This window comes from Cynocephalus volans, chromosome 6 (genome assembly GCF_027409185.1).
Source record: "Cynocephalus volans isolate mCynVol1 chromosome 6, mCynVol1.pri, whole genome shotgun sequence".
Taxonomy (NCBI): Eukaryota; Metazoa; Chordata; class Mammalia; order Dermoptera; family Cynocephalidae; genus Cynocephalus; species Cynocephalus volans.
In genome coordinates this window covers 27,059,553-27,122,657 of record NC_084465.1, presented here as the reverse complement: position 1 = coordinate 27,122,657, position 63,105 = coordinate 27,059,553, and the positions used below count along the sequence as shown (strand labels likewise).

Genomic DNA, 63,105 nt, shown 5'->3' with positions numbered 1-63,105 from the left:
GCCCCTACCCAGCCAACTTGGGTTGTTTTTCTTCGCCTCTGCAAGCATTTGAGCTTTCTACCCCTGGTTACTGATTGACCAAATTGAACAGAGTAGAAACAGTTAGTCCATAAACTGGGAAAGAGTTAGAAAGAGAGAAAGAGGGAACAGACAAAGACAAACCTTAACCACTTTATAATTTTGTATATATCTGGCATTGGTCCAGGGCTGGGGCAGGAAGCAGAGGTTACAGAGAATGGAGTGGAGATGTCTTTCCATGCTGCCCTCTTCCCTGGACCCATTTGGCTCTTATGGAATAAGGGGGAGCCAAGAGTTACCCTATGAGAAGTCCAAGATGGCATCATCATGCTTGTAACTAAATTGGCCACAGTGAAATGGGAAATAGCTGACCACTCTTAGATTAAGTCAACAGTTTTCAACCTCTCCTGCTCAAACCCCATTTAACACTGAATTTTTCCTACCTGTTCATTAGTTACTCATCTAATCTCTGCTGAACAAATCCTCCTAAACAAATGGCCATTGAGACATAATGAGGAGCTGCCTGATGGAGAGCAGAAGGTAATTCATTCCCTCCCTGAGCAAACACTGACTGAGCCTTTGGTGGGTGCAAGACACCAGGTTAGGATCTGTGGAATATACAAATAAGCCCTCAGGCCTGCCTTCCAGGAGCTCCCAGTCCAGTGGGTGAGAGGTAAGGGTGAAGTGGCATGTCCAAAGCAAAGAGAGGGAAGAAGATAATTTCAGAGGGAAGCAACAGCAGTAGAGAAGGCTCAAAGACATGGACAGAGAAGGTGTATTCTTGGCTGGGAACTGCAGGTAGAAGGAAGGGGCTCGAGCTAAGGGAGAATGGAACAGTGCAGTGGGAGGTGAGACTGCAGGAGGGGAAGAGGACCAGATTAATGTAAGTGTGCCCTCAGTCTCGGGTTGACTCCTTCATTTGCCAGGTATTTATCGAGTACTTACTACACACTCAGTACTGAGTCAAGCACTAGTAACTCAAAACTGAGTGAGAAATAACTCTTCCCTCAATAAGCCAGTGTAGCAAGAGGAAAGAGTTATGCAAATGAATACTTTCTTTTTTTTTTTTTTAAAGATGACCGGTAAAGGGATCTTAATCCTTGGCTTGGTGTTGTCAGCACCACGCTCAGCGAGTGAGCTAACCAGCCATCCCTATATAGGATCCGAACCTGTGGCCTTGGTGTTATCAGCACCGCACTCTCCTGAGTGAGCCACGGGCCAGCCCGCAAATGAATACTTTCAGTAGAGCAAGATAAGTGCAAGAAAGAGACGTGCTTAAGCATCAAGCAAGAGACTGCCCACAGGAGAGAGAGAGGAAGGAAGGCCCCTTGGAAAGTTTTGACATGAGCCGTGTAATTGGTAACATACCTCTTGGTATGTTAGAAGTAAAAGGAATGAGGAGTCAGAGCATGACAGCTCACAGTTTACTCCAAGGTTCTATGCTTACAGACCCTCTAAAGTCACAAAACTCATCACATCCAGCCTGATCGGGTCACTAATGGCTCAGTCCCCATTGCATTAAGACAATCTGAAGCCAAATTTAAATCCTGTACAAATTCATTTTTCCCATCTGCTTCATTCATGTGCCTCCTGCATCACATGCATTGGACTGGTTTCTCTCTGCCCTGCAGCTTTGCAATTTAGCAGAAACCAGGGCCTGGTTTCTCCCAGCTTTTGACCTTGGACTCACTGTCTGGGGACAGCTCTTTAAATTGCTGATTCTATGAAAGGCCTTAGGGTCACATCAATTGCCTCTACCAGTTACTCAGTAACGAACTCGCAAACTCTGAGACTGCCAGTCTGGTGAGAAGGAAAAGTTTGCAGGCACTCAGCATTCGCCCCGCTTGGCTAACTTGGCATTGTAAAGGAAGTTTCTCCTTCCAGAGGTGAATTCCAACTTTTACAGTCAGAGGAGCCAGCAGTTCTGAGCCTGTAAGTGCCATTCCCATCACGGGCCAAGTCCACAGTGTCTTCTCCTCCTCCCCAACACTGCACCCAAGACCCTGCATCCTGCTTTGGCTGCATAATTTTTGACCCTCCAGGCCCTATATTTTGGGGGCAAGGAAAATCACAGAAAATTTTCTATTTTTCTACCCTACTGGGAAACTCTGAAATGGTTTGTGCCCCTCATGTAGCCAGAAAGACCCCGCACAAGTATCCACTCTGTTAGATTTCTCAAGGGATCATTTGGAATAAAAAGACTGTCAGTCATTGGCCATCTGCCATTTCAGCTAAAAAAAGGGGTTAGTGACCCTCTCTTCCATGAAATTCTGCTTCCTGGCTCTGATTTGACCTGTGTGCAAAATCTCAGAAGGACTGAGCATAATGATGCCATAAACCAGCTCGGATGCCCAAGGAGGTGACCTTACAGAAATGGTAGCCCTGCAGTGTGGCAAAAAGGTCGCTGGTTACTTGCCAGCACCTGCTCACCAGTTTGGTCAAGCCCTGAACCTGGCTGGGGCCTGTCCACAGCATAGAGGCCCCTCTTATAGCTGCCTATGGATGACCATAGAGGTTAAGTGTCATTTGTGCTGTGGGGTGGACCTTGCTGTATGCTCCTCCCCAAACAACCTGCCAGTTCCAATCCTTTTTTTACCCTGCTCTTTTTTTCATGCCTGAACATTTTTCTGCAGGAATTTATCCATGGGCCAAGCCACAAAATTTTCTAGAGTATTGAGCCACCTTGTCAACCAGAGCCAGTCTAGTGTGTTGGCCCAGACACCAACACACCCAGACTTCTGACCTTGGTGAATGTCAATATGAAACACACTCTAGTAGGATGAGAGGAGGAAAGGGGTTTATCCCACATGACACCCCATGACAGCTAGCTGTGGAACTTATGAAGCCATTGACATTTTTATCACCCACTTGTCATGACAATATTGGGACTTACCTGTTTCAAGGTCCCAGCGCAGTGCCCTGGAACGTCTCAGGTGGTAGCACTCTCCTCAGCCACCTGCTGCTCGTGCCAGCACTACCTACAGGCCTCATAATTGGGTGCGTGACCAGTCAAACCTCACTTTCTGATGCCTGCCGTGATCAGTCCAGCCCAGGCCACTGGCCAAACACAGGTGTCTGGGGGGTAAATAACTCCTTGTGAGTGATCGTCTTCCATCAGCCTCATGCCTACGGCTGCCCATATTTATATACAATGTCCAGCACAGACTTTGAGTAGGCTCTTTATAAATGGCATCTATCTTCCTCATCATTATGCTATGTGATGCTCCCTAAATATATAGTTTTTGAGTTCAGAACCATTGTTCTTCCAATTGTCAGCCAGATATTGCTATCTTAACGTCTTGCCATGACCTCAAATTCAACATACTTAAAACTGAACTCTTTCCCTTCAGATCAGGCTTTTCCTTCCATCTTTATTTCTGTTAACAATCTCAGTCTTTGGGATTAAAAATCTAAGTCTTCCCTAATAATCCTCTCTCATATTTAATCAGTTACCTGATGCTTCAGATTCTTTTCTAATACTTCCCAACCCAGTAGTTCCCAAGCCTGGTTGTACATTGGAATTATTAGAGGAACAATGTCACCCGCCTCATACAGACATGCCCATTATTCACCGCACAGGGGTGAGTGGGTCGCTGATCCAGCTGATGCTGCGCTTGCTAAGCCATTGGCCCTGGAGCTACATTTGATGGTAGGAAGGGGTGCCTTTTTGATCCCACACAAAAGCACTGGGTGGGCTAAAAAAAAGCCCTGGCCATCCTTCTGAAATTCTGATTCACCAGACTTAGGCTTTTATATTTTAAATAGTTCACTTTACTATGAAATAGCTATGTTCCCTTCTCCCTCTTTTTTGTAATATTACTGTTATACATATTATTGCTATGTATATTAGAAATCCAACATAAATTGTTATAATTATTACTTTTAAAGTAGCTGAGAGAAGGAGAACAAGTATATACTTACGGTTTTGTTATACGAACCTTCTTATTTACCTTTCCTGTTTCTTTTTATTTCTTCCTGTGGATCTGTGTTACCATACGGCATTTCCTTACTCCAATACAGCTTTGCTCCCACCTGCCTCCTTTGTGCTGTTATTGTCAAATATATTACATTTTTACATGTTATAGGCCTGACAATACAATTCTATATGTATTATTTTATACAATTGCTGTTTTTTTAATGGGAGATAACTCAACACCATAAAATTCACCCTTTGATGACTATTGATGACTAATGATGAGCATGTTTTTCATGTGCTTGTTGGCACATATCTTCTTTAGAGAAACATCTACTAGGTTCCTTTGTCCATTTTTTAATTTTTAAAAAAATTTTTTTTAAAGATGACCGGTAAGGGGATCTTAACCCTTGACATGGTGTTGTCAGCACCACGCTCACCCAGTGAGCTAACCGGCCATCCCTACATGGGATCCGAACCCGTGGCCTTGGTGTTATCAGCACCACACTCTCCCGAGTGAGCCATGGGCTGGCCCCCCTTTGTCCATTTTTAAATTGGGTTATTTGTCTTCTTCTTGTGAGTTGCAGGAGTTTTTAAAAATATATTGTAGACACAATTCCTTTATCAGATAAATGATTTGCAAATATTTTCTCCCATTCTGTGGTTGTCTTTTCACTTTCTTGATGGTGTCCTTTAAAGCACAAAAGTTTTTAATTTTGATGACGATTTATCTATTTTTTTTTTCTTTTGTTGTTTTTGCTTTTGGTGTCATATTGAAAAAACCATTGCCTAATCCAAGATCATGAAGATTTATCCCTATGTTTTTTAATAAAAGTTTTATCATTTTAGTTCTTATATTTTAGTCTTGATCCATTTTGAATAAATTTTTATATGTGATGTGAGGTAGCGTCCAACCTCATTCTTTTGCATGTGGATATCTAGTTGTCTCAGCATCATTTGTTGAAAAGACTATTCTTTCTCCATTGAGTGGTTTTGGCATTTGTATTCATTTCCTAGGGCTACTATAACAAATTACCCCAAACTGGGTGGCTTAAAACAATTCTTTTGTCTCACAGTTCAGAAGTCCAGAAGTTCAAAATCAAGGTGTCATCAGGGTTGGTTCCTTCTGGAGGTTCTGAGGGAAAACTATTCCACACCTCTCTCCTCGCTTCTGGTAGCTGCTGGCAGTCCTTGGCATTCCTTAGCTTGTAGAGGCATCACTCCAATCTCTGCCTCCATGTGGTCTTCTCCCTGTGTATCTGTCTCTGTGTGTCCTTTCTTCTTCAGTCATGCTGGATTTAGAACCCATCCTAATCCTAGGACCTCATCCTAACTTAACTAATTACATTTTCACAGGCCCTATTTCCAAACAAAGCCACATCTGAGGTTTCATGTGGGCATGAATTTTGAGGGGACACCATTCAACCTAGGACAGTCTACTTTCTGGTCTCCAAAATTTACATTCATCCCACGTGCGATAAAAGTCTTAACCCGTTCCCGCATCGACTCTAAACCCCAAATCTCATCTAAACATCAATTCAAAAAGTCCCAAATCTCATTATCTAAATTATCTAAACAAGTATGAGTGAGACTCTAGGAATGGTCCATCCTGGGGCAGAATTCTTCTCTGTCCATAGACCTGTTAATCCTAAAAGCAAGTTATATGTTTTCTAAATAAAAAAATGGTGGAACAGGCATTGGATAGAAATTCCCATTCCAAAAGGGAGAAAAGTGGAAGGATTAAAGGAGGGTTGCTGGTCTAAAGCAAGTTTGCAGGGCCAGCCCGTGGCTCACTCGGGAGAGTGTGTTGCTAATAACACCAAGGCCCCGGGTTCGGATCCCATATACGGATGGCCGGTTCGCTCACTGGCTGAGCGTGGTGCTCACAATACCAAGTCAAGGGTTAAGATCCCCTTACCGGTCATCTTTAAAAAAAATAAAATAAAATAAAATAAAAAATAAAGCAAGTTTGCAACCCATCAGGACAAAATCTACTAAGTTTCAAAACCTGAGAGTGATCCTCTGTGGCTTGATGCTCTATCCTCTGGGCCCTGCATGGGGCCTCTGGTGTTATCAGCACTGCAGTCTCCCGAGTGAGCCACAGGCCGGCACGAACTACTCTGTCTTGGAATGTTTTTTGCTCTCTTCTCTCTCCTCTCCTTTTGGTACTACTGTTACACATATGTTGGTGCACTTACTGGTGTCTCACCCTTCTCCAAGGCTGTGTTCATTTTTTTTCTCTGTTCTTACAATTGCATAATCTTTTTTTTTTTTTTTTTTTAAAGATGACCGGTAAGGGGATCTCAACCCTTGGCTTGGTGCTGTCAGCACCACGCTCAGCCAGTGAGCAAACCGGCCATCCCTATATAGGATCCGAACCCGGGGCCTTGGTGTTATCAGCACCGCACTCTACCGAGTGAGCCACGGGCCGGCCCCAATTGCATAATCTTTTTGATCGATCTTTAAATTCACTGATTCTTACTTCTGAGATATCAAATCTACTGTTGGGTCCTCTAGTGAATTTTTTATTTTGGTTATTATACTTTTTTTCTCCAGAATTTCCATTTGATTCTTACTTATAGTCTCTATCTCTTTATTGATGTTCTCTATTTGATGAGACATTGTTATCATATCTCCCTTTAAATCTTTAAGCATGACTTCATTTAGTTCTTTGAACATATTTACAATAGCTGCTTTGGAGTCTTTGTGTGGGAAGTCCACCATCTGGGCCCCTTTGTCTGCTCTTCCCTCCCCTGCCATGTATGGGTCATACATTTCTTTGCACATCTCATAAACTTTTATTGAAAAGTAGACATTCAGACACTATATTATAGCAACTTTGAATACTGATTTCCTGCCCACAGGGTTTGTAACTATCATTTGCTTCATCACTTGTTTGTTCGTTTGTTTAATGACTTGGCTGAACTAATTTTGCAAAGTCTATTTCCCCTGCAGCATCCAGCCTCCGATGTCCCAACTCAGATATCTCCCCCTTGTTTTTATCTTCTAGCCTGGCTGCCTAAAGTTTGCCCTAGGTTGGCATAAGCCACTTACTGGTCAAAGGCTATATTTAAGGCCCATTTGCCAATTATATTTTTACCCTTTACAGTTGCATATGTGTTTGGGTTGGAGGCTATTCGCACAGTTCAGGGAGTTTACTTTTTTGCCCATGTTTAGCCAGGACCTAGTAATTGGGGGTTCTCTCTCTGATTGCTCGTCATAGAGTGCAGCATTACGCATGCCCACTATCTTCCTGACGGCCAGGGATGAGTGTGATTTTACTTTCAAGCCTGGCTTCCTAGGAGTTTCCCTGGTCAGAGTAGCTTATTGTTCAGTCATTGTTTGGTCAGAGATTCTTTTTAAGGCCCTTGTGCCAGTGAGGCTTCTGCCCTGTTCTGACAGACCTGTGTGTGGCTTGGAGAATATTTTTAAGTGTGCCGCATGCAGTCAGGCACGTGTGTACAGGCTTCCTGACCCCTAGAGTTGAATGTGCTTCCAGGGAGGGCTCTGCTTTCTCTTCCCCTGGTTCTCTATTAATGTTCTAGCTGCTCTGCTATTACCTCTTAATTGCTCTACATCCAGGTCTCTGTTGTTTTCCATAACACCCTTAGGCAGAGTTCTCCAGGCTCGGTTCCAGTAAAGTTGGTGTCCTCAAGCAGAGCTCTAAAGCTCTTTGTCCTTAAGGGCTGCCTTTCCTCCTGGGCAGAACCCCTGCACCACTGGAACAGAACTGGGGTGGGGCCAGTCCTGGCATGACACCTTGCTCTGAGAGGGGCAGTGGGAGGGATGGGGGTGAAAGCCACTGATTTCTGCTTGCCCCTTCTGATGTAGACCTTTACTCTACAAGCTGGCTGGGGGGAGGGAGGTAGAGTGATGAGGCCCCAGTGTCCTCAGCCTGCCATGCCTGGTATAGAGCTTCTGCAACAGAGGATTGGGGTGGGGTGGGGTGGTAAGAAACTATGACAGCCTGCCCCTCCCTGGGTGAAACTATCACCACAGACTGGGAGCTGGGAAGAATCTTTTTGCTGTGAACGTAGAGTTTCCATTACAAGGAGCTGAGAGAGGAGGGGTTAGGGAATGGGTCATAGCTCAAATGCCATAGACTGGTTGTTCTTACCAAGATTTAGATTTTCTTTGTTCTGTGCCTATTGGGAAAATAGAATAATTTAATCAGGCCCCCTCACCCCAGGGCAGGTTGGGGGTGGTGCAGCATTCTTTGTGGGCAGGTTGTGTGGGGGTGGAGTTAGTGCGCCTGCATGGTGCTGCCACCTTGGCTGGAGTTTACTGCTTTGGGTGGCAGCCGCCGTGCATACAGCCATGCCTTTCCAACCTGCAGCTTCCAAGGAACTGTTTGCCGGTTACCTAGCTCATAGACCTGCCTGTAAAGGGTCTGGTGACCCAGCCTGGCATGTGAGGGGTCTGGGGACCCAGCTTGGGATGTGAAGGGTTTGTGACCCAGTCTGGAATGGGTTTGAGGGGTCTCTGAGCTCCAGACCCAGCCATAGCTCAACAATTGGCCCAGTCAGTGCAGGATTACCAGCAGGTAAAAGAGCCTGACAACTGGCATAGTCATGTAGCTTTACAATTGGCATCATGAACAGGATTAAAAGAGCTTTACAATTGGTGTGGTCGGCAGGATTCCAACAAGAGCCCCAGCTCTACAATTGGCATAGTGTGACAGGATTCCGACATTAGCTTAGCAGAGCTCCACAACTGACCTAGCCTGCAACAGGATTCTCAGCAGGTACAGGAGCCGAAAGCCCTTGGAAGGAGGACATGTGGCTACTTTTGAATATGCTCTGCTCTATGGTCACCTTCCTGTTGACCAGGATTTGATTGCTGCACACTGTACTGCAAGGCAGCATAGACCAGGTACTACAATGCAAAACCCCTTGGGATGGGGAGGAAATGTGGCTATCCTTGAGCATGTGGTGCCCAGTGGCCACTTTTCTGTTGACCGGAGCCTGACTGCTGTTCACTACACTACAAACTGGTCGAGATTTGTGGCAGAAAGCAGAATTGCTGGAAGCACGAATGATTATCCCAGAGGATGATGTGCAGTGACTGGCCACTCCTGCCCCTCACACCAGGGAAGACAACCAACCCAGTGGTGAGTTGGGGGAAACCATGCATCTCCAGGCACAACCTGTTGTGCATGAGAAATTGAGACAGTAAAGCAGTGGAAACAGGGAGCGCCCCTGGTTTCTACAACTATTGGACCTAGGGGTGGATGGTGTAATGTGCTTTAGAGACGATATAGTAAATGCATTTGTCTGAAGGCAAAAGGCTCAGAGAGTGCCACTTAAACCCAATGGCCAGCTGGGTGCCATATAAACCCGAGAAAAGAGTGCCACACGCAGATGGGCAGATGACCCAAGGATGAGTGCCCCTGCAGAATTTCAAGTATGTTTTCACCTGGTGAAAAAGTGGAAAAGTTAGTCTCCGTTACTGTGCACCTGTCTTGGGGGCAGTGGTTACAAAAGAGCCACAGATATGCACAAGGGTGAGGCAGCCACTCCTTGAGGGACTGAGTGAATGCAGCTGTTTGCACTGTGTGGGCAAATGCTGCAAAACTGCCTGAGACTGAGTGAATAGCTAGTGTAAGCTGAGCTGATTGAAGTAATTCACAAGCCAGAATGTAAAAGGGAAGCATAGCATAAAGATTTGGAAAATTTGCAGCCTGGACATGAGGTAGAGAAGCTGAGAGCAGGAAAAAAAACACAAGGGTGAAGCAGATAAACTGTTTGCTAAGGATGTTATCTTGGCAGTGAGGCAGCCAGATGCTAATAACCAGGACAATGAGAGAAAAACCCTAAAGGCATTTGAGAAGTCTGGATGGGTGTCCCACCCATCACAGGCCCTGAGGGCATTTGAGAAGTTTGGGAGAGAGCCCCTCCCATCCTGGAAGGACTGAGTTGTCCCAGAGGACAGACCTGAGGTGTCATTGCCCTTGGCAAACTGCTTCCTGCATCCCAGCCACTCTGGCTGGAGTAATCCTGCCTTAGCACCTCTGAAGAAAAAAAAGTCAAAAACCTTGGTGGCATTCATCTTGTGTTAAGTATGCAGGCCAGCAGTATGTGAGAGCAGTGGAGGAATGGCAGCCTCCACCTAGGTTTTGGAAGATGTATGGAAAAGCCTGGGGACTCAGGCAGAGAACTGCTGCAGGCGGAAAACTGCTGCAGGGTGGAGCAGCTGCGGAAGTCATCTATGGAGCAATGTGGAGCAGAAAAGAGGGGTTGGAGCCCCCAGACAGAACCCCCACTGAGGAAATGTCTAGTGGAGCCAGGATGGCAGAACTGCCACCAGGAGCCCAGAACTGTGGGGCTGCTGGCAGTGTGCAACACCAGCCTGGAAGAGCCACAGGCACCAGGGCAGCTCAATGGGCTGCACCTGGTGGAGCTGTAAAAGCGAGGTTGCCCAATGCTTTAGGGGTCCAGGTGCCCCAGTGTGCTTAACGTTTGCCCTGTTTGGGTTTTGGATTTGTTTGGGGACTGTTTTTGCTTTCTATTCCTCCCTTCTAGAATGGGAATGTGTACCCAGTGTCTGACCCACTGTATGTTGGAAGTAGATAAACTTGTTTTTGACTCTTTACAGGTTCACAGCTGGAAGGACTTTTGCTTTTGGTCTCAGAGGGGACTTTGGACTTTTGAGTTGGTGCTGCAACAAGCTAAAGACTTTTGGGACTGGGATGGAATGTGTAATATGTGAATGTGAGGGTAATTTATCCTTGTTAAGGAAACATGTGGAAGATTCTGAATGTGTAGATTGTTCGGTGAGGGGCACTGAAGGGGTGGATTGTTGGAAAAATAGAATAATTTAATCAGGCCCCCTCTCCTCGAGGCAGGTTGGAGGTGGTGCAGCATTCTTTGTGGGCAGGTTGTGTGGGGGTGGGGTTAGCGCACCTGCATGGTGCAGGTGTCGCCACCTTGGCTGGAGTTTACTGGCTTGGGCAGCGGCCACCGTGCGTGCAGCCATGTCTTTCCAACCTGTGGCTTCCAAGGACCTGTTTGCTGGTTACCTAGCTCATAGACCTGCCTGTAAAGGGTCTGGTGACCCAGCCTGGCGTGTGAGGGGTCTGGGGACCCAGCCTGGCATGTGAAGGGTTTGTGACCCAGTCTGGAATGGGTTTGAGGGGTCTCTGAGCTCCAGACCCAGCCATAGCTCAACAATTGGCCCAGTCAGTGCAGGATTACCAGCAGGTAAAAGAGCCTGACAACTGGCATAGTCATGTAGCTTTACAATTGGCATCACAAGCAGGATTAAAAGAGCTTTACAGTGCCCTTAAAACAATTTCCAAGAATTTTATATGATTGTGTTATGTTTTGTTTTGTATTTTTACCAATTAAGTTGTTATTTCACTGCAGAGAGGGTCCACCTAACCCTTTCCTCTGCCTCTTTGGAAGTCCCAACCTCTATGTGCTGCATTTAGAACAGTGCCCATCATGGTAAGTGCTCAAAAAATGATAACTGTGCTATATATTTTTTTGTTTCTCTCCATTTCTCCTTTGAGATTCAGTGGTTTCTACCTTCCTTGGAGTGCACAGCCCATGATAGCAAGCCTGCCTCTGAACCCAGTAGCACTGATCATGTGCTGCTCTGCCCAGTTAGCTACCTTCTGGACATGGGCACTCCCTCCTTGGCTGGGCCACGAGGTGCTCTTATGCTTTTCATATTCCCAACACATCTAATACTCAGTAAATATTTGTTAAGTGATATGAAACACAGAACAGTATTAACAATAGAGGAACAGTCTGTATCTGACAACTATGTAACTTATCCCATTGATAAATTCACTCAATAAGCTATTCTTTTTTTAAAACAGTCTTATTGGGATATAATTCCTATACCATACCATTAGTGCATTTAACATGTACAAGTCAATAGTTTTAGTATATTCACAGAGTTTCACAGCCATCATCCCTGTTTCAGAACATTTTTGTCATCCCCGTTGGCAGTCATTCCCCATGTTCCCCCGAGCTCTCATCCCTAAGCAAATCTACTTTGTGTGTATGGATTCTAGACATTTCATACAAGTGGAATCAAAAAATATGTGGTCCTTGTAACTGGCTTCTTTCACTCCGTGTAATGTATTCAAGGTTCATCCAAGTCGTAGCATGTTTCAGTACCTCATTTCTTTTCATTGCTAAATAATATTTCATTGTATAGATATATCATGTTTTGTTTATCTGTTCATCATTTGACAGACATTTGAATTGTTTCCACTTTGGGGCTGTTATGAATAGTGCTGCTATGAACGTTTGTGTGTAAGTGTTTATGTGGACATGTTTTCATTTCTCTTGGAGATATACTTAGGAGTGGCATTGCTGGGTCATATGGTAACTTTATGTTTAACATTTTGAGGCTATTCCAGATTGTTTGCCAAAGCAACTGCACCATTTTACATTCCCACCAGTAGTATACGAGGGTTCCGACTTCTCTACATCCTGGCCAACACTTGTTATTATCTGTCTTTTTGAGATCGCCATCCTAGTAGCTATGAAGTGGTAGTTCATTCTTGCATTTCCCTGGTGGCTAATGATGTTGAGCATATTTTCATGTGCTTATTTGACGTTTATTTGTATATCATTCCTTTGGGAAATGTCTCTTCAAATCCTTTTCCCATTTATTAATTGGGCTAATTGTCTTTTTATTACTTAAGAGTTCTTAATATAGTCTAGATACAAGTCCCTTATCAGATATATGACTTGCAAATTTCTCCTATTCTGTGGGTTTTCCTTTCACTTTCTTGATGCTGTCCTTTGAAGCACAGAACTTTTTTGTTTTGATGATATCCAATTTATATAATTTTTTTGTTATCCTTTTTTATCCTTAAAAATTATGGACATAAAGATTGGATGAAGAAAAATACTTATGAGTGCGCTAATTTGTTAGAACACGACATATACCTAATTCAAATAAATATGAGCAGAAAAGGAATTTATTGGTCATGAGCTCTAAGAAAGTTTGAACAATTAACCCATGAAAGGCTAAGGACATGGATCGACTTCAGAAAGAGCTAGATCCAGAATCTCTAATAGCACTGGGGCTCTTTCTCCAGCTCTCTCGCTACTTATATTAGTTACGTGGCCAGAAACACCATGCCTAGCAGCTCCCAAGTTTCACATCTTTCAATTCTGACAGCAGGAAGGGGCTACTCATTGGTTCATGTGTCCACACTCCTAATAGGAGCAGATCTGCTGCCTGCCTCCTGTCATCTATAGCACATGCCAGCCTCTATATCCCCAGCCACACACTATATATGAATAGCTATTTTTATGGAAAGGTATATAAGACTTAACAGTGGTCACTGGGCATAGGGGTGGAGGAGAGGGACTGTTACTTTTTATTTTATACTTTTTATCATGTGCATGAATTACTTTTTAAAAAATTTAAAACATAGCGAACTTTTAATGTTTAGAAGAAAATAATGTGTACAGGAGAAAAAACGAGAAATAAATATTCCAAATGCAAGCAAGTGACAGATGTATTAAAATGAAGGGATAAAGTATGAATGCTTGCCTTTTTCAATTTTTTTTTCCAAAATTTTTTGTGAAGTGATTATACAATTTTATATGAAAGATAATCTTTTAAAAAACAGAACCATAGAAAAGCTGAAAAAACCTTTCAGAGTTGCTTTGGAAAGCAAATATTAAACGAAATAAGCAAACAAACACAGTCACCTCCCAAATGTGTCATTTTGGAGAGAGTATAGATTTCTGTATCTCAGTTTTGCATAGAGAAGGGCTGACCTAGACTGACAAGCATGTGAGTCAGAGAACTGGGCAAAGAACGTTTTTTGTAGTCCAGGTTAGCCCAACTCTGGTTCTGGGATAATAAGCTGGGAAGCAGTGGTGAGGTTTTAGAAGCCTAGAGATGATGATAAAGCTCCTTTATAATAAGAGAAGTGGGGTTAGGATCAAAGTCTGCTTGGTTGCTCTAGTTTTGCTGCTGAACAAGGTCTGCCTGAATCTACTCAGCTGCAGGAATCTACTCAGCCACAGACATAGCTGCAGGAATGAACTTGGATTACAGGGATGACCTTGGATTGCGGTTCATTGGTTAGCAGTTTCCCTTCAGCCTCAGCCCTTGAATTCTTCTCTCTACTTTTTTCTTTTCAGTAATCTCTTCTTTTGTATGGTCCCCACAAGTCTCCCAATCTCTATGAAGCTCATCATTAATCCTTAAACTCTGACTTCTAGACCTTTCCCTCTCCTGAGGGTTTGTCATGACTTTTCTGTGCCACAGAATCAATATCAGGGAGCAGAAAGGGTAAGGGGACTGAGCAGAAGATGACTAAAGTGACCGTACTGCTAACCAGTGGGTTTAGGTATGGACCAGGCAGAGCCAGCAGGATGAATCAGGGACTGGAAGAGAGCCGGCTCTTTCCCTTCCCTCCTGCTCCAAGGCTCAGCTCCAGGCTGCAGGAGGAGGAAAGGGACAGTAAGGAGTGGCATTGGTTTTCCAGTGGGACTCTCTATTGCCTATTTTAGAATTCCAAGCTTAAAAGTGACTTTAACCTTCCGTATATTATTTGTTCCTTCACATTATTGCTTTAGGTTGGCTACCATATTTTATATGTCAGAGCAAATTCCTTCATAGTTTGTCTGTGGTTCCATGTTAACACCAGTACAGGCCATCAAAAACCAGAGCATCTTATCATTTCAGGATGTCCCAGAGCCGGGTCTGACCCTTCTAACCCTTCCCTTCAAAGAATCAAGATGACTTCCAAGTTGAGAGAACTGGGTCGTGTTCCTTTTCACAGAGACATTCTCAACCTTGTTTGGGGGAATAGGTGGGACAAAGTGGGTGGCAGGAGTACTAGCCAGGGACTAAAATTCTGGAATTGGCAAACTACTGGAATAGAAAGCTGTCCCTTTGTAACGTACATCTGAGAGCTCCTGAGACTCCTGCTAGTTTCCTGCTATTACTTCAAATTTGGTTTTACTTAATGGAATTCTGGTCCTTTTCTCTACGTCTGTTTTAAGTTCAGGCCATGATAGCCTGGGGCTAGGGCATGACAAATGGGAGCCTCTTTAAGGGACATGGGGATGGCATATGGAGGGGCACAGGGCAGGCAAATCCAAGGAGTTTTCAGAGGATGCCAAAATTCCACATCCCAGCATCAGGCCTATACAGAACTATGAGTATCTGAGGCTGAGCCAACATTTAAGGACGAAGAGAGAACATCCCCCACAAAACAACAAAATAACGTTGTGAAAGGAAGGGAGGCTGGCAAATGCAATGTGTCAGATTTTGTTCTGGGTACTGAAATGTCGGTAATTAGCAAAGACTGGTAAGGAGATGAGAAATCAGGCTTGGAAAGCTTTATTTGCACAGGCAGCAGCATGGCCCTGCACACAGCACTTGGGGAGACATAGGCCAGAGACCTAGCTTGCCCTCCCCCCCAGGGGTTGGGCTTATATTTCTTCTTGTGGTGAGTTGCATTGTTCTGATTGGCCATAGCTTATGTTAATGAGGCGTTAATGAAATTTCCAATGGGAGTTGTTGAGGCCTTATGTTAATTAGGTGACTTTTAGGTTTGCAATTATTGGTTCTCTTATGTAAAGTATGGTTTCAGAGGGGACAAATGGCATGAAGTTCTACTGCGGTTATGAATTCCTTTGTCTTTTTATTTTATGGGGAAGTCCCATAGGGTGGGAACCACCATTTTGAGAATCTTTGGGTGGCACCATCTTAAGTGATCCTCCCAGAACCCAATAGGTACTAAAACTGCAGGTCCAGTAATGAATAGGACAGCACTGCTGGCTCAGAGAAAGGCCTGATTGGCCAGACTGCCAACCAATAGCTCTGACCTCAAGAGTACCCAGCCTCCTCTCAGTAATTCGAAGGATTGAGACTAAAATATCTCCCATCAGAGGGCTGATGCTCAACTCTGAAACAAGTTTGTCCTTTAATGGAACAATTCTTTTTTTTTTTTTTTTTTTCTTAAAGATGACCGGTAAGGGGATCTCAACCCTTGGCTTGGTGTTGTCAGCACCACGCTCAGCCAGTGAGCGAACCGGCCATCCCTATATGGGATCTGAACCTGTGGCCTTGGTGTTATCAGCACCACACTCTCCAGAGTGAGCCACAGGCCCGCCCCTGGAACAGTTTTTGCCAAACTGCATCCAACGTCCCCTGTTAAAATGCAAATACATATTCGAAGTGGTGGCAGAGGAAGTGGACAAGTAATAAACCTTAGCAGCTATCAGCACTTTACTATGAGTTCATTTAGGAACAAAGAAAAACTTAAGTACATAATGGAATGATTAGGGGGTTTGTTGTTTTTAGTGATGGTGGTAACTGGTGTTTTAACTGTGTTGGGAGGAGCAAGAAAAGGGGGGTAAAACAGGTTAAAGAAGAGTCTAGAGGGCCGGCCCGTGGCTCACTCGGTAGAGTGCGGTGCTGATAGCGCCAAGGCCCCGGGTTCGGATCCCATATACGGATGGCCGGTTCGCTCACTGGCTGAGCGTGGTGCTGACAACACCAAGTCAAGGGTTAAGATCCCCTTACCGGTCATCTTTTTAAAAAAAAAAAAAAAAAAAGAAGAGTCTAGAGCCAAAGCAGTCCTGAGTGAGGTGGGGGGCAGTCTGACATATCATAGAATGTTCTCAGAGAATACATAATTCAGGCACTAATGAGACAAGATGAACCACTAACCTCCTAATTTCTCAAAGCAGTCATCGGAAATGGAAGGAAGAGTCAGGATATACTGAAGACTACAGTCACAAAGAAGGGGCTCATGGGGGTGGGGGACCTTTCCACCTCCCTGCTGGGCGGAAAGCGCTTGCTGGAGGAAAGGTTTTTAAAGAGGTTTAACTTGGCAAAAAGTCTCTGGATTGCTAAGTAGGGCCTACCAACCTGGCTTGCCAAGCCCTACAAAGGCCACGTCTCCAGGAAAATGCCAGGGTTCCACTTACCTCCTGTTCCAAGAGCCAATCTAACACCTGTGTGTGCTTTATCCCACAGATGGCAGAGTCTCCTAACCTATCAAGAGGCCAGCACATTGTGAATAGTCACGCATTCACCCTTCATTTAACCAACTAAACCCCACCAACCCCCTACCACTAGCAGAGGTGGGCCTAAGGAAGCCCAGGAATCTCTGGACAATGGGCCATGCTCAGCTCCACATCTCACTGGGCTGTGGCTCCTGACACCCTGGACAGGGGCTCTCCTCTGCATACACCAAAATAGCCGCTGGGCTTATGAAAATGTGCCAACTTGCTTACAATCAGTCCCTTCAGACTCTACAATTTCCTGAGCCATAAAACCTCAGAGCTTTAAAGGCCTTCAGAAAATATCAAGGCCAGCGTCCCCAGGAAGCGTCAATGCTGCCATTTTACAAAGAAAGAAACAAGTGCAGAGAGACTAAGGGGCTTGTCCAAGTCACAAAGCTTCTTAGTGGCAGGTTTAGAACTAGAACCAAGGTCTCCCCTCCCACTCAGTAGTCTTTCCTCTAGAATTTTGCCTCTGACCCCTTGTTATTTTTGGCATAAGAAAGAAGGATTATATTTGTGTTTCTAGAAAAGCTTCACTCCTGGATAGAATTCTGATTTTCTCTTCTCGAGGCTCATTGAAAGCTACATAAAAAATTTCTCTGTTGGATGTGAGTTTTTTAAAAAAATGAATCAGAAGAAAAAATAGCAAATCTGGCATCCTAATGAGATAATGAATGCACAAGTACTTTGAAAGAGGTACAGCACTTCAGTGCTTTTCCAATATAAGGTATGATTATGCTTTTGAAAGAAATGCATAGGCCTTACTGGCATCAGGGATGGGAGCCCAGGAGAAATGGTGAATCACAGACTATGGGAAAGAGGGTTTTCTCCAAAAGGCTCACTCATTTCTTGGTTATCCCAAGCTTAAAGAGCCAGATATCTTGGGGTTATTTCCCCTCTTAGTAAAGAACTGGTGGAAGAGCCACCCACAGTGTGGGGATGGGTCATCTGCCTCAGGGCTGCCGGGGCCAGTTGTGGTTACCACAGTTAACTGGTTAGCTGTCCACATAACCAGACTTCTGAATCCACCTTTAGAGGAGCCCCACTGTGCTTCTCCCTGCTGGAGCTGCTGAAAGGAGGTCATAAGCAATTGCCAGAGGTAAAGAAAAAGACAATAGCTAAGCTATCAAAGCAGGCTTCCTAGATCTGGCTCCTCCTGGTGACCTTGCATGTGGGACGAATTCCTAAGAGAAGGTGAACCATGTTAATGTTCCCAGCACACAGCCAAGTGGTATAGTGTGCCAGTCAGTACTCTGTCAGTTGCAGAATGACTGAAAATCCCTTTTTATCTGACTTAAGGCAAATCAAAACAAAACCAAAAAAACACTAAACCAACAAACAAGAAACGTGACAATTTTATTGACTCACGTTACTGAAAAGTCTAAGGTTGGGACTGATTTCAGGCACCATTAGGTCTTGTGAATTTAACAGTGTCATCAGGACCCGGTTTAACTCCTTCTCTCAGCTCTGCCTCTCCTCAGTGTTACTTTCTCTCTGAGGATCCCTGTGGTGGCCCCCAGCAGCAGCAGATCACCTCTAATGCTAGGGATCCCAGCAAGAGAAAGAATCTCTTTCAAATTCTACGCTTAATTCTGATTGGACCAAATTCTAGGCTTCTTTTTTTTCTAAAAAAGATGACCAGTAAGGGGATCTTAACCCTTAACTTGGTGTTGTCAGCACCACATTCTCCCAAGTGAGCCACAGGCCAGCCCCCTAGGCTTCATTCTGATTGGACCAAATTCTAGGCTTCATTCTGACTGGACCAAATTCTAGGCTTCATTCTGATTGGACCAAATTCTAGGCTTCATTCTGACTGGACCAAATTCTAGGCTTCATTCTGATTGGACCAAATTCTAGGCTTCATTCTGACTGGACCAAATTCTAGGCTTCATTCTGATTGGACCAAGTTGGATCACATGTCCACCTGTGCTCTGATTAGCCAAAACAAAGTCCAGTACCCCAACTCTGGGGCCTGAGGGTAGATCTTCCCATGATGTACTAAGCCTGAGATGGAGGTGGAGTGGTTTCCCTAAGGAAATCTAGCATGCTGGTACCAAAAGTGGAAATGGATGCTGGGCTGGAAAAATAACAAACAAAGATTCAGTCCCACCATTTGAGCATTTAAAACAATTTTACCCCAAAATAAGAATGGCCAGATTTCAAACACATGAGATTCTGTCATCCTTTGATCTCTGGTGGCTTGAATGGAGGGTGAACAGAATAAACAACTTCTAAGGGATGAAGTGCAGATATTGGGCTAGTATCCTTTCTGAAAGTATTTGCATTTTAAAAAGCAATTCCCCACCTTAATCTAACAGTAATGGGGGTTAGAGAATGGTGGGAATTTCAGGCAAGATGGTAACGGTGAGAAATAAGGAAAGGGAAACTTTATGGAGCTCCTCAAATGACACAAAAGTGGACAGTGGCCTAGCCCCATAAGGTGTGGGACCAGTCCTGGTAGAAAATGTTCCCAGCTCCCTTGTGTACAGTCTATAGCTTCAGTCCCAACTCCACTGAATCAGTATACTTCCCCTTAGGTCACCATTGGATTGTTCAGTTTTCCTCTCTGACCAGACCCTATTCCACAGACAAAGGCTAACCTCCTTCCCTCTGGATGCCCTGCTTAGATGACCCAGGGTCCCCTCCTCCTCTGCATCTACAGCTATTCTTCTGACCTCTCACCCATGTTTCACTTCCAGTTATCATACAGTCAGAACATCTCCAAGGCCCTCCAGGGCTCCAGATAACAAACCTTATATGTTTCCCACTTCCCACAGTGTGAACTCTTCTGCCTGCCTTTTGAAACCCTTTGCAGTCAGCCCCAAACTTATGTCTTGCTCCTCCTCAGTATGATCTGTCCTGGTTTTCAAGGTCACACTGTTTCTCTGGCTCTTCCTCCCTCCAAAAGGAACACACAGCCTCACCTCTTCACCTTTGCCCATGATGTTCCTCCCTGCTGCCTCACTCAATTCTACATGTTGAGTTTCCTCCACCCACTGTAATCTAGAACAATGCCATTGTCAATGGAGGTTGTGTACAACTGGAATTTTTCATTGGATTCTGACAGACCTCACTGCTTTTGACTTCTTGAGTGAGCACAAGAGAACCTGAAACTTCACTCATTTTCAGATTTGTAGAGTTTCCAAAATCTCCCAGGGCCTTTGCCAATTCACACGTTCATCAAGATCATCTTTTCAGCATTCTTATAACATACTAGATTTTTTTAGATTCCTCTACAACATGTCCTGTCCTGTAAAACCTCACCTCTCACTAGTCCTATCTCCCTTAACAACATGCCTCTAATCACTTTGAAAAATTCTGCACTGGCTTCTCATTGACTGTGTCACCCTAGCAGCACAAATTATCTCTGTCTTGCTCTGCATGTCCTGCTCTTCATGAGTGAGGCAGAGTTCTAGCACTGAGACTGTAATCTTGAGCACCTACCAGGCCAGGGAGATAATACAATGCTTGTAACTAGTAGTGGTGGAGTCTATGGACAATTGGAAAGTGTAAGCCCAAGCTAAAGGTGCTCAAATTCAAAAATTTTAAAACACCATGGAACAAAGAAAACTTGCCTGTCCATCCAAAAGATCTAATATGCAATAAGTCCACAACAATAATGTAGGCTTGTCTTGAAGATTTTCTGTTTGAGGACTCTTTCTGGACAGTACATTTCCTTCTCATCTGATGGCATTGGAACTTGTTTAAAACTCTTCCAACAGCACATGAAAAAGATTATACACCATGATCAAATGGGATCCATACCAATGATGCAAGTATAGTTCAACATATGCAAATCAATAAATGCAATACACCACATCAACAAAATGAAAGTCAAAAACCATGTGATCATTTCAATACGTGCAGAAAAGCATTTGTGAGCTTTTTTTTTTTTTTTTTTTTTTTTAAAAGATGACCGGTAAGGGGATCTTAACCCTTGACTTGGTGTTGTGAGCACCATGCTCAGCCAGTGAGCGAACCGGCCATCCATATATGGGATCCGAACCCGGGGCCTTGGTGTTATCAGCACCGCACTCTCCCAAGTGAGCCACGGGCCAGCCCCGCAGAAAAGCATTTGATAAAATTCTACATCCCTTTATGACAAAAATTCTCAACAAATTAGGTCTAAAAGGAAAGTATCTCAACACAATAAAAGCTGTATATGACAAACCCACAGCTAACATCATCTTGGATGGGGAAAAGCTGAAAGCTTTTCCTCTAAGAACAGGAACCCCACTCTAAGACAAGGATGCCCACTCTCACCACTCTTATTTAACATACTACTAGAAGTTCAAGCTAAGCAATTAGACAAGAGAAAGGAATAAAGGGCATCCAGATTGGAAAAGAGGAAGTCAAATTGTCCCTGTTTGCTGATGACATGAAATTATACATAGAGAAAAACCTAAAGACCCCACCAAAAACCTCTTAGGGTTGATAAATTCAATAAAGTTGCAGGATATAAAATCAATACATAAAAGTCAGTAGCATTTCTATACACCAACAATGAACTAGCAGAAAAAGAAATCAAGAAAGCAATCTCATTTACAATAGCTACCAAAAACAAACAAACAAACAAAAACCACCTAGGAATAAATTTAACCAAGGAGATGAAAGATTTCTACAGTGAAAACTACAAAACATTGATAAAATAAATTAAAGAGGACACAAAAAAATGGAAAGCCATTCCATGCTCATAGATTGGTAGAATCAATGTTGTGAAAATGTCCATACTAACCACAGTGATCTATAGATATAGTGCAATCTCTGTCAAATTACCAATGGCATTCTTCACAGAAATAGAAAAAGCAATTCCAACATTCATATGGAACAAAAGAATTGTCAAAAACAATCCTGAACAAAAAGAGTAAAGTAGGAGGCATTACACTACCTGACTTCAAAGCTGTGTTAACCAAAACAGCATAGCACTGGCATAGAAACAGACATGTGGACCAATGGAATAGAATAGAAAACCCAGAAATAAAACCACATACTAGCAGCCAACTGACCTTTGACAAAGGTGCTAAAAACATACATTGGGGAAAAGACTGCCTCTTCATTAAATGGTGCTTGGAAAACTGGATATCCATGTGTAGAAGAATAAAACTAGATTCCTATCTTTCACCATATACAAAATCAACTCAAAATGGATTAAAGACTTAAATATAAGACCTAAAACTATAAAACTTCTAGAAGAAAACACAGGGGAGACACTCTAGGACCTAAGACTAGGCAAAGATTTTATGCATAAGTCCTCAAAAACACAGGCAACAAAAACAAAAATAAACAAATGGAATTTCATCAAACTAAAAAGCTTCTGTACAGCAAAGGAAACAATCAACAAGTGAGGAGACAATCTACAGAATGGTAGAAAATATTTGCAAATTATGCATCTGACCAGGGGCTAATACCCAGAATATATAAGGAACTCAAACAACTCAATAGTAAAAAAACACATAACCCAATTTTAAAAATGGGCAAGAGAGATGAATAGATTGGGTTAATTCTCAAAAGAAGACAGAAAAATAATCAACAGGTATATGAAAAAATGCTCAACATCACTAATCATCAGGAAAACACAAATCAAAACCACATCAAGATACCGTCCCATCCCAGTTTGACTGGCTGTTATCAAAAAGACAGAAAATAACAAATGCCGGCGAGGATGCAGAGAAAGGGGAACCCTTAAACATTGTTGGTGGGATTGTAAATTAGTACAGCCATTATTTTTTTGTGTGTACAGTCATTTTGGAAAACAGTTGTTTGGTTTCTCAAACTACAGACAGAAGTAACATATGACCCCAAAATTCCACTACTAGGCATATACCCAAAGGAATGGAAAGTATCATGTCGAAGGGATACCTCCGCTCCCATGTTTATTGAACCTCTGTCACAATAGCCAAGATATGGAACCAACTTAAATGTCCATCAACAGATGACTGGATAAAGAAAATGTGGAACATATACACAATGCAATACTACTCAGCCATAAAAAAGAACGAAATTGTGCCATTCACAGCAACATGGATGAGCTTGGAGAAAACTGTTAAGTGAAATAAGCCAGGCACAGAAAGAGAATTACTGCATATGTGAGAGCTAAAGAAGAGAACAAACCAAACCAAAATAAATAATAATTATTATAAGTTGAACTGTTAAAAGGAGAGAGAACTGGGGTAACCAGAGGCAGGGAAGGGGAGGGTAAGAGGGATAATGAGAGACTGGTTAATGAACAAAAAAATCACAACTAGATAGGAAAAATAAGTCTTACTGATGTGCAGTCAGCCTAGGAATCTATAATTAACAGTGATTTACTGCATGTTACCAAATGTGTACATCATAAAGAAATGATTACATTTTGCAGTGATGAATATGCTAATTACCCTGAACTGATCATCACACATTGTATACATATATTGAAATATAACTATGTACCTCATAAATATGCACAATCAATATGTTTCAGTAAAAAATTAAAACAAACAAACAAACAAACAAAAACCTCTTGAACATAGGAGTAGCCAGTCCGCTCAGTTGGTTAGAGCATGGTGCCCATAACACCAAGGTCTGGGGTTTGATCCCTGTACTGGCCAGCCACCAAAAAAAACCCACAAAACTCTTCCAGGAAAATGGCAGTGTGGGGAAGATAGGATAATTTAGTCAAGCTCCCTCTGCTCAAGTCTGGTTGGGGGTCATGCAGCACATTTCCTGGTAAACAAGTTGTGTGTGGGTGGGCTTAGTGCGCACGGTGCACCCATTTATCTTTCTTGTTTGTTGCTTGTGTGTGTGTTCTTCCGCTCATGAAGCAGAGCTGGCCAGCAGAGCTTGCGTTTAAAAATAGAATATGTTTACTCTGCTGGCAGCTTCTCAGTTTGTCTTTGGACTTTGCTGGTAACAGTTGAGTTTCTGAGTTTGTCTGTGGACTGCTTGGCTCATAGTGTTGTGTGTGCTGAATAAAGAGTAATCCTACTTCAACCAAGGCTCCAAGGCCGTTTTTTGCTCATAGACCTGTGTGTGAAGGGTTTGTGAACAGGCCCGAGGGGTCTGTGAGCTCCAGACCCCAGCCCTAGCTCTAGCTCTACAGGAAGTAATTAGAAATAGAGACTGAGGAGGGAGGTTTGTGCAAATATTAAAACATAATTTTTGGGGGGCCAGCCCGTGGCTCACTCGGGAGAGTGCGGTGCTGATAACACCAAGGCCACGGGTTCGGATCCCCATATAGGGATGGCCGGTTAGCTCACTGGGTGAGCGTGGTGCTGACAACACCAAGTCAAGGGTTAAGATCCCCTTACCAGTCATCTTTAAAAAAAAAAAAGAAAATATAATTTTTTTTACCATTTTTCATTAGCAATGTATTCTGTAAACATATGTGAGCTATATGAAACTTGAGTACAATCTGAAAATATTACATGTTTAATATCAGTTTCTTTTCCCTTCTGCAGAATCAGACTCTGGATCCTTCCTAGATACAGTCAGTTTGAAGTCACTAATTATTCAGACACACTTTTCTTGTGAAAGGGGATAATAATGTTAAGTGGTTATAAGCATGGATCTAGAGCTAGTGTATCTGCATTTAAACCCAAACTCTGTAGCTTCCTGTCTATATACATAACCTATCTGTATAACTTCGGGCAAGTTAGGCCAACTCTGATTGCCTCAGTTACCTCATTTGTGAAGTGAGGATAATAACAGTACCTACCTCATGTTGTCACTGAAAGGATGGAATGCCCTAATACATATAAAGTACAAGGTGTCTGAAAAGTTGGGAAACAGAATAAACTTGTTTTTAAATGTTTTAAATGTTATCAGCTTTTCAAATAATACGGTCAATATCTTTTTCTTCAGCCTTTGGACAACCCCCAATTTAGAGCAATGGATCTAGTTTTAATCTTCAAAAAGTATAATGAATACACTAGTGTCCAAAAAGTCTGGGAACATATGGGAAATTATATACATATATATCTGGTTTTTTAAATCTGAAATCAACTTCTTTTCAAATTAACAAATTGATCCATTACTTCAAATTTAGAGATATTTCACCTAAAAAGATGTCTTAGGGTTAAAAATAAATTGAACATATTATTTGAAAAGTTAAATAACATGATTTAAAAAATTGTTTATCCTATGTTTCCCAGCTTTTCAGACACCTTGTACTGAGAACACTGATTGGCAGTTAGTAAACTCTATTACAAATGTAATTTTCCTATGACTGGTTAAGTCCCACACCTTTATGGGGAGGGTCTCCTCCAAGGGCTGAATCATCATCTGGTCCAACATACCCTACTCTTACAGTAGCTTGACTCCAAATAAGTTTGTCTGCCTCCACTATTCCTTGCTCTCTCTGGAGGGTGAAATGATACATATAGAAAGAATATTTGTCTTAGTCAGCTCAGGCTGCCATAAGAAAATACCATAGACTAGGTGGCTTCAACAGCAGAAATTTATTTTCTCACAGTTCTAGAGGTTGAGAAGTCCAAGATGAATAAGCAGGCTACTTCAGTTTCCGGTGAGGTCTTTTCCTGGCTTGCAGATGGCTGCCTTTTCAATGTATACTCACATGACAGAATGAAAGAAAGAGAGGGAGAGAGAGAGAGCGCTCTCTGCTTTCTCTTCTTATAAGGACAATAATGCCATCATGTCTCTCATGACCTTATCCAAACCTAATTATCTCCCAACATCCCCATCTCCAAATACCATGACACTGGAGATTAGGGTTTCAACATATGAATTTGGGGTGGGGTGGGGGCACAACTGATTCCATGGTAATATTATATACGAGGGTACTTCAAAAAGTTCATGGAAAGATTTGTATCATCTTTTAATTCTATTTTTCCATGAACTTTTTAAAGTTCGCTCATACATGGCCAAAAGGAGTAAAGGAGCAAGTTGAAGTGATATTGGAAACCACTGATTTTATAAATATCCAGGAAACTTAATTGTACCAGATGCATAGAGACCCCAAATTAATGTTAACCACTTTTGTCCCCACTATATTCTGTTTATTTTTTAAGTAATACCTGCACATGGTTCACAGTCAAAAGATGCAAAAGGCTATGCAGTGAAAACTCTCCCTTCTATTCCTGCTTTTTAGCCACTTGTTTCTTTCCCAGGGGCTGCTTAAATGCATATTGCTATAGCAATAAGCCCAGATGCTATATCCCTAAGCCTTTGGAAACTTTCCCTTGCAGCACTGGTTTTCTACTGGAGGCAATCTTGTCCCCCAGAGATATTTGGCAACGTCTGGAGACATTTTTGGTTGTCACAGCTAGGAGGGTGCTACTGGTATCTAGTAGGTAGGGGCCAGGGCTGCTGCTAAATGGGACTAGGATGAGGCAAGTGAGGCACCCAGGACACAAAACCAGATGTCTCACTCAACTCAGCCTAGTGTTGGCCCTGCTGCTAAACATCCAACAATGCCTAGGACAGCCTCCCACAGCAGAGTACTATGTTAATAGAGCCAAGATTGAAAAACTTTGCTCTGTGGTATATCAAGGAAGCTTCATTCAGTCTAAGCCACCTCTGGATCCAGATTTCAGTAAACTAACCAAACAAACTACCAGAGTTATTTCTAGAAATCTTGAGCTAACGTTAAATCCAGAATCTCTGTTTAAGAGGGTTCATATCAATAAGTTTGGCCTAGTCCAACTTTATATTTCTTTCACCCTGATTCCATTTCCTTAGGATCCATTGCCACACATATTCCCCAGGTTGATATAAATTAGTAAATTCATTCAAGGGGCTCTGGGTCTGTGAATTTGTTTCAATCTGCAAATTAGTTGATATAATTGGTAAAATAATGCAATTCTTCAGAGTGTATCTTACCTCTTCACAGGTTATACTTTGTATCTCATTCTATAAGGCCTGCTATAACTTGAATCTTAAAGTTCTAGGAGCAATGACAAGGAGTTGGGATGGGTCTTTAGGGAGACCTGCAGCACCTTCAAAGCTTCTACTTCAGGGAAAGGCCATCATAGGTTCTTCAAGCAAGGGGAGTCTGTCACAAAGTCTTAACGAAATGACATGGGAAAAATAAAAATATTGAAGTATAATTGAATTTTATATTTCAAGTATATATTAGTTCTTTATAGATATGATTTTATTACATAAAAATAGATAAAATTTGCCTGTTTTGAAAGAGAGGTTGGATATAAATTGGGTTTCATAGACTACATTAACTCTATTTTGAAATTCATGTATTTGTGATAGCAATTTCTGGGGTAGAAATTACCACTGGCAATTTTGACCACTGTTAGTCTTTTATGTCTTCTTCATTATAGCAGAGTTGTGACTCACCTTTTCAAGGTGATGTATTTGTAACGGAATACTGTTCTGTGTGGTACTTTTTGTAGGCATTCACCATTAATGAAAATCTGTAATAACAGGTTTAAATTATTTAATTTGTGAAAAGAATTTAGATCCTTGCATCCAGAATAAAGTTATGCTTATAGGAGTATTCAAACACAGTATAGCAAATATGCTGTGAGCACCCATTATATGTCAGGCATTGTGCTAATGGCTGGAACACAAATATGAATGAGTCATAGCCTTAGCCATAATCTAAGGAGCACACAATCTAGCTGTAAGCTTAGCTAAATTGTTCAGATTTGAAACCGAAATTGGGCTTGGCTTTACAAGTGATGACTGATGTCGAGCAAGGGCTGGATCTCTGGTGCTCACAGACCCCTTGAGCCCATTCACAAACCCTTCATACGCAGGTCTATGAGCTAGGCAACCAGCAAAATGGTCCTTGGAGCCTTGGTTGAAGAAGGAATAGTCTTTATTCAGCACACAGACATCTAGGAGCTAGGCAGTACAAAGCAGAAACTCAGAAACTCAACTGCTACTGGCAAAGTCCAAAGAAAAACTGAAACTGAGCAGCTGCCAGGAGAGTAAACATGCTCTATTGTTAGAGGGAGCTCTGTGGCCAGCCTGCTTCACAAACTGCAGAACACACAAAAGCAATTAACAAGAAAGATACATGGGTGCACATGCACACTAACTCCACCCACACACAATTTGTTTACAAGAAATGTTGAGAGAAGGGCCCCATTGGTGGCTCACTTTGGAGAGTGCAGTGCTAAGAACACCAAGGCCACAGGTTCGGATCCTATATATGGATGGCTAGTTGGCTCACTTGGGTGAGCATGGTGCTGACAACACCAGGCCAAGGGTTAAGATAACCTTACCGGTCATCTTTTGAAAAGAAAAAAAAAAAAAAGAAATGTTGAGAGAGCCTGACTAAATTATTCTGTTTTCCCCACAACTGAAAATAAATTTGAAAAGAATCAAGCTAATTCTGGAAATAACATACCAGCACCTTTTTAAAAAGAAAAAAATTTTAAAAACTTCAAACTATTATACAATTAGAACACATTCATTATAAAAAATACAAACAATAAAAAAGAAGGAAATAAAAATCAACCAAGAGCCCACTGTCTTCCAGATTTTTCTCTGGGCACATGCATGCACATACACAAACACAAAAATAGTCCCAATATTCAATATCTGGGATGAAGATTAAGCATGGGCTCAGCTCAGCAACATGGACTCTTCACCAAGGCCATTGTTCTGACTGTAGACATTGTTGAGTGCCCAACCTGCAACAGCAGAGACCAACCCTGAGCTCCTGACATGCTACTATACCAGGGGAATGGCAGTGGAGGAAACCAGGTTTGCATTATAAAACTACCTTCATTATGAAAGGGATAGGGCTTTGCTATCACTGAGTTAAACCTTACCCTGGATGCAAATTGGTCTTCCCTGCTCTCAGTGCTTCTGCCTAAACCACTGTCCATGGAATCACAGAATGCCTCACCCACCATTGCTTCTAACCAAGGAACTCACTTTACAGCAAAGGAGGTACAACAAGGGACAATATCCATAGATTTCACATTCCCATCACCCTGAAGCAGCTGGCCTGATAGTATGGTCATATGGCTTTTTGGAGACTCAGTTATGGCAGCTTGGCGGTAACAACAAGCAAGTTGGGATAATGTCCTCCAGGATGAAATATATGCTCTATATCAACAACCAATATATGGTATTAATTCTCCCATAGCTATGATTTGTGGGTCCAGAAATCAAGGGGTAGAGATGAGGGTAACTCTTCTCATTATTTCTCCCAGAGAAACAGTAGACCAGATGTCTTAGTTGGTATAGAAGTCTTGGTTTCCAAGGGAACAATGCTTCCACCAGAGAATGCATCAATTATTGTATTAGTCCATTTCTGTTGCTTATAACAAAAATACCTGAACTGGGTGATTTATAAGAAAACAAAATTTATTGCTTACAGTTTCTGAGGCTGGGAAGTCCAAAGTCCATCTGGTGGTGGTGACAGTGACCCAGGGGTCTCACATTGCATAATGGTGGAAGCAGAGAGAGCAGAGAGAAAGACAGACTCTCTTCTCTCTTTTAAAGCCCTCAAAACCACACCCCTGACCACCATTTTTAATCCATTCACTACTGCGCAGTCCTACAATCCAGTCACCTCTTCAAGGCTCCACCTTTCAATTACCATAATAGGATTTCCTACCTTGTTAACAGTCACAGTGGGGGTCAACTTTCTAATACATAAAATTTGGGAGACACAATTCAAGCTTCAATGAGTTTTGTGAGGAAATAATTCAATCCACTACAATGATTCCATTAAATTGGACTTTGAGACAGCCTTTTGGACACCTAGGTCTCCTCCTGTCAGTGAATCAATAAGCAGGGAAGTACTGGCTGGGGTGACTGATCCCAACTAATAAGAGGAAATTAAGATGCTATTACACAATGGGGTAAGGAGGTGCTATGGTTTGAATGTTTCTGTCCTGCCAAAATTCATATGTTGAAAACCTAATCACCAATGAGATGATAGTAGGAAGTGAGGCCTTTGGGAGGTGATTAGATCACCTCTCAAATGGGACGGATCAGTGTTCTTATAAAAGAAACCCCAGAGAGCTGTCCTTCCACCATGTGAGGACACAGCGAAGGCACTGTCTAGGAACCAGAAAGTGGCCCTCACCAGAAACTGAATCTGCTGCTTTGATCATGGACTTTGTAGCCTCCAAAACTATGAGAAATAAATTTCCGTTGTTTATAAGCTACCCAGTCTAAGGTATTTTCTTATAACAGCTCAAACAGACTAAGATAGGAGGAATATATCTGGAATGCAGGTGATATCGTGGGTCATCTATTAGATACACGTAGAATCACACATTATTATGTGATTAAATAGTGAAAAACTACCAAAACCCATATAGGTAGGGCCAGATCCTTCAGGAATGAAATTTTGGGTCTCTCCACCAGATCACAACCAGCTAAGGTACAAAAGAAATGCAGTAGTGGAAGAAGGTAGCTCTAAATACCAACTGCAACCATGTGACCAGTTGCAGAAACAAGGTGCAATAGTTATGAGTATTTTTCTTTATTTTGATATGAATATATTTGTGTATATATTGACCAATTTATTTTTTCTTCCCCTCTCTCATTCTCCTACTATCTAACATAAAATGTGTTAATAGTGTTTAACCTTATATCTCAGGATTTAAGTTACACAATATGAAAGGGAGAATGTGAATCATGTAGAAAAAGGATGAGCGTTATCCAAAGATAGATATTTGTATCCTTTTGGGGGGGAGGATTAGTATGTTTTCTTTGTACAAGGGATAGCTGTATTTTGTCAGGTGGAAGTATCACTTTGCTTTTTCTTTATCTGTAAGTTAGGTATGTTGAAAAGTGCTATATATGGATGCCATGTAGACAGGGGGTAGACTGTGGTAATGAGTGACACTTACCAACCTCTCATTTAGAAGTATATTACAGATGCCACCTGGTCATATGGCTCCTTTGTGTGTAAGTAAATTCTTTACCCAAGTATCATAATAAAAATGTATCAATTTTTATTCTCTTATTATTAACAGCCATTGACCAATGTTATCACAATTTCTATCTACTTGGCTATAACCAAATGGTTCACTCACATCCATTCAACGCTGTTTATGAACTACTACTACATGCCAGGGCTGCAGAGACAACAGAGGGGAGCAAGACACAGTCCTCACTCTTATAAAACGTACAGTTTATTCCCTTCTCAGTTGCTGAGAAAACCTATGAAATGATTTCTTCAAGAATAACATCTCAAAAAGAATAATGTCTCAATGAGAAAAAAAGAAATTGAAAATTGGGAGAACAGTTTTCCTGCAGAAATTTTAATAATAAATTTTTAAAATTTTTTTTGGGTTTTTTTGGCAGCTGACAGATATATATTGTTCTGATAGCTGTAAGTGTATAGTTATAAAGTCCAAGTATAACTGAGCAAATCCAGTGCTTGATTACATCTATGGTTGCCTTTGTTTTCCTATCTCAGCAGCATCACCATTAGCACAAGCTTCAAATGTACTCTCATCACCGTTTTACCCATCATTATGGGTGTGCTTCCTATTGATGACATTATTAAATGTTTGAGAGCAAACGACCAGTCCTGGAAAAAGACTTCCTGCTGTCTGAAACTAAAAGCAAACAAGAGCAAGACAAAACGTACATACTTGTCCAAGACACTATTGGTGTGTTTTGTATTACTGTCAGCTGAATATAGACCTAACAAACTTTAAAAAAAAAAAAAAAAACCTATTCTAAACTAGAACTCTTTTTTTTTTTTTTTTAAAGATGACCGGTAAGGGGATCTTAACCCTTGGCTTGGTGTTGTCAGCACCACACTCACCCAGTGAGCTAACCGGCCATCCCTATATGGGGATCCGAACCCGTGGCCTTAGTGTTATCAGCACCGCACTCTCCCAAGTGAGCCACAGGCCAGCCCAGAACTCATTTTTTAATTGTACAAATCATATTTTTACCTAAGGAAAGATACTAGGTCCTTTAAGGAAGTTTTTCAAAGTACTGTCCATAAATGATCTGCATTAGAATTACACAGTCTGTTTGTTTGAGAAGGTAAATTTCCAATGTGTGTGTTTGCCCAACCTGACCTCTTAACCAGGTATCAGAATCACTGGGGCTAAGGCCAGGGAACCTGCTCTTTTAACAAAGTTCCCAGGTGATCCCTGTGCTCAGAAAATCTTAAGAACCACCCACAAATAATCCAAACAAGTTTGAATTATTTCCTGGGCAGCAAGTTAAATGTAGCTAGTTTTTGTCTGTTTTTCAGTTCAGCACCAATCCCCACACTCACTAACCTTAACTCGAATATAACCAAGGAGGGTCTAACCTCCTTCTGCAAGACGGATAAATTGTCAAGCTTTAATAAGAGCACACAATTTCCTATGTGGTTTCAGCAAATGTTCTGCTTTCTTTATTAAGTTTATTTTAACTAAATTTGCTAAGCTTCCTCTAATTGTGTCATAATATCTCTACTCCCTTCCTTTTTTGAGCACTGCCAATCATATTCCCATTTCATGTATGCAGTTATGCTCAGTATCATATTCCAATTGTCTAATATACTTGAAGTTAACACAATCCAATAAAATTCTGATTTAATATTCCCTTAGTTTAGGCTTTCTTCAGATATTAATTCTCTTTAGGCTCAGAATAGTCTTATCCAATTTTGTCTTTCTTATTGAACTAAAATTTATTCTTATATGAAAAAATATAAGTAGACATAATTTTAAAAACCCTAAATCTTGAATTCAGGTATGATCAGAGGTCATTTATTAAGTAACACCTGAGACCGTTGACCAATATTAGACCCCCTAAACTATCCTGACTGTATATTTTGGAATCTCACTTCTCAAAATACCTCAAAGTACATTCTGCTCATTAGTCATTCTGCTGTCCTCAATTCATTCCTGACTCCTCATCTTTGCTTATGCTGTTCCTCACCTAGGGTAACCAAGCCCCACCTCCTTTACAAAGCCTTCTTCAATTACTCCAACCCATTCCACTAGCTCTCTTCTCTAAATTCTGATTCTACTCACCATCATTACCATCTAATTTTTAAAATCTTCCCAAAGGAGATTTTGGCATGTCAGTCTCCAACTAAAAATCCTTCAGTAGCACCATATTTTCAATAGTAAGTACATCCTGAATGTCAGAAAGTTATGCTCTTCTAGGTGCCAGGAGTACACAGATTGATAAAAGATAGACACTGTCCTACAGGCATTATGAACTGATGGGTTATTCATAACTGGGGCTCACTAGAATTCTCAAGTTGTCTACAGAGTGAACTGGAAACAACTTCAAGGCCCTCCATGATTCGTCTCCAATTTATTTTACTGATTTTATTCTCCTTTATTCCCTTCCCTTAGATCAAAGTAAACTTGACTATTTGCTGCTGGCCAACACACCTGTTACCTTTCTGTCTCTCTTATATTCGGTCACTTTGATCTCTGCTCCTAAAACAACCTCCTCATTTCTCTACTCATGTCAATTCTGAATATTCTTGAGCACTCAGATTACAAATGCCACCTTCTTCATGAAGCATTACGATTGCTCATGAAGTTGCAATTAAGTCAGGTTTCTCAAAAAGAACCCCACACAACACCAAATGTGATGTTCAATTTTTGATTAAATCTGGTTCAAACAAATCAGCTAGGGTCAATTAAGGAAATTTGAGTAGGAACTGGGTACAAAGTGATATTAGGAAATTACTGTAAACTTATCAGGAATTATAATATTATAATTATATTATATAGTTATGTAAAAAAGTCATTATTTTTAGATATGAAAATTGAATTAACTAAGGTTAAATGTTATGATAACTTAAAAATGGATGAAGGAAACATGGCAAAATGTGAAAATTTGGTTATGGAGATATAGATTTTTTTGGATAATTCTTTCTACTTTTCTGTGCACTTGGAAATATTTCTCTTTCTTTCTTTCTTTTTTTTTTTTAAAGATGACCAGTAAGGGGATCTTAACCCTTGACTTGGTGTTGTTAGCACCACGGTCTCCCAAGTGAGCGAACCAGCCATCCCTATATAGGGATCTGAACCCATGGCCTTGGTGTTACCAACACCACACTCTCCCAAGTGAGCCACGGGCCAGCCCCACTTGGAAATATTTCTAATCAAAAGTGAAAATAAGAACCTCAAACATTTTTTTCCAATAAAAGTAAAACATGTTCACTAAAGAAAATCTGGGGAAAAAGAAAAGTAACATGAATAAAAAGAAACCATTATCCTACCGTGCAGAGATAATCATTATTTATATTATGATGCATTTCTTTCTGTTCAGTTATAAACATAATTTTTCTATTAAATTTATGTTTTTATTGACAAATAAAAGTTGCATATGTTTATGGTGTACACCGTGATGTTTTAAAATTCAGGATTCTTTTTATCTTACAGAATTGTAATTATTCTAGACATGAAGTTTTGTATCGATCTCAGATTTTAAAAGAGCATATACAAAAGGTAGAAAGAAGAGCACATAAACAAAAGAATGCTGCATTTTGTAGGTATATTATATGTCAATAAAAAAGTTAAAATCCAAAAAAAAGAAAGAAAGATAGAAAAGAGCATTCTCTGAAGAGAGAGAATGATGCAGACAAAACTTCCATTCCTCCAAGATTCACATACCAGCAGTTCTCTTACTATTTTAGATTCCATAGATGGGCTTTTCAATGATGCATTTTAAACCATCCCATAATCACTTACCTCTCTGCAGTTCCCAAATTTATAGTTCTCTTCATGGGCTCTCCAGACTACTATATATTTTTTGAAGGAAATCACTAGCCTGGCTATCTGGGATCACCACAGCCATCAGCCACCCTGGCTGGGCCATCCCTGCTGCTGAACTATCTTGCCTTGGATCTCTTGACCTTCTCTTCCTCCAACTCCTCCTTCCTATGGCTCCCAGTCTACACCTTGTCACTGTTCTTTTCTTCATACACATTCTGGCCAATGTTAGTTCTGGTGACATGACTTTTTTTTTCTTTTTCTTTTTTTATACTTCACTGAAATACCATCTGATGGAGTTTGTATGTATTGTCCCCTCCAAAACTCATGTGGAAATTTAATCCCCAATGTGGCAGTGTTGGAAACAGATTGAGTCATGGGGGCGGATCCCTCATGAATGGATTAATGCTCTCCCTGGGGGAGGGGGGATTAATGAGTGAGTTCTCGCTCTATTAGTTCCCACGAGAGCTGGTTGTTAAAAAAGACCCTGGCACCTCCTCTCTCTCTCTCTTGCTTCCTCTCGCCATGTCATCTGCTTGTACCCACTGGCTCCCTGCCCCTTTCCACCAGAAGCAGCCTGAGGCCCATGCCAGATGCAGCTGTCCCAGAATCATAAGCCAAATAAACCCTTTTTCCTTATAAATTACCCAGTCTCAGGTATTTATGTTATAGCAACACAAAACAGACCAATACACTATCCAAATAATTTAATTATTTTCATAATCACATATAATAATAAGTATAACTTTAAAGTTAGAAATTGCCATACATCCCCACAATATCAATGCAAATGATTTTATTTTAACATTTTCTTCACCTCTGTTGAAGTTTACACATATTTCTTACTGTGAATATGCTTATATTGTTAAAATTATACATATGGTTACATAAGCTTTTTGAGTTCCATTTTAAATGGCCACATCATATATTTCAAAGAATTGACATACATTCCAAGGACCTGAAATAAATTGAAAACATTCCCTGGTTATGGATACTTTATATACTTTATTCCACAACCTGCTTTTTGCACTTTCTATATCATGAACATTTCCCAAGTCAGTGCATATATTTTCTACGTTATTTTAAATGGCTGCATTGCATTCCATAATAAGGATATAGGGGTTTTTTTCCATTTTTTTAATTTTTTTGACTTTTTTAATGTTTTCATCAGGAATAATCAATACACTCCATGCTGCAAAAATCAGAAAAAATAGAATGGCACACAGCGAAAAGTCTCTCTCTTCTCTTCTTAGTTCTCATCCCCACCCCAGCATGTGACCTTCTTTCTTAGTGTCTTTCATATACTTGCAGAGTTTATTTGGGCAGATGCAAGCAAACACAAATGTCATTTCTTATTTTTGTCTTTCTCTTTCTCTTTTTAACCAGAATATAATATACTACATACTCTTTTCTTCACTTTGCTTTTTTCGCTTAATAACTTATCTTGCAGATCATTCCAACTCAGTACCTAGAGAGTTTCCTCATTCTTTGGCTTCCTACTGTATAGGTACCATCCTTGACTTCCACATGCTGGACGTTGTGGCCACCTGTTTGACTCCCAATCGAATCTCTGTCCATTAATTCCAAAATCTTGTCCCATTCATTATATATCTCAATCCCTTTTTAGTGGTACTTTTTTTTTTGCCTGCTAACATGTCAGGTCTCTTGTATGCTAAAAGAGAATTTTTCCTTCACTCTGAGATCTCTTAAAGCTCCCTTGATCTTCACACCTTTAGATAGAGGTGAAATGGACCTTAGCCAGAAAAACAACCATCTTTGGAGTAACTAAGACCAAGCAGAATGTTTCAGTCAGCCATTAACTTGGGAACTGATAATCATCAATTCTTTGAGGTGAGCAGAATAATAGAGAGTGACCATATGGCTGAAACTGCCCGGAGATGAAATCACCCCCTCTTATGTTGATTTACTTCGGAGGTTGTGCACCTACAATTAAGGACTGAAAGTAAGTTTCTTGTTTTTCTTACTCCTCTAATCAGCTGCAAGCAAGAGGAGATATAAGAGAGAGGCAAGACAACCTAGCTGGTTGTAAACTCCCTCTCTTACTTAAAGGAAAACTGCATCCACGTTAATCAGAAATCCAAGTCATGTATTTTTATGATGTTTGACTAAGGTTATTATCTTTGAGCTCTCCCTAAGAGATAGACTCCAACTTCAAGGTAACATCAAGTACTTGAAGCTCACCACAGACTCTGTGACGCTGTAGTTTCCAATCCATCATGGGACCCTGACATTTGACTCAGACCATCTGCTGCTCCCAGATCCACCCCTCCCACTCCCTTTCCTTCAGAACAAATACTCCTACCTCATCTTCCTGCCTCTTCCCCTTCATACACCCCAGAACAGGCATCAGACATTTGGGATGCCTGGGATGATTTTAGCCTGGTCATCCCCCAGATGCCGGTTATCTGAATAAACCTTCTAGTCTTTGCACCAGCTTCCGGACTTTGAGTCATTTGTTTAATGCGAGAGGGCAAGCACAGCCAGATCTGGTGGTAACAGAAGTGTCCACAGTCTTCATCTACAGCTTCCATTTCACCACCCATTTTCTCCTTGACCCTTTGTGATCTGCCTTCCTCTCCCTGTCTCTATGAAAACTGATTTCTGCAAGGTCATCTAATAGAAACATTCAGCAGCTTGATCTATTTTTCGTCCTCACCCTTCTAACATCTGAATATGGGTATCTACCCTTTGCATATTAATTTATTCACTCTTTAACCTCTTGTAAAATGGCTTTTGCCCACCTACACATTTCATACTAAAAATGATCTCCAATCGATCACCTAACCTGCTAACGGCCAGTCTCCCAGTAATGTAGCTTTGGCTCACTTCTTTAACCCCCCACCCCTGCTGCTTCTCCAAGCTTTGGTTCGCCCTTTTTGTCCACCTGGATTACACTTCCCTTCCATGTCTGCTATTCTAAATCTCATCCTCTAATTTCACTTGCCATGATATCTTGGCTAACCCTCCACTGAATGTATTATAGTTATTTGAGCAATTATATTTCTGTACTGGATTCTAAATTCTGTTAAAACAAAATACAGTATTTAGGGAGCTCTTCTATGTGCCAGCCATGTGCTAAGCGATCTACATGCATTATGTCATTTAATCCTCACACCAATATCTTTAGGGCAGGACTCTCCCATTTAACATTAAACAAACTGAGGTTCAGAGAGATTAAGTAGCGTACTGGATTGAATTATGTCCCTCCCAAACTCATTGAAGCTTGAATTGTGTCCCCCAGGTTTTATGTATTAGACACTTAGCCCCCATTGTGACTGTTAAGAGGGTGGGAAATCCTATTATTGTAATTGAAAGGTGGAGCCTTGAGGAGGCGATTAGATTGTAGGACTGTGCTGTAGTGAATGGATTAAAATTGATGGTCCGGGGCATGGTTCTGAGGGCTTTAAAAGAAGAGGAGAGTCTGTCTTTCCCTCTCTGCTGCCACCAGCTTGCAATGTGAGACCCCTGGGGCGCTGTTGCCACCACAAGATGGACATTGGACTTCCCAGCCTCAGAAACTGTAAGCAATAAATTTCATTTTCTTTATAAATCACCCAGTTCCGTGTATTTTGTTATAAGCAACAGAAACAGACTAATACAAGTAGCTTGCCCCAGATCGTACAACTGATGATGGTGGAATCAGGTTCCTCCCCGAGGTTCATGTTTGTATTACTTATGGTAGCCAGCACAGAACCCACCAACATTGCACTCAACCTGTGTCTGTCAGATCAGCATGTTAAAAACGGTATCTGCATGTAGACAAAGACTAAGGGCGGGGGGTGGGGTGGGAGACAGTAAAGAATTAGGATGGCTGGATTGTTCGTGATGTTTCCAAATTTCCATTACTGGGTTATAGAGCTTTTGAAATAAGTAAAATATAGTTACTAAACAGGATTGCATCTACGCTTACATAGTCTCTAATTGTTATGAGTGGGTTAGTTTTGCCTCCTGATTTTATTGTCATCCCCTGGGGATCATCTCTTTTCTCTTGTGTTCCCACAGCCTTCCGCGCATTGCTCCGCACGCGGTGTACGTACTTGTTGATTAAATGTGTGTATATTTGCATACGAGCACAGCAACTGGGTAGGGGACGTGGGTGTGGGATGCGGCGTGCATTCCTTCTCATTCCATTTCCCTGGAGCAGCTGCAGCCTGGATGCTTTCTTTCTGCGGGGAGGAGGTAAAACCGCTGACCCTTTAACAAGTTGTCCCTCACAGAACAGGTGTCTCCCCCGCCTCTCGGAGGAGAGGGATGGCTGCATACTTAGTGACATCAGCCACCGACCAATGAGAAGCCAGGCTTCGGCCGCCGCGCCAATGGGCGGCCGGGGGCGGGCCCGGTTGCCCGGGAGCCGGGCGGGCCGGGCTGGTCCTGCGGCCGCCGCCGAGTCTCGGCCGCGCACGCTGCTCGCCGCGGCTCCGGTGGCGGCGCCGTTCCCCTGCCCGCGCTGCTCCCGGACGCACGGCTCGGGCGCCTCCCGCCGCGGCGCAGCTCCCCCGCCGCTCGGGCTCCCGCGGCGCTGCGGCTCATGCCCGCGGGCACGGAGCGCGCAGGTGGGCCGGCCGCCTCTGGGAGATAGGCCCCCGGGGACGACGGCGGCGGGACCATGGCGCGGAGACCCAGAGTGCCGGCCGCCTACGGGGAGGAGTTCTCCTTCGTCAACCCGCTGGTGAAATACCTGCTCTTCTTCTTCAACATGCTCTTCTGGGTGAGCCGTGGGGTCGTGGGGGCACCTGGGCTGCAGGATACCCCCGAGGGTGGAGTGGGCTGCCCGCGGCTGAGGAGGGGGCGGCCCGGGATGGCCGGTGCAAGGCGAGCCTGATGAGCGGCACTGCCTAGTTTTCTGGGGTGACGACACTTTAGGGAAATTTATGCTGGGGAGGAACACCACAGTGGCGCCTTGTCTGGAGGGGGCGTTTGGGGGCCGAGGGGATGCGAGGGTTCAGTAAAGACTTATGGGTATTCGCTGGGCATCAGATGAGGGTCTGTGTCAGGCCAAAACGATGGGTTTAGGGGAGAAGCGGGTTTTCCTGTTGGCCCAAGGCAGACCCACGGGCACATTCATGACAGGGGGACTTTCGGGCCTGGGAGCTGGGACTTTCAGACCCACGGGCACATTCATAACTGGGAGAAAAAAGAGGAAGGGAGGAAAAACCAAAACCTCCCCTCTCCCTAACCTCAGAGACGATGGGTTAAGGAGCTTCATCTCTTCTTTTGCAGGCCTCTGGTGCCCCCCTCCCCACAAAGCCTGAGAAGAGACAGGAATGGCCTCCTAGTGTGGAGGTCCTTCCTATCTCAGCTCTGCCCCAAACTTTGCCCCACCTGTCCCAGGGCCAGACTCCACCCTGGAGCCTGACAGCTTTTAGAGTCTTTAAATAGGACCCTGTGTTGGGCTGGAAGGGCAGGGTCTTTTCAGAATCTTTTGCTTGGAGTGGAAAAGTGGGGAAAAGTATTGGACTAGGGCTAGGGACACCTACATTCTCATACCCACTCTGCCATTAATGGCTGACTTGACTGACCTGGTCAAATATATTCATGTCTGCAGGCCTTAGATTCTTCAGCCATAAAATCAAACCCAGTATGATCAGGGAGCATAGAAATTACTCTGCTGGAGCTGAGAATTCAGCCGGACAAGATCATGAAATGCTAGCTTGATCCTTTTTCTAGAGAGTCCCTCAGCTCCTCAGTGTTGAGAACATAGGCAGGTTTTCCCCCTTCTCCCCCATTTCTCTTCTGGTTCCTACCACAGCAGGACTGCTGCTCTGGGAGCACAGTGTCTTTGCCCACCTCAGCCTGAGACCTAAAGTTCAGACTTGCAGGAGGGTGGAGTTGTGAGTCTAAAATATGTTTCTAGGAGAGGGAGCAGACCAGACATCTAAGCCTCTTGCTGGAAAGGTTTCACAGGGTCTGCGGTGTGAAGTGCAGACACAAAGTACAGAAGTGCTAGCCGGTTGTGACAAATGAGAGAAATCCCAGAAGGTGGTGATGACAGCTCACTCTCAGCCATCTTACTTCCGGCAGAAATGAAGTTTGGGCTCCTATCAAATTCTCAGCTTTAGAACAAAAAAAAAAAAAAAAAAAAAAAAATTTAGAAGACATCTTGTTCAGCATCTGCATTTTATATTTAAAATATAGAAAGCTAAAGCACAGAGATGTTAAATGTTTTATTCAAGGTCTAACAGCTGGTTAGCAGGTCTGGTCTGGTGATTTTTGTACTGAACCACCTGCCTCTAGGGAAAGTCCTTGGACCATATGGCAACTGCTTTAGCTGGGGTATTCGCAGTATGAGTGGTTAACCAGTCAACCCGAGTTCTCATGGTCTAGGTTTTGCTTCAGCTGGAGGTTAGAGAGAAACAGAAGAAAATCCCTCACCACCATTCTGCCAGGGCTGGGGGATGTGCTAAGGGGAACTCCCCACCCAGGGGTGAGTACCAGTAAGGCATCCTACATGCTTACTGATTGTGCCAGGCCAGTGACATACCATCCTCAGAGGCAGCACTAGCATCCTAGGGCCCTCAGGTCCTCATTCTGGCTTCCTCTGTCAGCCAAGACTCTTGTCTCCTTTAGAGCCATTGGCAACTCACCCTTGTCTGTGTTCCCAGCAACAACAGCTGGGTGCATCTGTTACACTTGTGTTCGTGATTATTTTCTTAGATTTCCCCATCCCACCCCAACCCCCTTTTATCGTACAAATGAGTTTGGGAGGTCACAGCCAAAAAGAGAGTTTGTTTCCACAGACCCATTTACCTTGGTAAAAATGCTTCATTCAAGGTCATAGGACCTGGCTAGCCAATCTGGCACCACCCCAAGTTAGAGTAGAGCCCCTTCTTGGCCCTACTTTAGAAACATAAAAAGTGAGAGGCTCTAGAAATAGCACACTGAAGGACGAGAGGCCCAGCTTCTTTCTGGCACCAACTTACTGTGTGACACTAAGCCAATGTATCTGTCTTTCTGTCCTTAATCTTTCTCCTCTAAAGGAGAACATTGTTCTGACTCTGTGAACTATTTAAAGATGAATGAATCACTTTAGGGACTGTTTTCTTGCTTCAAGACCTGGGGCTAGATCTAAGGTTGAATCTCTCTGTGTTATGGTATCCCTGGGACATTGCCCTTCCTAGGGGACAGTACTTTTCAGGCGTTACTGACTGTCACCTCTCCCCCAGAGCCACAGAGTTACATTCCACACAAGTGCAGCTAGAGATGAAGGGCTGCCTCCCCAGATCAGTGGGTCATCTCCCCATCCACCCTTCAGGAACTGGTGCTATGTTTTCCTTTGTGCAAACTTCTACCATCCTAATCAAATTCTCCTCTTCTGCCCAGGAGGCACCCATGGATGGAGTGTTGGCCCACACCCTTTGCAGGCGGAATGCATGTTCTGGCCAGCTGCTAGGGCTGCTGTGTTGGGATGGGGTTTGTGTCTGTGCCTGAACACATTAGGAAGGTGGCCAGCATTGTCTGGGCTCATGCTCAGTGGTGATAGTGACAGTGGCTGCCTCTGCTACTGTTCTAGGATCCCTGATTCTTGGGGCATTTGGAATATTACTCAGAAAGCTGCTGGCTCCCTTGGCACCAGGACCGATTCCTCCTGTTCATGTTTCAACTCTCATTTCCCCTTTAGCCTGGGAGTTCTGATTTTCTCCCCAGAATCATGTTGCTGGGTGACTGGTTGTTGGGATCCCCTGGCCTGAGGTAGTTGCTCCAGGACCCTAGAAGTTGCATTTAAATCTTTTAGTTAAGAAGTAGCTGCCTTTCCTCACCTCCCTGAGTTGGACAACTCTGCAGAGTTGGGCACATGTTGTCAGGAATATTATCAGTGCTGCCTTCCTCCTTCCCTGATATCCTTTTTCCCGCTTGGGGCAGCAGTTGGTGTGGCTTTTTATCAAGCAGAACCCAGAAGCTCAGAACTCCAGCCCCTGTGTCCCAGCCCAGGCTTCCTTGGTAGCCATGCCTCAGGGCTCCCATGGCACTTTGTGCATACTTTGGTTTTCACACTGCTTACCTGTGCTGCAATTATGTTTATTTACCTGTCTCCCTCTATAGACTTCAGGTTCCTGAGGGTAGAGACTGTCTATTCACCCCTGCATTCCCAGTGCCCGGCTGTGTTTGGCAGAAAGTGGGTATTTACTGAATGTTTGTTGAATGGATCCTGTGGCCTGGCACTCTTCCCTCAAGCCAGATCAGAAAAAATGGCAGCCATCCCCTCCAGCATCTCCCTCAGAGCCACACATAATTACTATCTACAGCGCTTGGATTTTTTCACTTTCACTGCAGCATGTGTGGACCCCCATCCAGGTCTTCCCTTGGCCAATCTAGGCCACTGGCTAGGCATGTTCTTCAGGAAGTCCACTCTCCTGTCTAAAACCACTATAATGGAGTCCCCAGGGCACTCAGAATCACCCCCAGACTACCTGCAGCACCATCTCTTGTAACCTGGCTCAGAAGCCATGAGGAGGTGAGCAGGAATCAAGCCTGGCGAAAACCCCTCCTGAGTGGCCGGGGCCCTTCCTGCCACCCAACCCCCATCCCCCACTTCCCCACCCCCACACTTCCAAATACACTAGGAGGCAAAGTCTACCTCCTCCTCCTGCTCCCCTCCCTTCTCTATAGACTAGGCTGGATTCAATGAGTGAAGTAGTCAGATTCTTTTTATAAAAGCAACAAAAAATCCGAAACACTGAAAATGGAGACAAGAACCATACAGTTTGCTGCACAGGTCACATGCGTGCCTTCCTAACTCCCCTAGCCACTTTGTTTGCCTTATATAAAGTAGAAAACCATAAACTTCAAGCAACCTTTAAAAAGAATAAAAGAAAACAGATTGACTGTCAGAGTCTTGGTAGCAGGCTATGGGTCCAAATGGCCACTCCAAAGCCGTGAGTTTGAATGTTTATACTGCTGTTTGCCCTTGTGGTCTTCCCTTCCTCCTTCATAACATTGGAAGGCCAAAACCAGCCATGGCCTGAAGAAGATGCTAAAAGATTGGCCCCAGACATGGGCAAGGAAAGAGCCCTGTGGACTGTTCCACTCCCGCAGGACAATACCATCCAATCCAGAGGGAGAAGTCTAAGAGCCAGTTTCATACAGACGGTTGCCACCTCAGAAACCCAGGAACAGCGGTGCTGGGGTGGCCACAGAAGGACCAACATGTGCATATCCTGGGCAGTGAGAGAGAGGGCCCTGCTTTAGATCTAGCAGGCTGTCACTTCTTTGACTTCATCCAATAAGTATAGAAAGGACTGAGAAGACCAGAGTAGAAGTTCCTCCCTCTCTCCTTCCCTCTGTGCAGGAACAGGGTTTTGATTCCCACACAGGGAATCACTCTACCGTCAGCTGTATCCCACCATCACCTTCAGAAGAAGGGGAAGAGATTCCAAGGAGGAGGAGTGGACTCTGAGACAGTTCTAGCCTCTTCTTACAGATTGGACTTTAGAATGTGGAGACAGACAAGGCTTCCTCTCAGAGGCTGCTCGGGCTGGCAGGCCCTGCATGGCGATGCTGTGCCTTCCCCTTTCAGGGCGCTGTTCCAGGGACTTCCCTCTGAGCCACCTCCTGGGCCCTGCTAGCACCCTGTCACCTCAGAGTGCTATCTTCCTTCCTCTGCCTGAGCCCCACCCATTTTGGAGATTACCAGCTGCTTCCCTAGAGAACTGCAGGCAGCCACTTCTCCCACCTCACATGATGGCCCGAGGAGAATGCACAGGATCCTGGGGGTGCTGTGAGGCAGAGATAGGAAGGCAGCCAAGGTCATAACGCTTCAGGGACATTTGGACCTATTTCACAGTCCCACTTCAGCTGCCCACTAATTGAGTGAACTGGGGAAAGTTACTGGAATTCTCTGAACATCACTTCTGTAAACTGGAGATGCTAACACCCTCTTGGGGTTGTGGTCAGAATCAAATGAGATAGCTTTTATAAAATATTTAGCCCAGTGCCTGGTTCTTAGCACTCAACAAAAGTTAGCTACTACCACTATGGTTGGAAATAGCTCCTAGGGATCGCATGTTGGGGCTGGGCTTGGAGAGCCAGGATGAGCCCTCCTCAAGAGGGAGGAAAGTAGATGAGGAGTGACTACATAAGGGCCAACTTGACCTTGAAAGGGGATCCTTTGCTCTCATCCCCACTGTTAGCCAGAAGATGAGAATTAGTGATGCCTTTATATCTCCTAGTTTACCGAGAAGTTTCATACACATCCTAGAAGCAGAGCCCCACTGTTGTCTCCGAGGGCCTTACCTAGGTGCACTCCTTGGGCTTGTCATACCGCCTTGGTCTTAAGGTGCAATCAGTGGAAATGGACATCAGGAGCTGATTTGCCTGTAATTATTGCATTGGGGCTTGAGAGCCAGGAAAGCAACCCTTGTTCAGGACCTCAGCTTTCCTCTCTTAATGCTGACAGCCCTGAAGTAGAATCCTAGGGGATAGGATAAGAGCTTTGCCTCACAAACACCAAATTATGGCTATATTTTCCTAATTTGCAAGAAAAAAGTCACATAATGAAGAGAATTTTCTCTAGCTTTTATTTTCTCCCATGAACGTTAAGTGCCTGTGGCTACTTATCTGCCAGCAAGAGCTTGCAAAAGGTAAAGAGAAGAGGACAGATAGCAAGCAAATATTATGGAAAACTAGGAAACAATTTATTTAGAGTATTGCCTGGATTGTTTTATGAAATGCAGAGTGTCTGAATGCATGTGTCTAACAGCCACATCATCTGTTAGTAAAATTTTCCCTTAGTTCTATAATAGAAATTAATATGTTGTGCTTCCTCACATGATACAATGAGGACACAACAGTATCTGTGTAATATTCCTGTCAAAATATGTAGTCAGAAGCTAATTGTGAGGAAACAATCAGAAAATCCAAATTGAAGGATGTTCTACAAAACAGTTGGTCAGGACTTATCAAAAATGTCAGTGTCAAAAAAAAGAAAATGTGAGAACAAGTGTTGGTGAGGATGTGAAGAAATCAGAATCATCACATGTTGCTGGTGGGAATGTAAAATGGTGCAGGAAAACTGTTTTGGCATTCCTTAAAAAATTAAACATAGAGTTACCATATGACCTGGCAATTTTACTCCTAGGTATACCTGAGAGAATTGAAAACAGGTATTAAAACAAAAACTTGTACACAGATGTTCACAGTGGCACTAGTCACAATAACCAAAAGGTGGAAACATTACCAGCCAGCCACCGAAACAAAACAAAATGAAACAAAAAGGTAGGAACAACCTAAATGTTCATCAGTGGATGAATGGATAAATAAACTGTGTTATATCCATACAATGGAATATTATTTAGCCATAAAAAGAAATGAAGTACTGACACATGCTACAACATGGATGAACCTTGAAAACATATGCTAAGTGAAAGAAGCCAGACACAAAAGGCCACATGTTGTATGACTCCATTTATAGGAAATGTCAAGAATAGGCAAATCCATAGTGACGGAAATCAGATTTATGGTTACCAAGGGCTGGGGGAGGGCAGAGGGGTGGAGGTAATGGGGGGTGACTGTTTAATGTGTACAGAGTATCCATTTGGGGGATGAAAAAGCTCTGGAACCTGATAGTGGTGATGTTTGCATAGCAATGTGAATGTACTTAAGGCCACTGAACTGTATACTTTTAGATGGTTAAAATGGTCAATTTTGTGTTATTTGTTTTAAAAAGTCAGTGTCTTGAAAGACCAAAAACAAAGGAAGAAAAAGAGAAAAGAACAAAAGCTGGGAGACTGTTCCAGGCTAAAGGAGACTTAATTGACTAAATGTAATCAATGCATGATCCTTGATCAGAAAAAAGAAAAAAAAAAAAAAAAAGCTACAAAGGACATTATAGGAATAATTGGGGAAAGTTAGATATGAACTGTAAATTAGATAGCTGTAATAGTATATTAAAGTTAAGAGAAAAGAATATGTCAAAATCTATAGTGTATACCAACAGAGCACTGTGGCTTCCCTGTGCTATGTCACCTGAACAGTTTTAAGATCCACTGCCTTAGGTGTTGGTGTGGTGGGGGAAAATCACCCTGATTAAAGTTTATAAAACTGTATGCAAGTCAACCCCAGTTTAAGAAAATCTGATATTAAAAATTGTAGATTTACAAAACTAACAAATTGGAGTGGCTTTTTTTTCATAGACTTTATTTTTTAGAAGTTTTAGTTTTACAGAAAAATTGAGAGGATAGTACAGAGAGTTCCCATATACCCCACACTCATTTTTCCTTATTATTAACATCTTTCATTAGTATGATACATTTGTTACAATTAGTGGCATTGTCTTTGTGGTCATTATTTAGATTTCCTTAGTTTTCATTTAATGTCCTTTTTCTGTTCCAGGATCCCATCCAGGATACTAAATTACATTTAGTTGTTGTGTCTCCTTAGGATTATTTTGGCTGTGACAGTTTCCCAGACTTTTTCTTATTTTTGATGACCTTGAGAGTTTTGAGGAGGGCTAGTCAGATATTTTGTAGAATGTCCCTTTATTGGAATTTGCTTGATGTTTTTCTTATGGTTATTGTGGGGTTATGGGTTTTGGTAAAGAGGTAAAGTGCTTTTTTCATCACATCATATCATATACCGGTGATTTATCAATATCATTGTTGATGTTGGTCTTGATCACCTGGCTGAGGTCGTGTTTGTCAGATTCTCCACTGTGTAGTCAGTCACTTCGCCCCTTTTCCATACTGTCCTTTTTGGAAGAAAGTCACTTTGCTCAGTCCACACTTAAGGAGTAAGGAGTTATAGTTATCTACAAAAGTTATTTGGAATTCTTCTGCATGAGAGATTTGTCTCTTCTCCCCCATTTATTTATTAAGTCATTTCTTTATATCAGCATGGACTCACTGATATGTATTTTATACTTTGGGTAATAATTTAATACTTCTTTATTTATTTCAGTGCTCAAATTTTTCCAGTTTTAGCCATTAGGAACTCTTTCAGTTGGCTCATGTGTCCCTTCGGCATACCCACATTGATGTGGGTATTAATGTGGGCATTTTGTTTTTGTTTGTTTTTGAGTACTTCCTTACTTTCTGGCAATATAAGATGCTCCAGGCTCATCTTGTGTATTTCCTGCCCCATCCCAGAATCAGACATTTCTGCAAGGAGCTCAGGGGATAGCTATTTCATTACAAGGTGATTATTCACTTTACATAAGGATAAAGGTTCTGGGGAGTGCAAATTATTTTATGTAATTTGACTGACAACTTTTCAGGAATATTTTGCTAAAAGCTAGACTCAGCTTTTTAAAAAATTGTATCTGGCTTTTGAAAGTCCCGTAGCCCACTCAGGAGAGTGCAGTGCTGATAACACCAAGGCCATGGGATCGGATCCTATATAGGGATGGCCGGTTGGCTCACTGGCTGAGCGTGGTGCTGACAACACCAAGCCAAGGGTTAAGATCCCTTTACCGCTCATCTTTTTGTATATGTGCTGCCGAAGCGAGCACGTACCGGTCATCTTTTTGAAAAAAAAAAAAAGGTCCCAGCCAAGCTTCATTCCAGCCAGAATGTAAAAAGTCATTCTGAGAAGAGAAATGTCTTTATCTCCATCTTCATCATGAAAGGAGGTCATTGGTGATATTGTGGGGTGTTATAAAGACTTTGCAGCAAAGACTGATATAGTGGAAAGAGTACCAGAATGAGATTGGAAAATTGGGTGTAGTCCAGATGTTGCCCCTGCACCTATATGCACTTGGTCAAGTGTCACTTCTGCTCTTTTGACCTGATTTATAAAAAGAGGTGAGTTGAGTCCCTGAGCCCATTTCTAAAGTTCTGTTCAGCTCCAAAATATAATGGCACTAACTTTGGAATGGCAGTAGCTTTGAGCAATATAGAGTAGGAAGGAGGGCAGGAATGGAAGTGTGCAAGGTCAAGCTGTGAAATGCAGAATTTGACAACTCAGGAGAGAAGCATCATTAATTATCATATTAAATATTAATAATAATATTAAAGTTTTAATCTTGATTTTAATGTAGTCTGCATCTGCTGCTCTAAATTCCTGGCTGATTGTGCCTTAGGCTTGTAGATTCTAAAACTTGACCGCACATTGGAATCACATAGAGCACATTCAGAAAGACTGTTGCCTGGGTCCCAATACCAGAGATTCTGATCTCTACTTGGTTTGGGGTGCCTAGGCATTTTTAAGCCTCTCCCTCACCTTCAAACCCCCAGGTGAATCTAATGGAAGCTAGGGTTGAGAACCACAGCCTCAGGCTATAAATGTTCTTGTCCCTCCCCATATCATAAATAGATTATAGGTCCTCAGAGTACTTTGTACATAACAGCTGATGGATTGGATAGTGTATTAGTCCATTTTTGTTGCTTATAACAAAATACTTGGAACTGGGTAATTTATAAGAAAATGAAATTTTTATTGCTTACAGTTTCTGAGGCTGGGAAGTCCAAAGTCCATCTGGTGGTGGCAACAGTGACCCAGGGGTCTCACATTGCAAGGTGGTGGAAGCAGAGAGAGAGAGAGAGACTGACTCTCTCTTCTTTTAAAGCCCTCAGAACTGTGCCCCAATCACCATTTTTAATCCATTCACTACTGCATGGTCCTACAATCCTATTACCTCTTCAAGGCCCCACTTTTCAATTACCATAATAGGATTTCCCACCCTCTTAACAGTCACAGTGGGGGCTAAGTTTCTAATACATAAAAATTGAGGGACACAATTCAATTCAAGGAGTTTTGGTGGAACATAATTCAATCCACTACAGATAGTGTATTAGTTTCCTATTGCTGCTATAACAAATAACCACAAACTTAATGGCTTAAAACAATACAAATTTATTTTCTTACATTTCTGGAAATCAGAAGTCCAAAACAGGTCTCACGAGGCTAAAATTAAGGTTTCAGCAGTGCTGTGTTCCTTTTGGAGGCTCTAGGGGAAAATCGTTTCCTTGCCTGCTCCAGCTGTTAGAGGCTGCTGGCGTTCCTTGGTCATGGCACTGTATCACTCCAACCTCTGCCTCCGTTGTCATAGCTCCTTCTCTGACCCTGATCCTCTTGACTCCCTCGTATAAGGTCTCTTGTGTTTATATTGGGCCCTGACGGATAATCTTCTCATCTCAAAATCCTTGATGACATTTGCCAAGGCCCTTTGGCCATGTAAGGTAACATATTCACAGGTTCCGGGAATTAGGACATGGACATCTTTGAGGGGACATTATTCTACCTACCAAAGATAGAGACAGAGCAACTGCTGTAATTACAGGCCCATAAATAGAATTAAGCTACCCTGTGATATGTCGCATCTCTTTACTTTGCCTTTCTTGTTTTAGCTGTGTTAGGATTTAATCAGAGACCATCTTTGTGGCAAGTTATATACCCTAGTGAAAAATTAGCATGTGAAAAAACAGTGAGGAGCCTGGGAGCAACAGAAATAAAGAACAGATACAGATTTTTAAATGATTCAGTAAAATGATATTCAGAATTGTAATTGGCTGTGGTGAGTTTTAAAGGGCAGACAGAGATGCTTACTCGCTCTGGTGGAGGGCTGGCCTCCAGGCCTTGGGGTCACCAGCATCTCTGCCATGGTTTCCCTGCCTCTCCCATGTTCCCTAAGCCTGGTTGTGTTGTGGGATAAGAAGCCAGCTGGCACCTCCAGGCCCACATGCAGCCCTGCATCAGCTCCCTTTCTCCTGGACAAGGAGTATGAAGGCTAGCAGATAATCCATTGGGCCCTGAGTCAGAGGCAAGGTCAAATGATGGAGGGCAAGGTGGGGGGCTGTTTATACAGGCAGAGAAAGGTCCTGAAAGACATGGTTTTAGATAAACATTTCCCATCTACTGCCGAACGCACCTGCCCTGCCCTGTCAAATGGCAGAGGACCATCATAAAAGAGCCCACAAGGAAAAATGTCTTTCTACTGAGGGACTAGTTTGAACCTGTTACCTGTTCTAGGGACCCAGCTCCCCTCCCACCAAAGCCCCAAAGTGGTCTTTCCAGCTGGTTTCTGTCTTGCAGGACAGTGGAGTCTAGCCAGCCATTTCCTTCCCCACTGAACTGGTCAAGGCCCTGCTGCTGAGAACTCTCTCCCGCCAGAGCTTGGCCCCATCCATTGCCGTGGCAACAGCCAGCTGCTGCTTAGCACCAGCCTGGAGACTGGGCATGAAGAAAGGGTAGCTGAGGGAGGTACACTCAGGGGCTGCCCTGCACTCCTGGAGGCCTGCAGGTGCAGAGAAAGCCCCTTTGGGAACTCCTAGTAGTCTCTGATAGATTTGCTCTCTCAGGGAGTACCCACAAAATTTGAAAGGTCTAAACTCCTCTATTCCTCCACACTGGAATCAGTTTTTAAAGGTAAAGAAAGGTTTCTTTCTTTTGTTTTTTTTTTTTTTTTAAAGACGACCGGAAAGGGGATCTGAACCCACGGCCTTGGTGTTATCAGCACCAAACTCTCCCAAGTGAGCCACGGGCCGGCCCTAAGAAAGGTTTCTTTGACAAGGCACTTCCAGTACTTACACACATGCGCTCATGCGCACACTCTTTCGCGTTGGTGTGCACTTTTCTTTGTTCTAGATACCATATTGACCTCCAGGAAGGTTAGAGAACTGGCAGTATCCATCTGCCCAGGCCTGCTTAAGCCATAAGATCTGATGTTTGATGTAGATGGATTAGAATTCACTTATAACACCAAGGTCTAGGATTTCATCCGTGTACTGGCCAGACACTGCAAAAAAAAAAAAAAAATCAGAACTTCACAGTTTCTATATGACCCTGAGCGAGGTAATTTTTTTTTTTTTTTTTTTAAAGATGACCAGTAAGGGGATCTTAATCTTTGATTTGGTGCTGCTAACACCACACTCTCCCAAGTGAGCTAACCAGCCATCCCTATGTAGGGATCCAAACTCATGCGTGGCCTTGGTGTTATCAGCACCACACTCTCCCAAGTGAGCCACTGGCCGGCCCCTTGAGCAAGTTAACTATTAACAATGATAGATAATATTTATTGTCAGGCATTGTGTTAAATGCTTTCCATCATATTTTATTTAATTCTCACAGTAATTTTATTAGATGTAGTTGTTTGTTCTTAATTTCCATCTTTAGATACAGAAACTGAGGCTCAGAAATTTGTCCCACATAGGCCCAAGTTTGACCTGCTCCAAAGCCTATGTTCTTAATCATTTAATCCTCCCCCTCCTGCTCTCCTAGAAGGTTACTCATGGTGTTCAGGGCTCTCTGGTTTCTAAAATCTCAGTCTGGCTCATTCCCTGTCTCCACAGGTGATTTCCATGGTGATGGTGGCTGTGGGAGTCTACGCTCGGCTGATGAAGCACGCGGGTGAGCTATAGGGCTCCCTCCACTCCCAGGAATCTTGTCAATTTCCTTCCTCCTCTACCTCCTTCAACCCTGGCCCTCTGGCATGCCTTCCTGCATAGGCTATGGAGCTGAAGGAGGCAGATGGGCTTAGTGGTCTACTTAGAGGTCTCCTCCAAGGTGTCAGACCACCCAGGCCTGTTCACCTGGATTTCCCTGAGCCCCCACAAGTCTTCCAAAATATACATGCATTTTAGGCTTGCAAAGTGTCTGGGAAGGAAGGGCAGCCTCTGAGAGCAGAGAGTAATCATGGGCTTTAGCTCCTCCCTCGCTCTGTCCTGGAGTAACTCAACCTCCATTCCTATTCCACTGCATAAAGTCTCCAGGAAACAGAATCTGCAAAGCTAGTGAGCCTAATGCCATTCTAATTCTTTTCTGGAGCAAAAGCAGCCCCTCCTCTCTTAAGCCCAGGAATAAAGACTTTTACTTTGTTAGTTCCTCAAATTAAATGCCACAACTCCTTCTGGGCCCTTTTTGTTCTCCCCTTTGGGGGGGGGGGGGGTTACTGCTTCCCCATAAACTTCACCCACCCGTAGTGGAGATTCCCCCACCAGGGGAAGGAGAACAGTTTGGGTGGCCCTCAGTGGGCACCAGCGTCAAACTGACAAATGTCCCCTCCCCCAGAAGCAGCCTTGGCCTGCCTGGCAGTGGATCCTGCCAACCTACTGATCGTGGTGGGTGTGCTCATGTTCCTGCTCACCTTCTGTGGCTGTATTGGATCCCTGCGTGAAAATATCTGCCTCCTGCAGACGGTGAGTGGTCAAGGACCCCACCAGAAAGACCTTGGCCCCTCCTCCTTGAGCCTTAGTTTCCTGATGCCATTCCTGCAACCTCTCAGTTTCCTCTGTCCCACTGTACCTTCAAGGCCTGTGCTGTCCACTCCTCACTGTGGAGCTCAGCTCCAGGTGACCCAGCACAGGGTGACACCCCTGGACAGTATCCCAGAGGAAACTGGCTTTCTCATGTGTGGGACACCTGAGAAAAGTACCTGGTGGCCCCCCAGTATACCCCATGGCCCTGGGAGGGGGCCACTTCCCAGAGTGATAACAGACTGTCTGCTTTTCCTGCCTGCTTCCTGCAGTTCTCCCTGTGCCTCACCATCGTGTTCCTGCTGCAGCTGGCTGCTGGGATCCTGGGATTCGTCTTCTCAGACAAGGTACAGTTGGGAGCCAATAGGCCTCCTCAGGTATGAACCAGAGGAAGGATGGGAAAGTTCCTGCCCATTTTTAGCCTGATTAATTAACCACAGCACTCCTTCCCCTGAGAAACATCAGCCTTTGAAAGGTTCTCCTTAGGGATGAATGAATGGCCTTTAAAGTTACCATATTTAAAGCGAATTTCAAGCTTGTAAGATGTTTTCCTCTGACAGTCTGAGAGGCCAACAGGTAAGTAAATTCTATGAATACAAAGTTAAAATAATCTGCAAACTTTAACGGCAAATGACAGTAAAACTCAGTGATCAAGTGGAACACAGATAACATGAAGAGACTCTTATTTTAAAAATTGTTTATTGAGATAAACAGAGGGAAGGAAGAGGGGAAAGAAAACAAGATTTTGAATAGTGCTTATTACCCTATCTGGAAGTGGTCTGCCATTCAGTGACAGTCTTTTTAATTAAGAACCAGAATTCCTTTCCAAAAGGTCAAATGATTGCTGGGGGCAGAGTATAGGATTGTGAAAGGAAACTTTGAGAAAAACAGTAGAGCGGGAAGGAAAAGACCATGGTAGAAAATTATGAGATTGAGAGCTGCTGAATTAATTCAGAATTTCCTAGTCCTCTGGCTTAGTAAAATTCTAAAATGATGTAGATCTGTTTTAAGTCTAAAGAAGTGCATTCTCTTGTGTCCACTAGAGGTCAGTGCCTCAGCTAGTAAGGCCCTTTCTTTTTTTAAAAAAAAAAAGTTTCTTTATTTTGCATCAATCAACAAGTGTTTTGTGGTATTAGTATTCAGGGGTAGATAAACATTGGATTACCTTGAAATGTGGCTCTGAGAAGTAGCAATAGAAGGTCCAGCATTTTTCCTGCCCACTGGTACCTGAGGGCCCAAGAATGGCTTTGGAATTGGCCATCTTCTATAATTAGAACTTGGTTCTGATTTTAAGGCTGACTCAAATAAAGAATGATCCCTGCCTACTGCGACTTCTGCAGGGAGGAGCAAGTTAGGGGCTAGACCTGTGTCCTGATTCCCTATCCATGTCTCTGGCAGGCTCGGGGGAAAGTGAGTGAGATCATCAACAATGCCATTGTGCACTACCGGGATGACTTGGATCTGCAGAACCTCATTGATTTTGGCCAGAAGAAGGTATGGGCTTAGTGTGGTTGCATCAGCTAGTGGTCTAGGGAGCTGTGGATAAAAGTTAATGTCATCCCAAGAGATGCCTCACCCTCTAGGCCTGTGGGCCTCTTCACTACCTTCCAGGTAATGGATTCTGGGAAGGGGTCTGGCAAAAACCATGCTTAGAGTACTTGAAAAGTACTTTTAAGGACACCAAATGGTATATATAGTTGTACTTGTCCATTTCCTGTTATTTATAACAGAATACCTGAAACTGGGTAATTAATAAACAATTTATTTCTTACAGTTTTGGAGGCTGGGAAGTCTAGGATCTAGGGGGCATCTGATGAGGGCCTTCTTGGTGGGAACTCTCTGCAGAGTCCTAAGGCTATGCAGGGTATCACATGGTGAGGAGGGGAAAGAGCATTTCCACATTTTTTCCTTTCCTTATATAGCCCCCAGTCTACTCCCTGATAACTCACTAACCCATTAATCCATTCATGAGGGCATAGTCTTCACAATCCAATCACCTCTTAAAGGCCCCACCTTTCAAATACTATATTGAGGATTAAGTTCCAACATGAGCTTTGGAGGGAAAAAACATTCAAGCCATAGCAATAGTAATCTACCATTTGTACAAAGAAAAGAGGGAGGAAAGAATGTATATTCATATTTGCAAAAGGAATCTGGAAAGATATGTAGGAAACCATTTTAAGTGGTTACTTATAAAGGGATGAGGAACTGGGCAGATTTTTGAATATTACCTATTCAAAAGTTACATTTTAAAAATTGTCAAAATACATAACATAAAGTTTACCATTTTTAATTGTACAGATCTGTGGCATTAAGTATATTCACATTGTTGTGCAACCATCACCATCATTCATCTCCAGAACTTTTTCATCTTCCCCAACTGAACTTCTGTACTCTTTAAACACTAACTCCCCATTTCCTTCTCACCTTGGCAACCACAATTCTACTTTCTGTCTCTGTGAATCTGACTACTCTGGGTAACTCATACTAGTAGAGTCTATAGTATTTGTCTTTTTCTGACTGGTTTATGTCATTTATCATGTCTTCAAGATTCACCCATTTTGTAGCATGTCAGAATTAACTTCCTTTTTAAGGCTGAATAATATTCCATTGTATGTATATACCACATTTTGTTTATCCATTCATCCATCTGTGGACACTCGGATTGTTTCCACCTCTTGGCTATTGTGAATAATACTGCTATAAATCAAATTTATTTAAATTTTAAATGAAAGTGTTTTGAGACCAGTGCTGAATTCCCCTTCCCCTAGTGCAACAGACACTTGACCTTGGGATCTAATTTGCTTTCATGGAGTAATTACGGACCCACAGTACTGAAGAGTCCCCCTTCTGTGTTTTCTCTGTCTTAAGACAGAGATTTTAAGCACTGAATCTTTAATTATTTCAGCCAGTATTTTTTTTTTTTTGTGACCGGCCACACCGCGCTCAGCCAGTGAGTGCACCGGCCATCCCTATATAGGATCCGAACCCCGCGGCCAGGGAGCGCTGCTGGGCTCCCAGCGCCACACTCTCCCGAGTGCGCCACAGGGTCGGCCCACAGCCAGTATTTTTGAAAACCTCCTTTTGCCAGACTCTATGCTGTGCGGGACTACAAAGCCAGAAATTTCTCACAGGATGCTTATAGTTGAATGTGTAAAACAAAATATATATACAACTGTAATATTGAGCACTGTGGTAAGTTATAACAAGATATATGAAGTAATAGAAATTAAGAGAAAATTTCTTCAAGTGAAAACAACTGGGAAGCTTGAGCTCAAGTTTCAAGACTGTGTTTAAACACAACATGAAGTTACAAGTGGAGCTCACCATAGACTTTTGGCTACTCTGAGAATCCCCCTGGTCACCTCAGTGTGAGGAGTGGGTGATTCTTAAAGTCTGTGGTGGGCTTTGTTGCAGTTCAGCTGCTGTGGAGGGATTTCTTACAAGGACTGGTCCCAGAACATGTACTTCAACTGCTCAGAAGACAACCCCAGCCGTGAGCGTTGCTCTGTGCCTTACTCCTGTTGCTTACCTACCCCCAACCAGGTGAGCAAACATCTCACCTCACTTCCTCCTGGGAAGTGATCTGAGTTTCTTTCTGATTAAAGCAGTTGCTATTGGGAATCTCCATTTCCTAGCTTAACCAATCAGTTTTGTAGGACAGCTGTCAGATGTTTTTCTTCACCCCAGTCTGATGGTTCTGTTAACTTTTCCCTCCGGTAATCCACATGGGGGGGGTTCAGAAAGGGCAGATTTAAAGCAAGGAGAACTGGACCCAGGCCTCTCTCAGAGAAATGGAGTCTGCATTTAGCAATTTCCAACCCAGCATCCTCCACATATATTCTATAACAATTTAAGAGTTTAGGAAGGGTGGGAAGCCCATCAGTTAGGGCCCCAAATAAAAAGTTATTGGAATGGGAGTCCCACTTGGTTTTTCAATTCTCTCCCCAGGCAGTGATCAACACTATGTGTGGCCAAGGTATGCAGGCCCTTGACTACTCGGAGGCTAGTAAAGTTATCTACACCAATGGCTGTATTGACAAGTTGGTCAACTGGATACACAGCAACTTATTCTTACTTGGTGGTGTGGCTCTGGGCCTGGCCATCCCCCAGGTAATGTACCCTGTAAGATCTGTGGGTCCCACAAACTCTGCAAAGACTCCTTTGTTTGGGGGAGGGCACTTGGGGATCAGCTGGGGTGTCAAGCACTGACATTGCTGAGGGGCAGGGGAAGGCATAGTGCTGCCGACACTGGGAAGATTGAATTTGGGAAAACAAGTACATCACTAATTGCTGAGGGCCCAATTCCTTCTTGCCTCTCTCAGCTGGTGGGAATCCTTCTGTCCCAGATCCTGGTGAATCAGATCAAAGATCAGATCAAGCTACAGCTGTACAACCAGCAGCACCGGGCTGACCCATGGTACTGAGAATCCATCCTGTACCTCCTCACCATGGCAACAGGCAAGCCTCATCGACCAACAGCAGCGGTTGCTGAGAACAGCACCAAATGGAGATTTGGATTCCAGGCCCCCAGGGACAGCCCAGTGGGAAGAAGGAAACTCCAGATGGGCAGAAGGCAGGGTGTACAGGTGGCTTAAGTCTCAGAAGGATGTGCCTCCTCTCCCCCATCCTAGCCCTCAGCATTGTTTGAGGGTTATTTTGTATTGTTTCTAACCTTAACCATTTGGGTTTTTGTTTTCTTAAGTTTCATTTGGGCAGAGGTAAACATCAGTTTATTATCAGAGGAAACAGCAGTTGCACAGAGAATTGTGGGGATTCTAGCTGGTGCTTTTTCACTGAGGCACTACAACCAACAGCTGTATTAGGGCTGTTACTGAGCTTGGTGGACATACTTAGACTCTGACTTGCCAGCAAGACCTGGCTGTAGAAAGTAGACACCAGCAACCCTGCCTGGAGTCCAGTTGGCATGATACCAGCTCCAGAAGGGAAGGGAGTGGAGCATGCAGGGGGGCAGTGAGCTTGGGGGTGGGCTGGGGGACAGCTGTATGTATTGGGTAGGAGTGGAAGGGGATATGTTTACCGAATGCCTGCCCTCCCTTCCTCCTAGGTAGTCAGAGTGAGCTACATCCTGCCCCTCCCTCATTTCCATGGAAACATGGCAGCAAGGGCAAGGGGTACAACAGCAGCCAAATTTACCCCCACCCCACCCTTTCGAAAGAAGTTTGGAACCAAGTTCCCTATACTCTGCAGTCAGCAGAGGTGGGGCTGAGCAATACATGCCCTTGAATTCCAACCCTTCTGGCCCTCCCTCTCCAGCAAGAGGGGTTTTCTTTAACTTGGCAGTGTGCAGAGGAGGAGTGGGAACACCCTCACCCCGATACCCCTGCACCAGAGCTCAGTATTTCTACAGCGTTAAGAAGTAGGAATCTTGCTGAGGCTGGGGGAGCCAGAAGTGGCAGTAAAAGTTTGTTGACCTGGGCTAACTAAGCTGGACTCCATGAATTTTCCATTCTGGCAACTACAAGGGGAGGTGGGCCCTACCTCCAGGAGGGGACTGAACACTCCCCTAAACGCCACCGTACCTTCTTGACCCGACCCCACCATACGTCCCTTCTCCCTCCACCGAAGGTACTACCACCCTCCCACAACCCCACCCTCTCAGGTCTAAATTAGGTCGAAAGGTACCCACTTCCGATCTGGGAGCTGAATAATTTCATCCCCAAACCTGATGTTAATATTGTTTTCGAATTAAAGTGAATTAAAATTAAGTTGCCACCCAAAATTTAGGATGGGGGTAAGGAAGGAAAGATAGGAGCACGCTCCACTGGGGTAAGGAGGGGAATAAGGAGGAAGGGCATCTGGCCACCCCCCGTCTGCCCTCGAGCCCCTCCCCATCCTTATCTGGGGGAGCTGGGTACCGCAGCCCCGCGGGCTTTAGGGAGGACGCAGAAAAAACTTGGAGCGGCGCGGGCTTCCTCGCGCACGGAGGCGCGTGCGGCTGGGGAGGCGCGCCGGGGGCGGGGCCGCTCCGCTCCGCCGGTGGTCCCGCCCCACGCCGAGGAGCTGGGGGCTGTGGAGCTCGCTACCGCGTGAGGGCCCCGTGAAGCCTCCTCACCGCCCCCCCGCTGCCTGGGGGCTCAGACTGGGCTTGACCTGGCCAGAGAATGTCTCGAAAGAACCCCAAAGAGCTGGGGAGACAGTCGCAATTTCGCTCCCTGCCCCCAGTGTCTCCTAAGCGAGCCTTCTGCTCCTGGGAGGGCACCTTTCCAGCAGCCGCCTGGGGTCCCGGCCAATGTTGCGCTCCCAGCGAGTAACAAAACGGAAAGAAAAAATAAAGTCATCACAAATATAAAACAAAAAGTAAGGGCCTTTTATTCTGGGAGAGGAGTAAAACGCGGTTTTTTGGAACATGCCCTTCTTTGCTTAGTGCCAGAGACGTGCATTTTATACTTTTCCTTCTTTTAGTGACGTGAACCCAGAAGTCTATGTCTTTCTTGGGTTAGGGATTGGGGGTGATCCTCCTCCTCCCCGGTTCAGCGACGTTGAAGAGCTCACTCCTTTTGGAGGAAGAGCTCAGGAATGGTAGTCCTCAGAACTGGGATTCAAGTCCAGATTTCTTTTCTTTTTCTCTTTTTCTTTCTTTCTTTTCGTTTTTGTTTTTGTTTTTGTTTTGTTTTGTTTTGTTTTGTTTTGCTTTGGCTACCAGCCCATATAGGGATCAAACCCTGGACCTTGGTGCACGTTTTAAACAACTGAGCTAACCGTTCAGCCCAATTCTGTATTTCTTAAACTCCAAACTACACATTTACCAGGATAGGTACTATCTCTGTATCTAGCCTTCTAAAGGGTCCGGAATTTTCTGCCCATGTCCCAGACTTTAAAGTGCACTAAGCAGATGTTCAGAAACTTGTAGTGCAGTTCAGTGTTCCTAGCTAGATTCCAGTTTGTCAGTACCTCTGGTTCTCAGTCTCTCTCTAGCTTTCTCTCTTTTTGGCCTGATACTAAGGGAGAAAAATGCCCCAATTTTTAAAATGTTTCTCATTATTTCATGTTTCGATTGGATTTGCTTCCTGAATTTCTACCTATTTCTAGTAATCCTAGTCCCAAGCATGTGGGATTAAGACCAATATCTCATTAAATCTAGGCCCCAAAGGGGAGTAAATGAAGGAGATTCCTGGGGTCAGTAGAAATCAGGCTGAGTGCGCAGAGGTGGAGGGAAAAGGCCTGCAAGACATTGAAAACCTGGCTGGGTTGCATGGCAAGAAAGGTACCACTAGGTTCTGTGAACCTCAAACCCTATAATTATACAAGGGTGTGTGTCCAGGAGAGCAGATTTTGCATAATGTTCAGTGAAATTCTGATTCCCTCTGTATTCATTTTTTTATTGCTGCTGTCACAAATCACCACAAATTTAGTAGCTTAAAACAATACAAATTTACCATTCTGGAAGTCAGAAGTTCAAAATGGGTCTCACTGAGCTAAAATCAAGGTGTGAGCAGGACTGCATTCCTTCTGGGGGATCTCAGGGAGAATCCATTTTTCCAGCTTCCAGAGGCCACCTGCACTCCCTGGCATGGTCCCTTACTTCACCTTCACACCACTCCAGCTTCATGACATCTCCTTTTTCTCTGACTCTCCCACTTCCCTCTTATATGACCCTTGTGATTATATTGGGCTAACCCAGATTAACTAGGATGGTTTTTCTATTTTAAGATCCTTAACTACATCTACAAAGTCCCTTTTACCATGTAAGGTAAGATATGCATAGGTTGCAGGGATTAGGACATGGGCATATTTTCCCTATCACATCTCCCTTTAAGTTTCATGCATGAGTTAAGGTGGGGTGGGGGACGTGAGAATGAGCTAACACTGGATACTGGCAAGAGTTTTAGGTACTTGTTCCCTGGATTTCTGATAATTACATAATATTTATTGAGCATTTGCTGTGTGCCAGCCACATATTTACTATGAAGTTTTTTGGGGGGTGGAGGGGGGTGGCTGGCTGGTACGGGTATTATGAAGTTTAATATGCAGACTTTGCTATTTTCTTTTTTGGCAGCTGGCCAGTACAGGGATCCGAACCCTTAACCTTCGTGTTGTAACACCACACTCTAACCAACTGAGCTAGCCAGGCCAGCCCCTTTTTGCTATTTTCTGACACATCCTCATGCTGAAGACCAGATATGTTAACAGGGCCAGAGACCAGTTTCAAAAAAGGGAACAGCACAGCTTCTTCCTCTAGAAGAGTTCTCCTGGTTCATTTCTCTAAAAGGATCGGGGGGGGGGGGGGGAATCAACATTTTGTAAACACCTCCAGCTCCCCCTAAATAAGTTAAGAGTAATTAGATATTCAAAATTTTCTTAAATAAAGCATATAGAGGAAGGAACCATGGTCTAGAACTCAGGTTGGAAATGAAGTGTCCAGAGTCTTCTCACTACTATGCCAGGAATCTGTAAATCAATCAGATGAATAGAATAACGTAGAGATTCCAGTATTTGAACATCAGCACTCACTGTCTAACAAACAAGAAGCAACACAGTGATGAGAGGAAGTGGTAATCACTAATAAAAGTTATTGGACAAATGGATTACAGTATGGAAAACAGACTCATATCTCACATCATACACAACAATACATTCCAGAAGGGTAAAAAAGTTAAACATTATAAAGTAAAACAACAAAATAAGAAAATGAGAATATCGTATTTGTACTAGCTCTAGGGAGCTAAAGTGGACAGCTTTCCGGTGTATTTGCCCAACTCACAATGATCCTTCCTTCTTTGGAAACTAGTTCCTCACCCCCCAAGCCATAGGGGTGAGTCTTAAGAGGCCACATTTGTTCTATAATACCTGGTCCCCTAGACACAGCTGATTGGATCAGGCTTGGGCACTATATTAGTTTCCTAGGGCTACCCTAATAAAGTACCACAAACTAGATGGCTTAAAACAACAGAAATTGATTGTCTCGTGGTTTTGGAGGCCAGAAGTCTGAAGTCAAGCTGTTGGCGGGGCCATACTCGCTCCAAAGCCCATAGGAGAGATCCTTCCTTGCCTCATCCAGCTTCTGGTAGCCCTAGGTATTCCTTAACTTGTAGCAGCATAACTGCAAGCTCTCCTTCTATATTCACATGACCATCTTCCCTCTGTTTCTGCGTCTGTGTGTCCCGATTTTACTCCACTTATAAAGACACCAGTCATATTGGATTAAGGGCCCTGTATTAAGGGCCTACTCCAGCATGACTTCATCTTAACTAACTACACCTGCAATGACCCTATCTCCGAATAATGTCACATTCTAAGGTACGGGGGGGTTAGGGCTTCAACATATCTTTTTTGGGAGGACAAAATAATTCAACCCCTAACAGGCACCTGACCCAAACTGTGCCAAACAGGGTTCCTTCTCTGAGACTTTGGAATTGAACATGAGATTCTAGTCATAGCCTGGGCTGGTCTTATGGAGAAAGAGAAGGCAATGAGAAACTGAAGCTCAGCCCTTTCGTACTTTATGCACTAAATAGCAGAGAAATCTATTTACAAAAAGAAGAATGAAATAGAGTGGAGGTGGGTGGGGAGAAAGATTAAAGTGGAAGAAGGAGTATCTTTCTGGAAGGAGCTTTCCTCTATGGTCCCAGAACTTTTCCTGCAGTACCACTGCTTTCCTGCCTTGGGTTCCCTGAGACATACTTTATGCTTACAGTAAAGCCTGTTTTGTTTGCTTAAGGAAGCTCAACTTGGTTTCTCTTGCTTACAAGCAAAGCTGATAGAAAAGCTAAACTCAGATAAGATGGTGTATTAGTTTTCTATTGCTGCTATAACAATTTACTACGAACTTGCTGCTTAAAACAATACTAATTATCTTACAGTTCTATAGGTCAGAAGTCTGACACAGGTCTCACTGGGCTAAAATCAAGGTATCAGCAGGGCTACATTCCTTCCTGGAGGTTCTAGGGGAGAATTTGTTTCCTTGCTTTTTCCAGCCTCTTGAGGCCACCCCACATGCTTTCCTTGGTTGGTGGCTCCCTTCTTCCATCTTCAAAGTCAGCAATGGCGTGGGCCAGCCCGTGGCTCACTCGGGAGAGTGTGGTGCTGATAACACCAAAGCCATGGGTTTGATGGCCAGTTAGCTCACTGGTTGAGCATGGTGCTGACAACACCAATTCAAGGGTTAAGATCCCCTTACCAGTTATCTTTAAAAAAAAAAAAAAAAGTCAGTAATGGCAGGTCAGGTCCTTCTCACACTATCTTCTCTCTGGTTCTCCAGAGCCAGGAAATGGTCTCCACTTTTAAGGACTTGTTAACCGGATTCAGGTCCGGCTGCCTGCCTGCCCCCTTTAGAAGGAAAGAAAAAAAAAAAAACTCAGAAGTCAAGGTTGGTGTTAGAAAAGCAGATATATTCAGCTGAAGGAGATAGTAGGCTATCCCATCTCCAAGATTTAGATTTACTGAGGGTTTTTTAAAGGCAGGGT

General features: G+C 43.3%; 1 protein-coding gene across 2 annotated transcripts; it reads left to right on the top strand.

Annotated features, from left to right (window-relative positions):
• Positions 1 to 38,947: 38,947 nt before the first annotated feature.
• Positions 38,948 to 57,633, top strand: TSPAN33 (tetraspanin 33). 2 transcript variants are annotated; one of them, XM_063100594.1, is made up of 8 exons: positions 38,948 to 39,264; positions 51,776 to 51,833; positions 52,494 to 52,621; positions 52,951 to 53,025; positions 54,077 to 54,172; positions 56,096 to 56,224; positions 56,630 to 56,791; positions 57,028 to 57,633. In XM_063100594.1, exons 1-8 carry the CDS (start codon positions 39,163 to 39,165, stop codon positions 57,103 to 57,105), a joined length of 828 nt encoding a protein of 275 aa, XP_062956664.1. In that variant the 5' UTR covers positions 38,948 to 39,162; the 3' UTR covers positions 57,106 to 57,633. The 2 variants fall into 2 exon arrangements, with proteins under 2 accessions (XP_062956664.1, XP_062956663.1); XM_063100593.1 differs by having other exon boundaries at positions 57,004 to 57,633.
• The last annotated feature ends 5,472 nt before the right edge of the window (positions 57,634 to 63,105 follow it).

Excerpts from the sequence above, each read along its gene's own strand:
- TSPAN33 (XM_063100593.1), top strand. The coding sequence starts at position 39,163 with ATGGCGCGGAGACCCAGAGTGCCGGCCGCCTACGGGGAGGAGTTCTCC. Across the intron at positions 52,622-52,950 it reads ATATCTGCCTCCTGCAGACG|TTCTCCCTGTGCCTCACCAT; the intron begins GTGAGTGGTCAA and ends TGCTTCCTGCAG. Across the intron at positions 56,792-57,003 it reads TGGGCCTGGCCATCCCCCAG|CTGGTGGGAATCCTTCTGTC; the intron begins GTAATGTACCCT and ends TGCCTCTCTCAG.